Source organism: Dipodomys merriami, unplaced genomic scaffold (assembly GCF_024711535.1).
Source record: "Dipodomys merriami isolate MVZ:Mamm:240054 unplaced genomic scaffold, mDipMer1.0.p SCAF_24, whole genome shotgun sequence".
Lineage (NCBI taxonomy): Eukaryota > Metazoa > Chordata > Mammalia > Rodentia > Heteromyidae > Dipodomys > Dipodomys merriami.
This window is the reverse complement of record NW_027203826.1, coordinates 12442404-12514492: the sequence shown is the minus strand read 5'-3', so window position 1 is coordinate 12514492 and position 72089 is coordinate 12442404. Positions and strand designations below refer to the sequence as shown.

Genomic DNA, 72089 nt, shown 5'->3' with positions numbered 1-72089 from the left:
ACATCTCATTGTTGCAATGGGTCCACCTGTATCCCTATCTAAACAATTGGTTTTTTCCCTTCCCGTCCACAAATTATACCAACATCAAATACCGTGAAAACAGAGGTTATACCATGGGGGAGGGACATATAAAGCAACAAAGAAATAGTCTTATAAATATGTTAGAAACAATTGTATGAAAGAAAAAACCATTTGAGTCCAATCTTGGGGTTCATTTTGCCTAACATCTACTTATGTGGCCATTTCTGCATGTCTCAGACATATACTAGTAATTGAAAATAAGGGAAACCATGGAACCTATGTTTCTTTGGGCCTGGCTTACTTCACTTAATATAATTTTTTCCAAGTCTTTCCATTTCCTAACAAATTTCCATTTCCTCACATTTTCTCAATCCATTCATCTACTCAGGGGCATCTGGGTTGGTTCCATATTTTAGTTATGGTAAATAATGCTGCAATAAACATAGTTGTGCTGGTAACTTTAGTATGGCCTTGTTTGTGATCATTTGGGGAAATGCCAACTGGGAAATGCTAACTGGGGTGAGGTGGTATCTCAATGTTGTTTTGATTTGCATTTCTTTTATGGCTAGGGAGTTTGAGCATTTCTTCATGTGTCTATTGGCCATCCTTCTTTCCTCTTCAGAGAAGTTTCACTTTAAGTCTTTAGCCCACTTATTTATTGAAAGACAACAAATCAAAGAAAGGTTGGACAAATGGGACTGCATGAAATTGCAGAGTTTCTGCATGGCAAAGGACATAGCTAGCAAGATCAATAGAAAGCCCACAGATTGGGAGAAGATCTTCACTAGCCATACAATGGACAAGGGTCTCATATCTAAAATATACCTGGAACTTAAAAAATTAAATCCCCCAACAACAAATTCTCAAAGAAACAACTTTATTTTAATGTCCAGCAATTATAATAGAACTTTTTATTTCATTTCATTTAAATACCATAAATAACATTTTTATGTTATTGTATGTATATATATATATATATATATATATTTTTTTTTTTTTTTTGCTGGTCGTGGGGCTTGAACTCTAGGCTTGGGCGCTGTCCCTGTGCTCTTCAGCTCAAGGCGAGCACTCTCCCACTTGAGCCACAGTGCCATTTCTGGTTTTCTATTGGATTATTGGAGATAAGAGTCTCATGTACTTTCCTGCCCAGGCTGTCTTTGAACTGCGATCCCCGGATCTCTGCCTCCTGAGTAGATAGGATACAGGTGTGAGCCACTGGCACCCAGCTAATAAGTTTTATTTAACAGATACTGCAGGATCTCTGTTTGAAGCTGTTACATCTATTACCCATACATTTCCTTGTATTTTCTTTTGTGTCTATATATAGGAAAAAGAAAATAGGAAAAGTTTTGATAGAGCTTTAGCAACATACATATGTATATATCTGTGCGTGTATATATAGATATATATACAAAGGTCTATATGTGTATCTGTATATAGTCATTTTTTTAACAGTTCAAATCATGTTCAAAAGAATCTGCAAGTTAAATTAGTTCGTGAGTCACAATCTACTTAGATATTTGTTAGAGTGGATCCTAAGACTGTGTGGAATTTTTAGTGTCATTTGGTTAAAAAAAGAAGAGGCTGCCCCAGGCTTGTGAATGTTAGGTTTTTAAAAAGTGGTAGCTGAGTAAGCACCACACCATGCATAGGGTATTCAGGTAAGGGGTAGGTTTATTCATTGTTCCAGTTGACACCAGGCCATGTTGCCCCTCCACACAGCTGGGAAAGACCTGGAAAAGACCTGTGAAAAGAGCTGGGAAAGAGAGCATCTGGGCCTAAAGGGTTAGGCCTTATCTAGGGTATGGGCGGAGAAAGGTCAGATGTGACCTCAGCAGATGCAGATGTGACCTCTTCCAGGTGTGCCAGTTGCCTAGATAATGTAGGTACTGGGTGGAGACTTTGCTGCAAGGAGGGTGGAGTCTGCCCAACATCCAGGAGCAGACCTTACAGTGAAGATAAAGGGGTTTCTTTTTTTTGTTGTTGTTGTTGGGGGTCCAGTCGTGGGGCCTGAACGTTGGGCCTGGGACCTGTCCCTCAGCTCTTCAGCTCAAGGTGAGCACTCTACCACTTGAGACACAGGGCCACTTCCGGCTTTTTTCTTTTTGCTTATATGGTGCTGAGGAATTTAACCCAGGGCCTCATGCATGCAAGGCAAGTGCTCTACCACTGAGCCACCTTCCCAGCCCGATAAAGTGTTTCTTTATGTGAGCTGTTTAAGGGCACCACCGGCCTCCTACAGGCCTGTAAATACACTGCCTGCAAACACACTGCCTTGGCTCACCCTTCTCCATACTAGAACTTGGTTTCATGGCTATGTGCAAAGAACAACCAGTAGAGTCCCTTCCAATGACCTGGATGAGGGATTTCAATTAGAAATGAAGAAAGTTGTATCCGATTTTTCTCTCTATTCACTGATGATTAACCCAACTGTCACCATATAGAACAAACTTTTCTAACCATGATTTATTTATTTATTTTATTTATTTGTTATTGTGAAAATACTGTACAGAGGGGTTACAATTACACGAGCAAGGTAATGAGTACATTTCTTATCAAGCATTGTTGCCTCCTCCTTTGTTTCCCCTTTCCAGCTCCCTAACCTCCCTCTCCCACGCCAAAGTTGTAAAGTTTGTTTTGGACATAAAGTCCTGTACATCTCATTGTTGCGATGGGTCCACCTGTATCCCTATTTAAACCATGATTTATTTGTACTGTTTTGATGTTTGTGGTGGATCAATGATGTGGTAATTCAATCAGTCATTTTATGCTCAGTCCTTATAATTTGGAAAGTGGTTTAACAGTCAAGCCAGTGGTACTAGCTAGATTGTTTTGTGTTGCATATCCATTTTTTGTTGTTATTAAGAATTTTTTAAATTATATTTTTGTAAAGATGCTGCACAGAGGGATTACAGTTACATGAGTAAGTTAACGAGTATATTTGTTTTTGAGCATTCTTTCCCCCTTCTTTGTTTATCTCCTACTATCTATTCCCTTCCCCATCCCCCACCCCCACAGTTGTAAAGTCCATTTCCAACATAGTATCTTGTGAGTATTATTGTGGCAATAGGTCATCCTGTGTCCTTGTTTCAGCATTTTGTTATTCCTCTTCCCTTCCCCAAATTATATAAATGTATATACAAGATGCAAGGTACCAGAATCAAATACAGTGACAATAGGGATAGACCAGAGGAATGGAATTCTATGCTTCTAAAGTGGACCTTGAGATGGGGCCCAAGCTGATATGATTCCATTTTGAGCATTGCCTTTGTTTTAGACTTGATTTTAGACTTGATGGGTCTAGTTCCTGGAATGAAAAAGAGAATGCATCTGGTCCCCCTCCCCTGAACAACATAACCCACCCTTGATTGATGAGTTAAAAACTGACAGATAAAATGGCTTGTAATCTGGCTCAACTGGACCTCAGCTCTTCAGCTCAAGGCTAGAGCTCTGCCACTTGAGCTTCTGTGCCACACTTCTGGTTTTCTGAGTGGTTTGTTGGAGATTGGAGGGGGGGGGAAGATGGGAAAGGATGATAAGGGGAAACAAAGGAGGAGGCAACAATACTTGATAAGAAATGTACTCATTATCTTGCCAATTGTAACCCCTCTGTATGGCCCTCAGTAGATGAATGGATCAAGAAAATGTGGTATATGTACACAATGGAATTCTATGCCTCCATCAGAAAGAATGACATTGCCCCATTTGTTAGGAAAGGGAAAGACTTGGAAAAAATCATATTAAGTGTAGTAAGCCAGACCCAAAGAAACATGGGTCCCATGGTTTCCCTTATTTGCAATAACTAGTATATGTCTGAGACAAGCAGAAAAGGTGAGATAAGTTGATGTTAGGTGAAATGAACCCCAAGCTAAGTATTTGGCTATGAAAAATCTCATCCATCACAGCATTAATTTTTTCTTTGTCTTGTATAGACCTAACACAAATCCAATGAATGTGCTTATTTTTACAGTTTTTATATAGGTATGACTCACACAGAAACTTTATTTTCTTTAATCTGGAGGATAGAAAAAGAGAGTAAGGTGTTGGCTGGTTTGGTTTCTTGTAGGGTAGGTTTCTTTCCATCTCTTGCAGGTGGCCACCATTTTCCTATGCTTTACAAGGTCTTCCTCCTGTGTGCATGCATCTCTGGTGTCTCTACATGTCCAGATTTCCATTGTTTATAAGTTCATTCATTGAGCTGAAGTTAGTTCTGCTTCAAGGACCTCTAAATATATCACCTGTTTATTGACCTTGTCTTCAAATATAGTCACATTTTGAGGTACTGAATGTTAGGCCTAAGATATACACACCTTTTGTAAGATGTAGAAAATATACCTTAATAGATTTTTTATGGTATTTTAGAGAATTCCACTTAACTTTTTGTGACTTATGCAAGTATATGTGTATATGAATATGTGTATATCAGAGATGAGGAAAAAAGACTTGGCAATGAGTTACTTTTTTTTAAAGGCTTCACAGTACTTGTTTGTATCTTGTTTAATGATACAAAATCTGCCTGCTGTTTTTCAATGTTTAGACTGTTAATTTTTTAAGACAGACACTGACTCATTTTGGTGTTTTTTTTTTCTAGAAATGGACAGCTGCAGATGAGGCCCTCAGTAAATATTTATTGGATTGGAATGATCCTAATAATAATTTAAAGAAGAATGTAAAAGGTATGATGCAGATGAAATTCAGTGGAGAGAACAGAAGGAAGATAATCATTCTTACTTAAGGAATTTAAGAGGGCTTCCTAGAGGATATTATAGGTTGGTAATAGTTCAAGATATAAACAAAATCAGGAGATAATAATTATATCTGCATATGTGTACACATATATAAACATATACATATATATTATATGTCTCCTATTAGCTCTAATTTTATAAATAGCCTCAACATATATAATCCCTAATTTCAAATACACATGTCTAGATTTCAGCTAAGCCCCATAACAAATGTTACCAGAAGCAGAGTAAATGCTTTGTGCTCAGAATTAAATGTCTCATCTTCCTTCTAAACCTGGTCTTCCTTCTGTGCACCAAACTTTATTGTATTGCCTCAATTTACTTTAAATTGCACATATTCTAAAATCTCAAAAGTTTAAGTTGTCTCTTCTCTACTTCTGTTGATCCTTTTCAGCTCATTCGTTCCTAGCCAATTACTCCTATTCCACATTAAGGCAACTGGTATTCTCTGTGTAATATATTACTCCTGGTATTAATTTTCTCACTTATCCCCATGTTCAGCCTTCGAGGGCATTCTTTACAGTTCTCCCTGCACTTTACCAAGGGTTCCTACTAGGCATCTTGCCATAAATTTACAGTTCTTCCCCATTGCTTCTTCCTTCATAATATAACTGCTACTTTCCCCAAATTTGGAATTAGCCTTTCACCCCTCCAGTATTTTCAAATTTATAAAGGTTGTTTAGCTTTCTCTATATAGATCCAAGTTAAAATTTCAGCTTAAGCATATAATTCACAGATTTCCCCTGGCTTCTACTATGAACTAATCATTATTTCATTAATGTAATTGCAAACTACTCATTGTCATTTTCAGACTATTTAATTCATCTTTCAAGATGAATTTTCTCCTTTTTCCATATAGATAACCATGCTCCAGTGTGTGCATAGCTATTATATATGTGTGTGTATAAGATGTAAATTGATATTTATATGTAAACTGATATTCATTACAATTAGAAATCTTTTTTTTTGGAACCCAAGGAAGCCTTCAAGGTGCAGATTCAGGAAAGTTAGGTATATAAATTATGGTCTGAATATGATGACCTGTGAACCAGAAGCACTGATGGTGTAAATTTCATTCCAAGGTCAAGAACAACAATGTCTTAGTTCATAAGGCAGAGAGTGAACACTCTACCTTTTTCTTTTTGGTCTATTAAATTGAATTATGAGTGGATTGGATGATTCTCTCATATTAAGGAAGGCCATCTGCTTCACTGAGTTTACCAATCAAATACTCATCTCTTACTATAACATGGCCTCTGACACACCAAAAAAATGTTTAACTAGATAGCTGGCCATCCCAAGACATAGTTAAGTTGATATATAAACTTAGCCATTCCACAGAGTAACAGATGCAAATATAAAAGAGGACTGCAAAGACATAAGTACTACAGATTAATTAACTTTAACGGAGAAGATCAAAAGCACTGAACAACTATTCATAGAGTGCAATGACAGGTCTCACACTTACAACGTGTGAAAAACTGGCTGTTGAAAATAAGATTCTGAACCCAATTCATATTCTTCTCAGTAGCCCACAGAACATTCTCCAAGATTGATCATAACATAAGATGCACAAAAACCTAATCAAATACAAAAGGATTCAGATAAATCCTTACATCTTATCACAATGGAATCAAACTAGTTCTCAAAAACAAAACATATTACAGAAATCACCCAAACACATGAAGGAAGACTGAATAACAACTACTGAATAACACCTGGGTCATAGAAGAAATTAAGGAAGAAATTAGAAAGTTCTTACAGTTCAATGGCAATGAAAACATATCACAACAGAACCTCTGGGATACAGTGAAAGTTTATAGCTCACATACAAATAAAGAAAACAGAAACAACACAAGATAATAATCTTATAAAGCAACTAAACCTGCTAAAAAAACAAGGACTAATCAAACCCCAAACTAGTAGATGGAGAGAGACAACAAAGGTTATGGCAGAAATTAATAAAATAAAGTCAAAATAACTATACATAAAATAAATAAAATGAAAAGCCATAAAAGAAACCTGATAGCCCGCTAGTGATATTGATGAATAAAAGAAGATGAGATTCAAATAATAAAATCAAAGATGCCACAGGAAACATTACAACAAACATCCAAGAAATTTAAAAGATTATAAAGGCCTGCTTTCATAACCGATACTTATAAAAAGAAGGAAGACCTAGAGGAAATGGATGAATTTCTGGAGACATACAAACTGCCTAACCTGAACCAAGAAGACATAAAAGAGTTAAACAGGCCATTAACACACAACAAGATTGTGGAAAAAATCAGAAGTCTTCGAGCAAGCAAAAATCCAGGCCCAGAGGGATTTACCACTGAATTCTATAAGACTTAAAAGTGAACTAATACCAATATTTCTCAAGCTTTTCTGTGAAATAGAAGCAGAAGCAGCAATCTCAAACTCATTCTATGAAGCCAATAGCACACTCATCCCAAAACCAGATAAGGATCCAACAACAACAAAAAATAAATAAATAACAGAACTACAGACCAATTTATCTGATGAAAACAGATGCAAAGCTCTTCAATAAAATATTAGCCAACAGAATCCAGAAACACTTGAAAAAAATCAAATTATGACCAAGTAGGCTTCATTCCACAGATACAAGGCTGGTTTAACATACACAAATTAATAAATGTAATTCATCCATCAACAGAGCCAAAGAATCACATGATCATCCAATAAATACAGAAAAGCCTTTGATAACATACAACATCCATTCCTATAAAAGCTAGCAATAGCGGATATTCCTTAAACAATAAAGGCTATTTATGACAGACCAACAGCCAACATTATACTGAATGGAGAAATCTAAAATGATTTCCCCTAAAATCAGGAACAAAGCAAGGATGTCCACTCTTTCCACTCCCCTTCAATAACACACACACAAAAAAGAACATAAAAGGATTTACATAGGGAAAAAAGGAACCAAACTATCCCTGTTTGCAGATGACATGATTTTTTTTTGTGGGGGGGGGTGGGGGGGGGAGGGTCCAGTCATGGGTTCTGAACTCTGGGCCTGGGCGCTGTCCCTCAGCTCTTCAGCTCAAGGCTAGCACTCTACCACTTGAGCCACAGCGCCACTTCCAGCTTTTTTCTTTTTTTTTTTTTTTTGCTTATGTGGTGCTGAAGAATCGAACCCAGGGCCTCATGCATGCAAAGCAAGCATTCTACCACTGAGCCACCTTCCCAGCCCAGATGACATGATCTTATACTTAAACAACACCAAAAATTCCATCCTCAAGCTCTAAGAGTTGATCAACCACTTTGTGAAAGTAAAAGGATACAAAATTAACCCCCTAAATCATCAGCCTTTCTGTACACCAACAATGTACAAGCAGAAGTGGCAATCATGAAAATAACTCAATTTGCAATAGCTTCGACAAAACAAACGAACAATTTTTCTAACTTGGGGAGGAGAAAGGAAATAACAAAATGCTGAAATAAGGATATAGGTTGACCCATTATAACAATGAGATGTATAAGACACTATGTTGAAAATGAACAACTTGGAAAGCGGGGAGGAGTTGGGGAGGTAGGGAAGGAAGGGATGATACCGGAAAAACAAAGGAGGAGGTAACAATGCTCGATAGGAAATGTACTCATTACCTTACTCATGTGAATATAACACCTCTGTATAGTCTTTTTACAATAAAAATATATGCAAAAAAACTAAGAATTAACCTAACCAAAGACAAAAAAAATCTTTTTAGTGATGACTATTAAAAAAAAAAAAAACTAAAGAGGAAAATCAAAGAGGATAAATGGAAAGACCTTCTATGTTCATGGATAGGTAGAATTAATATTGTGAAAATGTCTACTGCCAAAAAAATATTCAAATTCAAGACCATCCCTGTCAAAATCCCAATGATGCTTTTTCCTGAGATAGAGAAAACAATCCAAAAACTTGCATGGAACAACAAAAGACCTACAATAGCCAAAGCAATTCTAGGCACAAAAAGCAATGTGGGTGGTATTACAATACCAGACCTCAAACTCTATTACAGAGTCATAATAACAAAAATAGACCCAAGGATCAATGGAGTAGATTAGAAGATCCAGAAAGAAAACCATGGACTTAAAGTTATCTGATATTTGATAAGGGGACAAAGACATATGTCTAACCTCTTCAACAATTGGTGTTGGGAAAACTGGACAGTCATATACAGAACACTAAAAGTGGATCTTTATCACCCTGCACTATTATCAATTCAAAGTAGATCAAAGACTTTAACATCAGACCAAAAACTTTGGAACTACTGCAACAGAGAATAGTAGAAGTATTAGAACTTATAAGTATAGATAGAAACTTCATGAATAGAGTCCTAGGGGCATAACATCAGAGAGACTTGACAAGAGGGACTATATCAAAATAAAATGTTTCTGCACAGCTAAGGACATAGTTCTTATACTAGAAAGACAGTCACCAAACTGAGAAAAGATCTTTATCAGCAATATGTCAGACAAAGGCATATCCAATATAGATGATGCTCAAGAAACTAACCTCTTCCAAATTTAATAAACCAATCAGTTATTGGGGAAGGGAGCTAAGGAGAAACTTCTCAGAAGAAGAGGTAAGAATAGAAAAGAAACACATGAGAAAATGCTCACCATCCCTGGCCACAAAGGAAATGAAAATCAAAACAACTCTGAGATTCCATCTCACCCCAGTAAGGTTGGCCAACATTGTGAATTTGAACAACAACAAATGTTGGTGGGGATATGGGGAAAAGGAATCCTACTGCAATGTAAACCAAGACAACCACTCTGGACAGCAGTCTGGAGGTTCCTCAACAAACTAAACATTGGGCTAGGAATGTGGCTTAGTGGTAGAGTGCTTGCCTAGCATGCATGAAGCCCTGGGTTCAATTCCTCAATACCACATAAACAGAAAAAGCCAGAAGTGGCGCTATGTTTAATTGTAGAGAGTGCTAGCTAGCCTTGAATAAAAGAAGTTCAAGGACAGTGAGGCCCTGAGTTTGAGCCTCAGCACTGGCAAAATAAAGCAACACAAAACCTTCACTTAGACCTTTCCTACAACCCAGCCATATCTCTACTAGGCATTAGCTCTGAACCTCATGAGCCAGGATATCAAGACATCTGCATATACATATTCATTCCTGCACTATTTACAGCAGCCAAAATATGGAAATAGCCCGGATACCCCACAATAGATGAGTGGATCCAAAAATGGTGGTACCTATACACAATGGAATTTTACCCAGCCACTAGAAAGAATAAAATAATGTCATTTTAAGAGAAATGGATGAACCAATCATGTTACATGAGGCAAGCCAAGTGCAGAGAGACCAAAAAATGCATGCTATCTTTGGTATACATAAGTCTAAAACGCACTGGGATATGAAAAATTATACAGGATTCTAAATACACACAGTGAACCAAAAGAGATTGCTCTTAGGAGAGAAACACAAAGGTGCAATGCCTATTTATATTTATATAAAATATTCTACATACTAAAACATACTCCAAGATATGGAAACTGAAGACATTTTCTTTTTTTTTCTTTCTTTCTCTTTTTTTTTTTTTTTTTAGTTTTTCATGATTCTGTCTTCTTTACATTATGTATGGTGTATTCACATGCCTATCTGTTCAGCATGGTGGGAGGGAGGACATAGAACTGAAGGGAAACAGGGTGAAAAGTACAACATTGGAGCTTCCTGAATACTGATGAAAGTGAACTATATAACTCATGGATGGAGACTGTAGGGAGGGACTGGGAGAGAGTGAGGAAAGGGAAGACACTGTATGAAAAGAAATGTATGCATTTCCTGACTCACGTAATTGTAATCCTTCTGCATATCACCTCTATAAAGTAAATTAACTGTGAAAAAATAAGATTTTGACACTGAAGGAATCATTATTTGTTATAGATTGATTACAAAACAATTTGGTAACTATAAAAGCAAGTTTTTTTTATAAATAACAAAGGAGGAAAAGCAATTCTTTTATTCAAACTAGCTGACAAAAGCATAAAATTTACTTAGACCCTCTCTTTATCTACTGAATACTTAACATAAATGCCTTGTTTGTAGGAATCCTTCACGACCATCCCTTAAGACCACGTGGAGGCATGCAGGCACAGAAGAAAGATTATTATAAGGTTTATTAGAGGGTCATATATCCCAGGGAGTGGGAGCAGTGGTGTCTGACTCTCCAAGCTGAGGAAGTGAGGTGAATGAATGCCTGGGCAGAGAGAAGGAGTGGCCAGCTGTAAGGCCTGAGCTCTAGGGCAGGGAGGAGCTCAGGCTTGGGTGGGTCTGAGGACCAGAGGTGGGAATAATACTAACAACAGTTATGATATTTCTATTTATTTGTTGTATGTATTCTCAAAACACTATACTCATTCATTTGTATCTTCATATTCTAGTTTATTCTTTTTTTTGCATTTTTCACTAAAGTATCATTTATCACATGAAATATTGAAAATGATACCAGAATAATGTGGGCATGATTATATAGAAGGCTGTGAGCAAAGTGGGCATCATTATCATGAATATTTTTCTGCTAAGGTTGAGAAGATCCAGGAACAACATGATTTTACAAAAATATAGTTCACACATATACACACACACACACATACACACATGCACACACACACACACACATATATATAAAGTAATTGTTTTATTTTGGGCTCTGGAAGAATTAAAACAATTATGAAAGTAAAAAAAATAAAATGTTACCAAGTTATTAGTTCATCAATATTTTAGAGAAAACAAAAATCTTTTATATACATTAAAATCTTTCATTTATGTTACACATTGATTCAGGTAAAATCTCCTTTAGACTACCTTCATAATACATGCAGATAACATTTCTGTGTTTCCCCAGAACTTAGTTAATTATCTATTAGCTGTTGAGCTTAGTGTGTTTATTAAGCCTCGGTGAGAACAGCCACTGTCCCTCTGACTTTATATTTTGTCAACGTTTAGTTCATGATGTTCTTGATAAAATACAGGTTATTTTTAGAAACTTACAGAATTTTTTTAGAGTGAAGAAACATGAATATGATCAAAATGATAAACCTGTATGGAAATAAAATAATGAAACCGGTTTAAATTGTTTTAAGAGAGAGATAAGAAATGAGAGGATGAAATTGATCAAAGTAAATGAAGCACATGTATAGAAACACAACAATAAAACACCTTAGTTCAGGGATATTTGCAAATAAAAACAAATATGACCAAAACTCCAGATAATAGGTTGCAAAAGAAAAAGGTTATGTATTTACATAATGGAAGCAACTTTTTATGTTTCTCTGCATTTGCTTTTATTCATGACTGTTTTTAATAGCCTCTGAAATTCAGGATAGCTGAGCACTGGTGGCCTAGGACTGAAATCCTAGGTAACCCTAGCTAATCAGGATAGGTTTTACTCCATATTTAACTCTGTCCCGAATGACCTCAAACTACCATGGTAATTCAGCTTCCTAAGTAGCTAGGATTGTAGTCAATGGTCTTGGTAGCCAGCTGCCTTGATATTGTAAATCTGATTCCTGTGCTGTGCTTGAGGGTGGGGTGAAGAGAATATAATGCCTTGTCTTGACTGACTCTAGTTGGGGCAGACCTGAACTTTGGATGAATTGGTCTCATTAGCATCTATAGGAAATATGTGATATAGTTATGACCGGATACATGTTATTAGAAAGTGATGAAGAAAAAAGAATCTAGTGAATTTATTATCAAAAGCATGCTATTGTGATGGTGAGGTTAAAGTGATTCTTGGGAAGACACATAAGAGAAAAAAATTCCCAGAACTAGTTTTTTGCCATAATGTAGCTTGCTGGCTTTCTTTTTTTCTTTCTTTTCTTTCTTCTTTCTTTCTTTCTTTCTTTCTTTCTTTCTTTCTTGCTTGCTTGCTTGCTTGCTTGCTTGCTTGCTTGCTTGCTTGCTTGCTTTCTTGCTTATCGGTCTGGGGCCTGAACTCTGGGCCTGGGCACTGTCCCTGAGCTCTTTAGCTCAAGGTGAGCACTCTACCACTTGAGCCACAGAGCCACTTCTGGGTTTTTCTGCTTATGTGGTGCTAAGGAATCAAACCCAGGGTCTCATGCATGCAAGGCAAGCATTCTACCACTAAGCCACCTTCCCAGCCAAGCTGAGATTTCTTAGTCTCTTCATAGGTGTAGCTCTCTATAATACTGAAATGAGAGAGGGGTCAATATTTGAGGGACAGAGGAGTTTGAAACTTCAGGCAACTCATTTCACTTGAGGATGCTATAGGACTTCTAATTGAAAATTTACTTGAAAAAGAATTTTTCTTGAGTCTAGCAGCATTTTGGCAGACTGAAGAGAAGCTATAAATGAGACAAGTCATTAGAGAGCACGGTTTCCTTGTCCTAGAAAAATAACAAGCACCAATATTTACTGTTCTCCATATCATTACAAGATGTACCAGTCACAATTAATCAATCACATCCTCTGGAGAGAGCAAATCATTAACACATCTCATTACATCTTTCATCCTCTCTGCTGACAGGAGACTTGATTATTCACGCTACGTGTGACATGACCATTAGTATTTAATTTGAATCATAATCCAAAAACCTAAGTGATTCTTAAAACATTAGATATCAAAAGACACTAGGCTGAGCTTATTGACACAGCTCTTGCTTATTTCTCTCTAAATAATTATTCTCCAGGAAATATTATATACTAAAATAGAAGGTTTCTACATAAATATGTTGACTCAACTAATATCCTGAAAAGGTGTCCATTAAACACTTTGTGACATTGTATAGGTGTGACATAGAAGAGAGCATCTGTTCCATAAGACAATGAGGACTATGAAAATGTGGGTCTTTATGAGATTATGAGGTATAGATTATTCATCTATACCTCGAATACCTGAATTTATTACCTTATTTAAAATACAAACAAACAGAACTATGCTTGCCTCTCTTGCTAACTAACCATTATTATCTTTCATCCTTTCCAGATTATAATATCAAATAACTATTTACTAGGTTACCATCTATTTCCATTTACAGAACACAGAATGACAATAGTAGAAATAAAATTATGTGCTTGTGGAGATTTATTGAAGGACAACCTGTAACAAAATATAGGATACAAGCCCTGAACTGGTGGCTCACACCTTTAATCCCAGCTACTCAAGAAGTTGAGGTATGGTTTAAAGTCAACCCAGGCAGGAAAGTCCACGAGACTGTTATTTCCAATTAGTCACAGAAAAAGCCACAAATGGGGCTGTGGCTCAAGTGCTGCAGCATTAGCCTTGAGCAAAAGGAACCTAGGTTCAGAGTTCAAACTCCGGGATCAGCTAAAACAAACAAATAACAACAGCAATGACAACAAACAATCAGGATACAAATAACTTGAAGGAGGAAGGATTTGTTTGGCTTCTGATTTCAGAGGTTTGCATATGTAGGCTTGTATTGAGGTAGAGCATCATGGTGGTGAATGGATGGTACAGTAAGGTTGCTCACATAGTGGCCAGGGAACAGACAAACAGGAAGACACCAGATACGACATATACCCTGAAAAAGCTTGAGCCCAGTGACTTATTTCTACAACTGTGCTCAACCTTTTAATATGACCTTCAATTATGAAGTAATGGATTAATGCACTGTTAAAATTAGAGCCCCGAGAATCCAAGATCCCAATGCCTGGTATTGAGGTTTTTAACACATGAGCCTTCAAGAGACATTTTAGGTTTAAACCATAACACTTATGTGATTGGAAATGATTTCAACTTTGTTGCAACTTTGAGAAGTAATGTTCATCCACCACACTGCAGTTATTTCAGTATTTTCCTCCATCAGCTTATTTTGCTTATCATCATCCTTTAGGTTCTGTCCATAATGAAATGAAGGGTCACTTATTGATTTTCTTAAATTTGGAAAACTTAAGCAGTGATTCATCCCATGTGTTAGTGAAATCATACAGTTTTTCTTTCTTTCTATGTCTGATTTATATTTCTGAGCACGTGTTTATTTTTAAAAGTCCCAATTCAGGGACTGGATGTGATAAATCCTGCTTTTAATTCCAGCTACTTGGGATATAGACATCAGGAGGACAATGGTTCAAGGACAACCTAGGAAAAAAACAGATAGTGAGAACCCCACTCAACCAATAAGATAGACATGGTACATTCTGTAATTCTAGCTGGCTACAAAGCACAGGCAGGAGATTCCAGTCTAAGCTGGCTCCAGGCCCAAAGTGTGAGACCTTATCTGAAAAATAACATAAAAGGTCTGAACTGAGGGTTTAGTGGTAGAGCATCTGACTACCAAGTACAAAATTCTAAGTCAAATTCCAGTTATCATAAAGAAGGCCTAAATAAGCAAAGACAGGAATAAAATACTGGCTGAAATGGAAGAGGTGATATAATTCAGAAGGTACAAAGTAATAGACATGTAGGATGAACATCTCTACAGAATTCTATAGTTAATTAAACTATGTTACATTGGGATTTCTGTGAGAGAAATAGGTGTTACCTGCTCTTGCTTCTGGCTGAGGTCCTGTATCTCACAAACTGATGATGGCTGAATATGTGAACTGGCTTTACCACAGCAATATATTAAATCTGTGTCCCATAGCAAATACATTTATAGGAAAATATTCAATCCAGTTAAAATTTGTTTTGATTTTCCCCTTGGCATTGCTTGAATTTGAACACATGGCCTTGGCCTTATACCTGTGAGGTAGGTAGGGTACCATGTGAGTGTTGGTACCATGTGAGTGACATGCCCAGGTAGGAACTGGCATCTTTGCCTTGACTAACCTTAGATCACACTTCACCTACCTATGTGTCCCAAAGCTGTGATTAGAAGCAAAACCCAGCATGCCTAGTTTATCTGTTGAGATGGAAATCTCACTTATGTGTTCCTTAAATTCATCTCAAACCATACCACAGTCTTCTGGGTAGCTTGGATTACAAGTGTGAGTCTCCATGTTTTGCCAAAAAAGTATCTGTTCAGTTTATAGGGTATTCCTGATAGTTAAGACACTAAGGTACTTTTTAAATGTACTCTTAGTTGGTTATTTTGCACACTTCTTAACAACTCCCTTCATTTTGGAAGAGTTTTCATCTAATAGGCTTGGCAAAGTAATTATATATGCTAAGGTAACTTTCAAAAGTTAATGGAAAAAAGTGGCCATGGGAACTTCAGATTACATGAGTTGGTCAGAGAAGCCCTGCTTCGTTCATTGAAACAGAGAAAGAAACAAAATATTCTAGGCACAGGGTAAAGCAGTGCATATGCCTGTCCTGTGGTAGGCTAGGAGAGAAGAATGAGGAGTTTATGGCAGAGCCAGAAGGCCTCAGTGGAGAGATAAGTTGTGAGTGTGTGAGGTTATTAGACAGTATTATAATGGAGTTTTAGTGGTCTAGTAGCCTATACGAGGACTTTAGAATTTTTTTAACTTAAATGAGATGGAACTTTGAAGAGTGATGAAATAAACACATTTTTCAAAGTGTGTGTGTGTGTGTGTGTGTGTGTGTGTGTGTGTGTGTGTGTGTGTGTGTGTGTATCTGTGATGATACAATATTGAGGAGGCAGATGAGGGGTGAAGCACCATGTAGACACCTATTGTGATATTCTTGGGAGAAGGTGATGGTGTCCTGGCAGGGTCAAAACTATGAAATGATGATTAGTGATAAGATACATGATACATTTCAGAGGAAGAGATGAAAAGATTAATTGTATAATTAATTATTAATTGCCCGTGAGATGGGACCTAGAGAGAGAGAGGAAGAGAGAGAGAGATTTGCTTCAGGAAGAATATAGGTTTGGGGCTTACATACTGTTTCAATGATATTTGCCAGGAAGAGAAAATCGGTGAAGGGAGAGGATTTTGAGAAGATGAAATTCATCTTTGGTTATGTTCTGTTGGATACCTTAACTAGTCACAGTTCCTCAAATACTTCATGTAGCCCTTATTTGTAAGGGATCTTTGTGGCTGAGAATCAAAGAACCAAGAACAAATCGTACTGCACTGAGAGTACTTTATAATCCCCTTGTCCTTACTTTTATTATTTGTGATTCATGTGAAGATGATTTTCCAATTCCAAATTCTATTAGGACTTCTTTTTTCCAGAAACACTTCACTCTGTCTTAATGATTTAGTTGGGAGTAATTCTTTCCTTCCACGCTGTACTTTTTAGCTGCTCATTGTTCTTCATGATTATCACTAGCTTTGGTATTCTGAAATCAGTGCCTAATATTTGTGAAATCATCATCATTTATCACAATATTCTGATGCATTATTATTTCTCTAAGTGTGATTTTGTTTTGCCATAATTTATTTCTTTATTAAAGTTATGAGTCAACTTTATAACATCATCTACTTTTACTTTATGGGATCTATGCCAGAGATCTTTATTCTTGGCTAACACAGCTACTTGAATGGACATTTGTTACAGACAAAGAATACATTTTCTAAAACAACCAAATCAAGAAACCAGTGATACAATTTATTTCCTTGACAAAGTAGTAGATATAGATTCCCATAAGTAGAAATTTAACTCAGAAGCTAAAACTAAATTTGGAATTTTCTACCTGTAGGTCTCAAATGAAGTACTTAATAATCCTAAATTTCAGATTTCATCTATACAATAAAATATAGTACTATTCTTGAGTGATATTTTTAAAAATAGTGTGACAATGTAGTTCATATTGGGGCTTTTGGCTACAGTCCCAGCACTCAGGAAGCTGAGACAGGAGAAGCACAAGTTCAAGCCCGGCCTGAGCTACATCCAGATACCCCTTTTTCAAAAGAAAAAAAAAAAAGGATCTTATGTACTTCATGTAAAGTCCATTCCTGGATGGTGAGCAGACCCCGCCCAGTACCTGAGTTACCTAGGCAACTGGGACACCTGGAAGAGGTCACACCTGCATAGGCTGAGGACACATCTGAATCTGATGTGGTCACACCTTTCTCCCACCTGGTCCCACCTCTTACCTGGTCCCACTTCCCTTTACCTGGACACACCTTTCCCCACCTCTGCCCTATCTAAGGCCTAACCCAGGGCCAGATGCCCTCTTTTGCCAGCCGCGTGGAGTGCCAACCTTGCCTGGTTCCAGCAGGTCTATTGAATAAACCTACCCCTTACCTGAATACCATGTGCATGGTGCTGTTCTTACTTGGCTACCTCTTTTTAAAAACCTAACATAAAAGGTGCCGAGACCCGGGAAGGGCTTAAAGTCAGGATAGGTGGGATTCCTCTCTGTTTCTTTTTTCTTTTTTTTTTTTTTTCTTCAGGTAACATAACACTTCATACATGAAATAAATTATAGTAGAATAGTTCAAGAATTGTATCCCGGGAATTACACTGATAATGGTTGCTATAGGCATTCAGAAATGAGAGAGAGCAAGTTATCTAGCCCAGGACAAGTATAGAGATCTTAGTGAGACCACTGGGATTTGAACTGATATTGAGGAGAAAAGATGAATGGTAGAAATTTCAAGCAGATAAAAATCAATGAGAAAACATCTTTACAGAACTGAGGAGAGGCAAACATGTTCATAAGAGTATTTTCTGGCATGCTATGACTTTTGTCATATGAAACAAACTTTTCTGATGAATTTTTTTCCAAAATTATCTTGGAAAATAAAGTATACAGCTAAGAAAGACAAGTGACCATGAATGTTATTTCTCATTTGAAAATTTTTGAAAAAAATTGTAAGGTGCTTATGGTAGTATCTTACAGATCTTTTGGTTTGTTGATTTTCCTAATGGTTTGGGTTTTCAATAAAATCCTATCAAAATATAGAAATAGCCAGGCTGCCACGCCGACCCCAGTAGAGTCTGCTTAGCATGGGAAACCATCTATCAGACCATGATAGGGGCCTCGAGACCTATCTCTGAGTTTTGGGACTTCACCGAAGTCTACCTCAGAGAATGGGGCTTTACAGAAACCTATCTCCAAGTTTTGGGACTTCACCGAAGTCTACCTCGGAGAATAGGGCTTCTAAGAGGCCTACTCCTGGGAAAAGGCTGGAAAAACCCCTGGGAAAAGATGTGTTTCTGTCTTTCTTCTCCTCATAAGAGTACCTATCAATCTTTTACTGTTTCTGCTGTTCATTGTACTTACTCATTGTCAAAGTTCCCTTATTCAAAGCTCTTTCTTAAGAGTGTTGACGACTCCAATATCTGATGAGTGTCTTAAAAATATGACTAACTCACCAGAGTTAAGTGCTACCCTGAAACCCCTCTTATGAAGGCTAGTAGACAAGTTATAAGCAAATATAAAAGTATTGGGGGTTTCACAAAGTCACTCCAGCAGAAGGAATTGTAAGAAATTTACAAGAAGCTGTAGGCGCGGCTAGAACAGAAGGAATGTATGGCAATTGCTGAGATAACTACTTAGGAGAAAGAACTTCCTGGTACTCTCATTTACTAAGAGACTTGCTAGATCTAGGCCTCCGTAACCTTACTATTAAAGAAGGAACAGGAAAAATCTTATGGGATAATTAAGGCCTCTATAGAAATAAGGTAATGGTGAGATGGTGACAAACGTCGAAACCCATTATATTTCTTAGAGATAAGCCGGAAACAAGTGCCTTTCAGGCGACCAGCTGGTGACCACTAAGAATGAAGCCCTGCAGCAAGATTGTGTAAACTTTTGCCCTTTCAGGCGACCAGTTGGTGACCATCCAAGAACGAAGCCTTGCAGCAAGATTGTGTAACCTTTTGCCCCTTTTCTTATGAAGACTTCTGTTATAAAAGTTTGTTATCCTCTGCATTAAATCGCACTCAGCACTCAGCATCCACTCCTAATGTGTGTGAGTTGTCTGTTTGCCATCTCCCCATCCTACTCCAGGTCCCTCCCCTAGGTATCCTCCATCGTCCCGACAGAACCCGGTCCGCGGCACCAGGCACCCATGGCCCATGCCTGTAATCCTAGCTATGCAGGAGGCTGAGATCTGAGAATCATGATTCAAAGCCAGCCTGGGCAGGAAAGTCCATGAGACTCTTATTTCCAATAAACCACTAGAAAACCAGAAGTGACATTTTGGTTCAAGTGGGAGAGCTCTTGCCTTAAGCTGAAGAGCTGAGGGACAGCACCCAGGTCCAGAGTTCAAGCCCCATGACAGAAAAAAAAAAAATATATATATATATATATATATAAAACATATATATATGGAGAGAGATATCTTTTAGCAATTTTATAAGTTTTAAGAGTTTATTTTGAAATCAAAGAAGTTTAGATTGATTATTTATCTGGTGCTACCTTTACATATTTTAACATACTTTAATTAAACTATTGTTTGCTACTGGCAAAGTGAAAATACAAGAGAAAACATTCTGGTTAACATCTCATATGTTTTTTCTATACTACCTAAATACCTATAAGTGTCATATAAAATAAAAAAAATAGATAAGACAAAATACTAGGTAATATTTGGAATATGAATTCAGATGATTATAAATTTTGTTTTGGAGAGCAAATATTTGAAAACTTTACACTAAGGCAATGACTAACCATGTAATTAGGAAACCACAAAGCTGATAAACAAGAAGGATGTCATGTGGAGAAAATAGTATAGGTGAGTATAAGTGTAACAATTTAAAGGGCTTGCAAATTCTATGTTTGTGTGTGAGAGAGAGAGAGAGAGAGAGAGAAAGAGAGAGGAACTCAAGAGAGGAATCAATGATAAGTAGGGTGTGAAAAAGATTGTCACTGTTGTTTTTAATGTACTATCTGAGTTTTTTGTTTCTTTTGTATGTTCTTCCCCTATGGTATAACCCTGTTTTAACTATATTTGATTCGGATGCCCTACATCTTGTATCTACATTTTTTTTTTCTAATTTGGAGATGGGAAGGGAAATACCAAAATGCTAAAACAATGATACAGGTTGATCCATTGCTACAATGAGATGTACAATATACTATGTTGAAAACAAACTTTACAACTTGTTGTGGGGGTGAGGAAAGAAGGGATGGTAGGGAAAAATCAAAAGAGGAAGTAACAATGCTCCACAGGAAATGTACTCATTACCTTATTCATGAAACTGTAACCCCTCTGTACAGTATCTTTACAATAAAAGTATATCTGAAAAGACTATGGGGTGGCTCAGTGGTAGAGCGCTTGTCTTGCATGCATGAGGCCCTGGGTTCGATTCCTCAGCACCACATAAGCAGAAAAAGCCTAAAGTGGCTCTGTGGCTCAAGTGGTAGAGCGCTAGTCTTGAGATGGAGAGCTGAGGGACAGCACCCAGGCCCAGAGTTCAGGCCCCGCAACTGACAAAAAATAAATTAAAAAAAGACTATGATCTCTGAAGACATTTGCATATCATGCTAGAGACAATGAGGAAAAAGTGAAGAAATTTTGCTGTGTTGTATTTGATTGGCAATGTCATGAAGGTGAACTACCTTGATAGAAGATCTTTCTGTCTTTCAGTAGAATGGACAGAACACAGTCCCAAAGTTTGCTCAGTGTCCTGTATAAGTCCATGTGTTACAGCTGTGGTAACTAGGGAGACACATCTGGGAGGCAAAGTAGATATTAATAGATGGGCCTTTAAAGGAGAGACTTTGGTCATGAATGAACATGAATACACACCTTTGAAAGGGACTACTGGTCTCCTTTTCCTCCTCCTCCTCTTCCTTACCCTCCTCCTCCCCCTCCTCCCCCTCCTCCTATTCCTCTACTCCCACCTCTACTCACACTTCCTTGTTCTCTCTCTGTCGCTGTCTTTCTCTGCCTCTCTGGACAAGGTAGAATCATTGATTTGGCAACAATTTCACTATTAAGTGTACTTTAAACTACTTTTCAGGTTACCTGATAGGTTCAGGGCATACTCTAGTAAAAGAGCCTTTTTGAAGGGGGGCAGTAGTGGGGCTTAATCTCAAGGCCAGAGCTTGGGCATTATGCCTTGTTTTTCCGTTCAAGGCTGATTCTGTATGGCTTGAGCCTCAGCTTCACTTCTTGTAACAGTGATTTTAATGGAAGAGTTAGTCACATGGACATACAATTTTATCACCTTTGATAACTATTGTCTTTCATTCTAATAAATAATACAGGATGAAAAGAAAGCAGGTACAGAAGGTGAGGAAAGTAACATGTTTCGTTCCATATATGAAAAATAATTAAGAAAGCTGTAGAATCACACATGTGTATTGAGTAGATCTAAGAGAAAGTGAGAGTTGGGGACATGACTTGGCCTGGACATGAATAGCTGCCTGACTCCATCATTTGTGTGATGAGTAATAATTCCATCACCTAAAAAATGTGAGCTACCTTCAGAGTTATAGGGGATAAAGAGATTATAATAGATTACAGAGCAGTGCTACTTCAGAGAGTGAGAGACTATTCTGACAAACTCATGGAGCAAGAGATGCTGGGATAATTTCTAAGCATCTCATTCTTTAAGTGACAACAATAATTTTTCATAAAAATTCTACATCTCTTAAACTTGATCTTTATGATTTAATTGGATTGCACATGTTAATTGCTTACACAGAAGTAATTTTCTAACTTGTATGTCTTTAAGATAATTGCTGCAATGATCAAGAAATCATTGAAAGTTGATGACATATTTTAACATTTCATAAAAGATGATAAATCCTTTGTCACATAAGTATCCCTCATATTAGAAACTTTTCTCCATTTCACAGAACTGAGTAAAAGCTCAACATTTAATAAGAAAAACATCCTTTGATTGATGGGAAAGCATAGGTTTTAAGTCACAAATTTCTTAGATATAGCCTTGACTTGATTCCCAGATCTTCGAGTGAGTTTGGACAAGTTTTGTTTTTGGTTTTTTTGTTTTTGGTTTGGTTGTTTTAATCCCTCTGAATCTCAGTGTTCCCAAAGTTAAAATGTATTTAATAATACTTCAGTTACTGTGAGAGTTATCAGAGACAAAGGAACAAACTGATCATCCATAGTGCCCTGTACATGGTAGTTTCCAAGGTTTTTCCTGGAAGTAAATGCTCAGTATATTATATTCCCATCTTCTCTCCTCAAAGAACAAGTGCTCACCACACATCTTTCAGCTAATAATACAATCTTGGTGGCAGCTCCAGAAACAGACTGCCAAATTGAGACATGAAAGCTGCTAGCACATTAGCTCCAATTTTAGATTGAGTGTCTTGCGATGTAACTTGCATATGAATTACTCTGAGGCTGGGTACCATCAACCTAAGACAGGCTATATTTACCTTAAATGTTTTCTTTTTCTTCTCACTTGCAGAGTCCTGTGACAAAGAAGTCTATGAGAAGTGCTGTCAGAGCAACATATCTAACCATATATTAACACAGAAAAATACATCATCAATTAGATGTATCAAGATGTGTTGTAATGTTGCTAAGAAATCAAATTGCCCAGTATACTTTCTTGCTTTGTTTTCATGTAAATCCTTCCTTCAAAAGGATAAATTTCAAGATAAAATGTGTTTATAGATCTGGCATGTCTTTTTCTTATGTTGAAAAGTTTCCTTTCCTTGTTAGGAATGGAAAAGTCTCTAATGAGGGATGGTTGTCATTATAAGCAGGGCTTATCTACCACCATACTTTCTCTAAATTGTGATTGTCTACTCACTTATCTTTCCTTTCTCCTGACATCTAAGCATCTGGAAGGTTATTTGCCTCCTGAAGACTGCCTACAACCATCCTAGAACTCACACTTATTAAGCATTTAAACAATATTAAGCATTTAAACAATACTTGTAGCTGGGTACTGATAGCTTACTTACCCCTGAGGCAGAAATCTGAAGATTGCAGCAAAAAGTAGGAACTGGCTGTGTAACTGAAGTAGCAGAGTGCCAACCTTGAACAAAATAGCCACATGAGAGCATGAGACCCTGAGTTCAAGCCCTAATACGTGCAAAATGAATTAAAGAAGAACTGAATAACCAAATAAACACTACTAAAGTAATGAGTACATTTGGCTTAATAAATCAAGATATAACCATCCTGTACATACTATCTGATTCCTGAGATTGATATTTCCTCTCAGTTTGTTTGTACACCCTCTTCTCTTTCCCTTTTTACATTTCTTTTTTTCTTTTCCCTCTTGAAACTTAACCTTTTCCTTCATTATTTTGGTTCCTGTAATTTACAGTTTTCTGAAACCATGGGCTCTTTTTAAATAAGTATGAGTTCAGGATCTCAGTTATCTGCCAGGTTTAGTCATGCAAGTCCTTGAACTCTTCATTTGTGCCCAACCTGTAGGGCAAGTTCAATTTTCATTCTGAGGCCAGATCTTTGGTAGTTGTTGTTTGTTTTTCCTTGAATCTCACCACTCCAGTGTAGGCTCATGGAACTCCAAAACTCTGCTTGTAGAATTTCTCTAATCTTGTTCTCTGCACTACAGATAAAAATGAATTGTGTTGCTGGGTCCCTATTAAGAAAATTTCAAAGCTGGGCACCAGTGCCTGTAATCCTAGCTACTCAGGAGGCTGAGATCTGAGGATCGCGGTTCATAGACAGCCTGGGCAGGAAAGGCCATGAGACTCTGATCTCCAATAAACCACTAGAAAACCAGAAGTGGCACTGTGGCTTAAGAGGTAGAGCACTCCACTTGAGCTGAAAAGTGCAGGGACAGCCCCCAGGCCCAGAGTTCAAGCCCCAGGACAGACAACAACAAAATAAAATTTCAGCCTGTGCCAAGGAGACCTAGGGTTTTTCCTATTCTGTCCTGTAATGTTTTCAGCGTGTCTGCTTTGACTCCGAGGTGTTTGATCAATTTGGAGTTGATTCTAGTGCAGGGTGATATATAAGGATCTAGCTTTAGTTTTCTACAAGTGATTAACCAATTTTGCCAGCACCATTTACTGAAGATGCTGTCTTCCTTCCATTCTTTTGATTGATATTTCTTGCCATTGGCCAATGCCTTTTCCTTTGGGATCTCACAATAAAGATGCACCCAGTTGTTGCTTGCTGATCATGCCTATAACCATCTCTGACTCTGACCCATGATCCCCGCTGTTCACTTTTCTTTTTGAGTACATTACTTGTTTATCATTGTTATCCCTTTTTTTCCTTGTTGTTTTCCCAGTGTCCCTTCCCTTCCCCACCTCCCAAACTCCTACCCCCCTCCTCCCCACCCATCCCTCTCTGCCCGAAGTAAAGTTCGTTCCCAATATACTGTCCTGTGGGTATCCTTGTTGCAATGGGTCATCCTGTGTCCTTGTTTTAGTGTTTTGTTATTCCCCTTCCCCTCCCCAGATTAGACAAATGTATATACAAGATGCAGTGTATCAAAATCGAGCACAGTGACAACAGGGGATATGCGCTGTTCACATTTCATTCAAGGAAGTAGTGCCATTTTTGGATGCTTCGTGGAGAGAACAATGGCTTTTAGCTTCTTGTCAGGCTTGTATCTTGGGACCTGTATTTTGCCTTCTCATTTTACATTGTATTTTCTGAGTGTCCATTGCAGGTTTTAGCTTCATCAATATAATTTTAATTAAAGGGAAGCAATTTTATTTTAGGACTGGAATTTAGAGATCAGTACTCAATTACCTGGTAATAATTATTTCTAGAGGAAAGGTAAGCATCTATAATATTTTAAACCAATTGGCAGGAATTTATTAGCAGCAGTAAGGATGGTTACACATACTAGTCAAAGCCATAAAATATACATATTTGATCATGGTCATTTTGCACTCTGTCTAGCTTGCTTGTGGATGGCAGTGTTTTTAATGGTTATGGTGTATTAGAATAACATCAAAAGTCTTGGTTCTAATAAAAAAGTATTGAAAGTCATTATTCATGTATTTAGCCCATTTTTCAATTAAGTTAGTAGAGTTTGTCTGATACTGAATTGCAAGAACGACTGATGTGCTGTGAAGATTAATACTTCAGTAGATGTTTGCCTATAATTCCTCCTATTTTGTCAGTTGCTTTACTGTGCATTGTTTGCTTCCCACAGTTCTTAGCTCACCGTAGGCCTGTTGCTTTTGTTACCTGTGTAATGTCCATGAGTCTAGTGTCAGTGCCATTGTTATGACTTTTCCCTTACAGTTTCTTATTTGGGATTTACAGTGTTAAGTCTTACCTCCATTTTTAGTTAGTCATACAATCATTTACATGTAGTTTTCTTGTGAGTTATTAAGAATAGTTATATATTTCCTGTTAAGTTTTTAAAAAGAGGTAGTCGAGTAAGAACCACACCATGCATGTGGTATTCAGGTAAGGGGTAGGTTTATTCATCGTTCTGGCTGGCACCAGGCCATCTTGGCCCTCCATGCAGCTGGGAAAGGCCTGGGAAAGACCTGGGAAAAAGCTGGGGAAAGAGCTGGGAAAGAGAGAGCTGGGAAAGAGAGAGAGCTGGGAAAGAGCTGAGAAAGAGAGCTGGAAAAGAGAGAGCTGGGAAAGAGCATCTGGGCCTGGGCTAGACTTTATCTAGGGTATGGGTGGAGAAAGGTGTGGCCACATCAAATTCAGATGTGACCTCAGTGTATGCAGTTGTGACCTCTTCCAGGTGTGCCAGTTGCCTAGGTAACTCAGGTACTGGATGGAGACTTTGCTGCAAGGAGGGTGGGGTAGGGTGGGGTCTGCTCACCATCCCGGAGCTGAACTTACATTCCAACCTTTTAATAATCATGAAGTAGGGGAAGGATTCTCTCTGGCTACTTCCTGCTGACAAGGGGTGTCAACAATAGGGGTAAAAGGCTGGAATTTTGTTCCCTCCCAGAGAAGGCAGCCAGCAGCAGCTGTCCCTTGGTGGCGTGAGTCCTTAGATGAAGTCTGGAGAAGTCTCATGAGGCATTGAGGGGCTGAAAATACTAGAGAACAAATAAATGGCAAGGGGAAGGACTTGGGGCTGAAAAATGTTGGCAGAAATGTCCCTAGCTACTTCTGACATCTGGTGACTAGGTAGGAGAAGTCAGGTAACAAAGGCAAGAACATAAATTCCTGTCCAATTAATAGACAGGTACGGACACTAGATGGGCAGGCTTCTTACTTCTATTGACTGCCCGGCTCTGGTTAATTTTGAAAGGACAGAAACAAAGTTGCTGATGTGACATCATCTCCTCTTACTCCTCTCCATGGTTCCTTGTTCCCCAGACTGGCTGAGTCTAGGTGCTTGTTGCTGGATGGTTTGTCCCAGTTGGTATTCAAGGAGGATTGAACTCAAGGCCTGGGCACTGTCCCTGAGCACTTCTGCTCAAGGCCAGCACTGAACCACTTTGAGTTATAGTACCACTTGCAGTGTTTGCTGGTTTTAGATAAGAGTCTTGAGCCATGCTTCCAGCCTGGCTCTTTGCAGGTTAGTTGAGAAATGGAGTCTTAGGGATTTTTCAGCCCGGGCTGGCTTTGAACTGCAACCTTTGCCACAAAAGCTTTTTATTATTTCCAATTAAAGCAACAAGGAGATCAAATAGAATAGAGCTTAACTGGTCCTTATCAAGAACTGACCAACAAATATTCTGCAATGACAAAACTTGTTAGATGAGATGAGAATTTTAGCACAGATAGGCCCAGAATTTTAGAACCACGTAGTCAGTAGTAGAATACACAACACAAAACAAAAAAGGCAAAACTCAAAACCTAAAATTTTTGACAACAATGTGTAGACATCTTTGCTAACAAAGCACCTCAGATGGTTGGGCCTCAGTTACCAGGGCCTATGAAAAGAGCAACCTGTTAGCAAGGCACCTTAGAATAGATGGATGAAGTAGTAAGCTTGGTGGAAAGTTAAGGGTCAGATGGGGCCAAACCCTTAACCCACCATGTGGCCAAGATGATGAACTCAAGATGGCAAATTTCTGAAAGAATGCAAAGAAACAAATAGATCAAGCCTACATTGACTAACCTTTGAGAAGGAACCTAGAGGGGTCCCCAGCCTGCATTGCACTTTTCAGGGCACAAGCTAAAATGTTGTAGAAAAGAGAAAGGGAGAGAGGGAAAGTTGGACATGAATGGCAGAGAAAGCAAAGAGAACCTGAAAGCAAACAGAATTCTGACCATTTACCATTGCAGTAGCAAAAACTGTCCACATCTGAGAATGGCATAAAATTAGGCACTCTGGCTTTCCAGGGAGCACAGGAGGCATTTCAAAGGGGTTTCACGGCTCAGGCGTGACTCATTAATAGGGTAGGGGCGGGGAAAGGTCTGTCCAGGTAAAGGGAAGTGGGACCAGGTGGGAGAAAGGAGTGGCCACATCAGATTCAGATGTGACCTCAGCAGATGCAGATGTGACCTCTTCCAGGTATCCCAGTTGCCTAGGTAACTCAGGTACTGGGCAAGGTCTGCTCACCATCCATGAATGAATCTTACATTCCAGCCCTTTGATAATTATGAAAAAGGGCGAATATTCTCTCTGGCTACTTCCTGCTGGCAAAGGGCATTGATGGTAGGAGTAAAAGGCTGAGATGTGGTCCACTTTGGGAGAAGGCAGCAGGCAGCAGTTGTCACTTGGGTGATGAGTCCTTAGATTAAGTCTGGTCCAGGAGGCAAGTCTCTTGGACAAAGTCTGGAGAAGTCTCATAAGGCATTGACAGAAACCTGAATGAATGGCTAGCCTTTGAGAAGGAATCTGGGGGGGGGGGCGTGTTCCTGGGACCCAGCCTTTGTCTCACTCTTCAGGGCACAAGCCAAAATGTTGTACAAAAGAGAAAGGGAGAGATAGGGAAAGTTAGACATGATTGGCAGAGAGAGAGCAAAGAGAGCCTGAAAGTAAACAGACTTCTGACCATATACAATTGCAGTGGCAAAAACTGTCTATATGTGAGAATGGCATAAAAATTAGGCACTCTGGCTTTTCAGGGAGAGCAGGAGGCATTTCAAAGGGGTTTCACCATTCAGGCGTGATTCTCAGCATCCCATTAAATGAGTAGGAGAGTCAGTCTGGTGAGTGAAGGAGAGCTGACCAGGCAGAAGCGGCGTCCCAACTTCCCCCAGAGCCCTCTAGAGAGAAATGGCCAAGCCCCTAAACCAAGCATCCTCAGCTTCAGAGGTGACCGGCCTTACAGCTAAAGGCCATAGGAGCTCTCTGGCGTGGTACTATGACTGGACAGAGCCTGAGTGACAGAGAATCGTAGATAGTAGTTTCACTCACCAGAGTAGAGAAGTGGTGTGGAAGTGGATATGAAGGCCAGCAATGGTATCGATGCGCTGTATCCACAGCAGACAGAGCGGTTCACAAAAGGCCATCAGAACTGTGGGTATTCCTCAGAGCAAAAAGGGAAAAACAAACAAAAAGAGGAAAAAAATAAACGGGGAGGAATCCCACCTATCCTGACTTTAAGCCCTTCCCGGGTCTTGGCACCTTTTATGTTAGGTTTTTAAAAAGAGGTAGCCAAGTAAGAACAGCACCATGCACACGGTGTTCAGGTAAGGGGTAGGTTTATTCAGTAGACCTGCTGGGACCAGGCAAGGTTGGCACTCCACGCAGCTGGCAAAAGAGGGCATCTGGCCCTGAGTTAGGCCTTAGATAGGGCAGAGGTGGGGAAAGGTGTGTCCAGGTAAAGGGAAGTGGGACCAGGTAAGAGGTGGGACCAGGTGGAAGAAAGGTGTGGCCACATCAGATTCAGAAGTGACCTCAGTGGATGCAGATGTGACCTCTTCCAGGTGTCCCAGTTGCCTAGGTAACTCAGGTACTGGGCGGGGTCTGCTCACCATCCAGGAATGGACCTTACATTTCCTTATTTTGGGGCTTACTTTTCTCAACCATTTGTCTTCTTATTAGCACATTTTAATGAATAAATTAGTGAGTTCCATTTTTGACATTTTACTACACACATGAATTGATTGTGCCTATCCTTCCTTCAACTCTTACCTGTCCTCTCCTTTATCTTGATTCCCAGGGAAATTTTCCTAGTCCTTTATAGATCCTGTTCTACTTTCAAGTCATTTTTCTTTTCTTTTCTTCTAATTTTCTTTAAGTAGTTGTACAAAGGAGTTGACATTTAACAAAACAGTTTATGAATGTTTTGATCAATGTCCACCCCTACTCAACCCTTTCTTCACACTTTTTTTTCTTTTCTTTTTTTTTCTTTTCTTTCTTTCTTTCTTTTTTTTTTTTTTTGTTGGTCATGGGGCTTGTACTCTGGGCCTGAGCTCTGTCCCTCAGCTCTTGAGCTCAAGGCTAGTGCTCTACCACTTGAGCACTGTAGTGCCACTTCCGGTTCACTGGTGGTTTTTTGCGATAAGAGTTTCATGGACTTTCCTGCTTGGGCTGGATTTGAACCAAGATCCTCAGATGTCAGTCTCTTGAGTAGGTAGGATAACAGGCATGAGCCACTGGTATCCGGCCTCACACTTCTTAATTAGTAGGATATCCATTGGATTCTTGCCTGTATTGTCCTCCTCTTCTTTTTATTCATTTGTTCCTTTTCCCTTGACCCTTACCCCATTCCTTTTGAGTACCAACTTTCTCTGTTTTATTTTGAACTTTGATTCTGCTTTTCTTACGAATTACACTATTTGAATTTTCCCTTGAATCTACTGTATTTCATACCACCCAACCTATTTATTGGTATTTTCCCACCTATGAGAGAATACATTTGAGATCTGCCTTTTGGTGATTAGTTTATTTAGCTTCATATTATATCTTCCTGTTCCATCCATTTTCCTGCCAATGACAAGACTTCATTCTTCTTGTTTTATAATGGTCCATTGTGTGTCTTAATATACATTGTATGTTTATATGTACATTTAGATATCATAAGGTATAAGGTTTATAATAATATATAAAGCACAATTACAGATTCAGATGACTGATTTTCAATTCAGTTGCCCTTTTCTATTATTAGAAACAGCAGATTTACATAAGTAAGACCATTCTATTTTTACACTTTGAGCACACCCAGGTTACCAAGGTTTCTCTAGTATGTGGTGACTCTTGTTTCACTAATATCCCTGTTCACTTGTTATCTTTAGTTTCCCCTCTTATTTTGTACACTGATTATATTTTTTCAAGTTTTTTTTTTAACTAGGGAATAGCTGAACTGTTAGCACTACTGAATTACTTCTTACAATGAGAATGTAAGTGTGAATTTTTACCACTAACAAGTAATGCGAATTTCAGTCCCTTGATAGGTGGAAGATGTGTTAAAGCAGGGGTCTTAAAATTTTCTTCACTTTACAACTGTTTATGTCTTTGAAGTAAGGCTTACATATTTCCTTTCCATAGTCATTCTTCCAAACTTTCTGTTTATGGTACTGCGGTGAGGCTGACGGAGCAGAAATAAGAAGATGTTCATTTCTGCCAAGATGCTTACTCTCTGAGCTGCACAAATCTTTATCATCATCTTATTTTAGAAAAGATAATATTTTATTTATATGAAGAGTCAATGAAAGCTTGTTTCACACATTCCCAGTTTGAAAATATATAGGTTAAATATAGAAAATCAGTCATGTTTATATTCAGGTTTTGATCTCAAAAGCCATTGTGTTTTCTGTTGTTGTTGTTGTTGTTGTTGTTTTAATTTCAACCTACCAAGGATAAAAATCAATATCCAATCAAAAGATGTTTACATGAAAAACTATGTTGTAATCATTTGGTAAGTGCTACATTTTGGATTTATTTTGAAAGACAAAAATATTAATTTTTAAAGCCTCTTGAGAAAAATGGACAATATTTAGAATATTAAATAAAAATGACCTGAAGACATTTTAGTTATAAGTAGGTAGAATGAAGAGCATACATGTATAGACAATTCTTGGATAGAGAGCATTTTGATTAAGTAGAAACTAAATTTCAATTTGTAATCACTGTGCTCAAGTAAAATATTTCAAAATCCTACCTGCACTAGCAAAACTACTAGTTCCTTATCTACTTCCTCATGAGGTATTTAATTTTGAGGAAATTACTCTACACCATGAGTTCAAGGCAGTTATAAGAAAGAAAATGGGATGTGATAACAGCTTCATGGCATGTGGTGTACTGGATCATGTAGTTCCACTTTATTTGGGGACAAACTTAAGTCTGATTAACCAAAGGATCAAGGACACAAGGTGAAGTCTAATGGCATCAATCCAATGTCTTGTACCCTCAGCCCAAACCTGAGGTACCTGGAACATTGTTTATCAAACATGAAGTGAAAGTGCTGACAAGTTCAAATACAAGGCTGTATTTTGGAGGTTAAAGCAAAGTGTAAGCAAGACGGAAGATTTCAGTCTTTATTTTAGAAAATGAATATCCATTCAAAGGGAGAAATATGTATAAAATCCTAAATATTCTGATTCTACTTAGTAGTTATATCACTAATTGGTAGAGATAGTATAATGTTGTTGGTGAGTCTAGGCTAGATCTCATGGCCATTTTTACCAGGCCTTACTTATTAAACAGATGCTCTTAGCAGTAGAACCACACTTCTAGTCTGTTTTGCTTTATTTATTTTTCAGAAAAGTATCCCATTTTTGCCTAAGCTAATCATGGCTTCAATCAGAAGGGTAGAAGCTACTTTTTGAGTAGCTGGGGGCCACACATGTGTGTCACTATGCTGAGCTGAGCATCTCCTGTAATTTGAATAAGAAGAGCTAAGGGGCTCTGTGTATAGCATTTCACTTGTAAATACAGTAAGAAAAGAGGATTACTCGAATTATGGGTAAATTTTTATTGCTTATAGTGTGTGTCATCACATAGATATATCTGAGACTTCAGTCCTATATTAATATAATAGTATTTTACATATAAAACACACACATATATATTTATATATACATATATATATACATATATATATATAGGACACACACACACACATATATATATACATCAGCCCTAAGACAGTTAACCATTGAAAGGAGTTACATCACTGCAATCTTTTTCTTCATAAGAATTTATGTTAAAATTAATTTTTATATCGTAGGGCATAGAGCTAAGTGCACTTTAAATTAGTAATGTCTCAACAGTCAAATTTGAAACAAAAGAAACAATTTCATGGTAAAACTAAATATCTTGAACAAAATTTTATTAGGATTACTTGTGATAATAATACTGAATATTTTAGTTGTTCTATTCTTATTAATAGCATTGTATGGACATTTATCCTGGAGTAGTTGCTGAAAAAAGAAAGTGAAAAAGCCTGAGTACTCTCTTTGAATGTTCATCCATTCAAATTAAATTATTGTCATTGGTAAGGAAGAAGATAGAGTTTTAGGGTTGAAAGAAAGAATGCAGTGTTTTAAATCAAGAAAAAAATCTGTGCTATAGAAATAATTAGTTAGATCGATCAGTGTTTCATTGGCAAGTTAGTGAGATTTGCTTTCCCTTCCCCAGCCAACCATACATATGGAACTTACAAAATTTTCCATCTTAGCTGGCTTGAAATTCCATGCAACCCTCTTCTTGTCATAAATATTTAATAAACGGACAATTCTGTTTGCCAAGGCTTTTTGTGCATTGGGTAGAGGATTTTTATAAACTGTTCAATTTAAGTCGCAATACTTTAATTTTGTGCATGTGTATATATTCCAAAATTTGTTTTATGTGCCAATTAGGAATTGATTTTTAAAATTGCTTATATTCTCTATGTAAGCAAGAAGTAGATTTTATATTATAGTACAAAGAAGATATGAAACTAGATGTATTTAATGTGCATTAGTGACTAAAATAACGGATTCATTTACTGATTCATTCATCTTTATCTTTTGGAATATGTGTTCCATGTGCTCAATGTGCATATATTGTAGAATACTATATGGCTAATTTTGAAGAAATTTATAGTCTCTTGTTATTATCTGAGCTCCCTTACTATGAACAATACTATTGCATGCTTCAACAATCTGAAAAATACTCCTCTTGCTTGAGTCAATATAAATCTTGTACTTTATATTGCTTTATACATATTATCACCAAAACTTAAGCACACATATTGTCAAAATGTTTATATTTTATTCTTCATTTTTATTAGACTGACAGAAAGTGCAATCTGTATTTTAAGCAGTCTTATTAAGAAATTGAAAAAACATCTATGTGGAAGGGAGGAATAGTAAAATGGAGATTCAAGGGCAACCTAGACAAAGCAGTTAACGAAAGGCTGCAAAATTATATACACATATAAAATATATGTATATTCATAGTTACATATATAGGCAGGTACTTGTCCTCATACCTGATTCAGGAGGCTGAGATCTAAGGATCACAATTCATAGCCAGCTTGGGCACAAAAGTCCATGAAACTAGAATCTCCAATTAACTACCAAAAAAAAAAAAAAAGCCAAGACTGGAGTTATGGTTCAAGTGGTAGAGAGTCATTGAACATAAAAGCTCTTAAACAGCAGCTAAGCCCTGAGATCAATCTTCAGGATGAGTGCACACACACACACACATACACACACACACACACAGACACACACACACACACCCCAAAACACATATTAATGCATACATACAATTTGAAGCTTTGATATAGATATACATTGTGAAATGATCAGTACAGCACAGTTCAGGTGGTTAATTTAACTAGCATCTCTACATGGTTGTCCTTTGTATGAGCGTTCAAGGTAAGTATATTAATCCTCTTGGCAAATTTCAAGTATATAGTTTTATTAGCTGTTTTATTTATCTTTTGCAAAGTTGTAAACTATTTCCCTTAATCCTTGTGTGACTTTCTTGAATCTGGAACACAGGTTTCAAGGCCCATAAAAGTCCAAAGACATGGAATAAGTAGCTGCTTTGTGTGTATGATTGATCATGACTTCCAAATATCTGAGCACATATGACCTTAGAAAAATGCTTCTGAAGGCTTGGAAGGTGGCTCAGTGGTAGAGCACTTGCCTTGCATGCCTGAGGCCCTGGGTTCGATTCCTCAGCACTACATAAGCAAAAAGAAAAAAGCCAGAAGTGGCTCTGTGGCTCAAGTGGTAGAGTGCTAGCCTTGAGCTGAAAAGCTGAGGGACAGAGTCCAGGCCCAGAGTTCAGGCCCCACGACTGGACCAAAAAAAAGAAAAGAAAAGAAAAGAAAAGTGCTTCTGAGGAACTCTTCTTGAGTTTGAAGTACATCACACTCTTAAATATACAAAATCAGATAAATACTAGTTATTGCAAATGAGGAAAACCATGAGACCCAGAAAAGGTCAGATAAGATGATGCTAAACTAAACGAACCCCAAGATAAGGACACAAGTAGTTTTTTTTCTCTTTCTTGCGATTGTTTCTAATGTATTAATAAGGTACCTTGTGATTTTTTTGTTACTTAGTATGTCCCTACTCCATGGTATAACACCTGTTTTCACTGTATTTGATGTTGGTATAATTTGTGGAGGGGAAGGGAAAAAAAACAATTGTTTAAATAGGGATACAGATGGACCCATTGAAACAATGAGATGTATAAGACATTATGTCGAAAAATGAACTTTACAACTTTGGCAGGTGGGGGGGAGGGAAGGAGGGAGCAGAGAGGGGGTGGTGGAGATGAGAAGAGAAAACAAAGGAGGAGGCAACAATGTTTGATAAGAAATGTACTCATTACTTTGCTCATGTAATTGTAACCCCTCTGTATGGTATTTTCGCAATTAAAATATGAATTAAAAATAAATAAATAAATGAATAAATATACAAAATCAAAGGATCGATAACAGAATTTCATAAACTCCTTCAGCTGTTGAAAGACTGGTAACTATAAAATATTGAAAGTAATTGGAAGTTTGAAGCTAAAAAGAAACTAAGGTATACATTATCTAAGGTATACATAACTATACATAAGTTATACATAACTATAATTATCTATAACTAAGGTATACATACATAATCAGAAAGATGAAGAACAGAAATAATAAAACTTATTTCCTACAGTTTACCCAGAACTAAATAAATTCATACAGCTAAAACCTGGCAAATCTAGTACTGTAACCCAAGTTTCTTATGAACAAATTTATCATTCTTTGCACTGCGTGAAATCCAAGTCCTATTCTTATCATGTCAATAGTTTTGTTGTTGTTGTTTCTCCTATTCATGTTTTTCTTTATTTTTCTGAACATACTTAGTTTCAGAGCTACAAGTAGGGGAGCTTAGCCACCAGGACCTTTGCAGTACCTGAGTAAGTTATGGTTGGCTAGCCAGGCATTCACACGTACCGTTACAAGGTTGACAACATTACTGACAAAATGCCTGGAAGTTTGTGAACCACAAAATATCCTGACTGACCAAACTGATTCCTTTAATTACAATTAAATGTAATAATTTGAGGAATAAATAAGGCAGTGATATTATAATTAATGAATCACTTGGAACGAGGGTGAGTAGAAATGAGAATATTTAAAAATAACTAGAAAATGTAGTATACATACACACACACACACACACAATGGAATTCTATGCCTGCATCAGAAAGAATGACATTGCCCCATTTGTTAGGAAATGGAAAGACTTGGAAAGAATTATATTAAGTGAAATAAGCCAAGCCCAAAGAAACAAAGGTCCCATGGTATCCCTTATTTACAAAAAATAGTACATGTGTAGGACAAGTAGAAAAGGTCAAAAGCTGTGTACTTATGACCATATAATATGATGTTAAGTGAAATGAACTACAAGATAGGGACACAATTTTTTTTCTTTCTTATTATTGTTTCTAACGTATTTATAATGTGCCATGTGATTTTTTTTGATTGTTTCTTTGTTATGTTCCTCCCCCACAGTATAACTCCTGTTTTCACTGTATTCTATGTTGGTGCCCTGCAACTTATATATACACTTCTTTAATTCAGGGAGGGGAAGGGAAAAAAACCAAAATGCTTAAATAGAGATACAGGTTGACCCATTGTAACAATGAGATGTATAAGACACTATGTTGAAAAAGAACTTTAAAACTTTGGTGTGGGGGGGGTAGTTGTGGAAGTGGGAGGGAAGGGATGGTATGGGAAAACAAAGGAGGAGGCAACAATGCTTGATAGGAAATAGGAAATGTACTCATTATCTTGCTCATGTAACTGTAACCCCTCTGTACAGTATTTTTATAATAAAGAATGTACAAAAAAACCTTCACAAGACAATGTGATGGAAATGAACTTTACAACTTGATGGGGTTGGAGGGGGAGAGAAAGAGAAAAATGAGAAAGGGAGTAACAATGTTTGACAAGAAATATACTCATTATCGTAACCTCTCTGTACACCTTGACAATAAAATTAAATTAAAAAAAGATGAACCCTTGGTAGGATCAATTTTTAATGTTTCCTTTTAGTAAAGTATCATCAAGTGAAAATTATGAAATGTAAAAATATTATATATTTGTATTGCTATACTATACCAACTTTAGGACTTTATAATTTTGTACTAGAATAATCTATTTATTGTTCCTTTGAAGATACATGTAATTATAATTTTAATTTAGACTTACATGTACAAATTACCAAGACCACAATAAACTTATATTAATAGGAAAGAAAATCACAAGATATTGGACACAAAATTTTCGACTTTCCCATTAGTAGAAGTACAAAGCTCCATTTAAAACTTCACAGATATTTTAAGATCATGAAATCATTGCATTTTTCATCCATACAGTCTATGAGATATAGATAGATAGTTAGATAGGAACATACTACAAACTAAAATATATCTCAAGAACATAAGGTTTCAGTACCGCTTATGATAAAGTTCATTGGTTGTTCTGTGAGAACCAAGTTTGTTTTATTCAAGTACTAAGGTCTTTCTGTTTGTAAAACACATTTACAATAGAGACATAGTTCACAAGCTTCAGTTTTAAAGAAGTAATTTGTGAATTTGATGCAAACATTTCATGAATAAGAGGGTAATCATTAGTGTATTATTATAGTAAAGATGTTATAATATTTATATCATGAGGAAAAGTCTTCTCTTTTCTCATTTGTTAATAGAGCTATGTGGTATGCTATAAAGTGTGCTATGTATGTCCTATGAACTCTAAAGTTCATTCCTTTTAGAATCGATTTCTCTTTAGAAACCAGAAATCAATTTATAGCTTGATTTCTGTCATGCCCCTATTTATTTCCCATTTTGTGATTTGTTCTCTTTACTTAAAAAAAGCAAAGATGGTTCTGGTACTACATCACCTTCAATGTAAACTTCTGGGATATTCAAGAATTGTTGGACTGAATCGTTTTTAAAAGTTTCTCATACATTTCTGATTTCAGAAACCTGGGATAGGAATCCATTTCCATATGCCTATACACTATTTTTTGAGCCTCTTCAAAACATGATTCAGTAGGTTCTTGAATGTTCCTGGAGATAGTTTCTCTTGTTGAACTGTCGATGTTAATCTGAAAAAGTAAAATTATATGTAAAGCCATAATAAGTAAGCATAGTCAAAGGGAAAGATTTAAATTATGCCCCTTCTTAGTTTTACAGGGTAGCTTTATTACAGGCATGAGCCACTGGCACCTAGCAACAATTGCTTTTAATAGGCCCCTGTCTTGGATCCTATAGTCTGTTTAATCTCCTAGTATTTTATGGAAGGTGGATATTTACTTTTAAGAAAGTAGAATGTTTACCTCTTATAATTCTTTTTGTATCCTCTGAATAAAGCTACTCAGGAGGTTGAGATCTGAGCATCACAGTTCAAAGCCAGCCCGGGCAGGAAAAGTCCTTGAGACTGTGACCACTAGAAAACCCGAAGTAGCACTGTGGCTCAACTGGTAGAGATGAGCTGAAGAGCTGAGGGACAGCGCTTAGGCCCAGAGTTCAAGCCCCAAGACCAAAAAAAAAAAAAAAAAAAACAATTGTTTTGGAGAATGTAAAAGAATTGTTTGGCACTCTGTAAGTGAGGAAGTTTATAAAATTGAAGTCTCTTTTTAGGTAAAAAGGAAGTTAGTGGTCATTTGAAGTTTTATTTCCTTAATAGTAACAAATGTTGCTTTAACTATGTCCTGAAATGGGAAGACAGTGAGGAGAAGTAGGAAAGGAGAGGGGAGAGGTGGTTATTTGGGTAAACTAAAAATTTCCAGACAAGAGACTTGGGGGAATAAGTAATTAATGCAGGACTCTTCTGCATAATAGAAGCATTACATTCCATCCTTGAGCCATTCCTCCTGAAAATTCCATTTCATTTTCCATTGTTTCTCTGTATCTGTTTCACTCCTGAGTCAATACTTTGCTCAAGCAGTTGTAAGTAAGTGGAAATAAATCAATGTGGATGAATATTGGGTTTGCTAGTTTTTTTTTTTTTCACTGAGGTTGGCAATCATATTTAGTACTGAGACACAGACTGACCAGTACCACTGGAGATGGGAATAGTTGTAACATCTTCTAGCAAGGAAAATTTTTCTAAGGGTTCTCTTTTTTTTTTTCTGGGAATTATTTAGATCTTTTAGTGGATAAAGACCTCAGATGTCACAGCCTAATTTTAAATCCTAATTTACCTCTGAAGAAGTGAGCAATACTGGACTGATTACTTAGAGTCTTGGATTTCTAGATCTTTTCTCCATGAAACTTACAACAATACTGAATGTGTGACCTGTGAGAAGGTACTCATATGCCAAAAGCCTGGCATGTGTGGATGCACAGATAGTCATCAGCACCCCCTAAGGGATGTTTCAATCTCCACTTCCCATTATTACCTCTCTAGGAGACTGTGGCTGGATATAGATCTTATAAAGCTTCTTGGCCTTAGAAATTCTGCTTGATCGTGAGGCAATTTTCTTATAGGTTTCACATGCCATCCAGAATTTTATATTCTCTTCACTGTGCTCCATTTTTAAATATGCAGCATAGACTACCGGACCATCTAAAATAGTAAAGAAATCATTTTATTTTCATAGATCAACATTATCGTAAACTCTGAGGTATATTCAATGCTTAAATCAGACTTCTGAATAAAAGATTCCAAGTTATGTATCGAGTACTTTATACTGATAGCAACCACAGTGATGTGGATGTATGTGAAACGCCTTTGGCAATGTGGCTAACTGCTGAGGTCATCCTTCTGAGTCACTCGGTGGAAGTTGTTCACCAGTGTAGATGACAGATTGACTGGGATTGCCACAAAGACTCAGAAAATAGGACTTCTGCTGGTCTGGTAGTCTGAATTCTCTCTGGTTATGAATTGACATAGTACACTTAACTCCTCACACCATACCTGTCAGGTTTTCAAATCTAAATAGGCAAGTCAAGGTTGGAAGGAAAGTATCCAAGCTATGGAAGAGTGAGACGCTGTTCTGTTTGTGTATCCTGATGTGTTCTCAGTATCCAATAGCAGGAATGCAAATAAAGGTGAAAACAGGAACTTTATGTTCATAATAAATGAGAAATAATGACCAGGCAAAAAAAGTGGAATTCAGAACAGATGTTTGTACTGTTTCTGAATCCAGTACAGAGTAGTGGCAGACATGGCATTACCATTGATTGGCTCAGATGTTAAGAAGTTATTAAACTGAATTTCTCATGTGAGAAAACAATGACACAGATGGGAGGAGTTTGGGGGATTTTCTGACTGAGACACTATTTCTTATCAGCTCATACTTGAAGATTTTGTGAGATCTCACAAATCTAACACATTACTCAGAATCTTCAGGATGTTCAAATATTTCTAAGACTCAAGATGAACACTTTGAGACAAAAAATGTCTTTTATTAATTACAAAGTCTCTTGGTATATCTGAGAGATCGAGTTGCTCAGTGATAAAACAGCAAACTAATTTTCAATTGAGGCTAGTAGATATATTTGTGGACTTGGCTTTGCCTATCCATTCAACTCTGAGACCCGTTAGAGACAATTAACATAGGTTTATTTTTTAATATAAAAACCTTATATAATTTAATGTATATAGTGTGTTTGTATATTAAAACATACAAGTGTGCAACTGTCACCACAAGCAATGCTTTGAATATATCCATCAACTCTACAGAGTAAGTTTTAGATTATCAGAGTATTGCTGTGTATCATTAACTTACTTGAATTAAGATAACCAGACCAAATGGAAATGATGAGAAAAGTCATATTTTCTGGTTTATCACATCAAAGATTGGATCAAGTTCTGTAGGATTAGAAAGACGAGCTTCTTGACTCCTTGGTTTCTATTGACTGGCAGCAGCAATAGAGGAATAAAGGCAATGATGAAAGGATTTTATGTGTAAGAGAAATAACATAGATAAAGGTAGATTGCTTCTGAGAAAGAATTAAATTTGGGGAAAGCTGGTATCTGCAAAACTCTGACATCCAGGAAAACACAATCTTAGATCATGACTTCCTATTATCATGTGAGTAAGTATAGCTTTCAGATCATTCAGGAGTAGATGTGACAGGCAAATCACTCGGGACAAGAAAATGGATAAGGCTGGGCTAGAATATGTATAATTCAGCATAGGAAACCATCTAGATTAGGTAACACTACCCACTGGAGACATATGCTTTATCTTAGACTTCTTATTTTCAAAAGGAATGATAAAATGTACCTTGTCACACCGTAAGCACAGAAAGCTGAGGGCAGAAAATAGCTGAATGGGTCAGCAAAGCCAGATGTAAAACAAAAAGTACTTTCTGGTTTAAAAGATCCAATTGAAAGGCAATTTGTTATATGCTGAAGGTAAAAATAATGGTAAAATGAAGAAATTGACATAATTGCTCTTTAGAGGAGTTTTGACTGGATATTTTATTTGGAAAAGAAAATGAAAGAGTTGAGGTTAAAAAATGAGCAATCAAACAGAAAGTAATAGATACCTGGTAAAATCCACAGATACCATGGAATGAGATAGCCATAAAGGCTATTTGGATTGGTAAGTGTATTAGTGGATGGTTTAGGAAGGCAATCAGGAAACTAGTGTTAAGATTCTAAATTGTAGCACTGGGGTGCCAGTGGCTGTAATCCTAGCTACTCAGAAGGCTGCGATCTGAAGATCACGGTTCAAAGCCAGCCTGGGCAGGAAAAGTCCATGAGACTCTTACCTCCAATAAACCACTAGAAAACTGGAAGTGGCGTAGTGGCTCAAGTGCTAGAGTGCTAACCCTTGAGCTGAAGAGCTGAGGGACAGCACCCAGGCCCAGAGTTTAAGCCCCATAACAACAAAAAAAGATTCTAAATCATAGCATTCTGAATTTATAACTGTGTTTGATGTTTAACCTAATTATATATGAAATTGTTTATAGATGCTGTTTTCAGAACCTGTTGGATATCTATTCTTGCTTTCTTTAACTTCTTTCCTGATAGAGGATGAGTGTCTCTATATTGTTGAAAGCTGGACTAATTGTTCATGATTCTATTTTATTATTATTATTATTATTATTATTATTATTATTATTATTATTATTATTATTTTCTGGTCATGGGAATTGAACTCTAGTCCTGGGCTCTGTCCACTTGAGCCGCAGGGCCACTTCTAGCTGTTTCTGTGATTAATTAGTGATAAGAGTCTCATTCCTGCCTAGGAATGAGACTGAAACTGATGTTCACAAAAACTGATGTATACTGCTTGAACCTGTGTGATGTTTCAGCTATTTGTCTAGCATACAGACTAAAGAGATTTACGTGATTGGAGTGTTTACAGAACTCTGTATATATTCGGCTAATGTTTATGCATGCTGCAAGTTACCCACACAGGCCATTGAAACTGCACAGGTTTCAGGATTCGTAGTATATAATCAAAATTAAAATTGAATTACTCAGTTTAGAATTTCTATTGACTCATGTAACAAGGGACTAAACAAGTCAGAAAAGTATTTTACAAATCAGGCAATTGAATCAAAGGTGCCCATTCTGAAATTTTAAATGATACTCATTTCTAAGCCTGGTGCTCAAAACACTACACTTCTGCTTGAGGAAAAGGAAGGAAGCAATGAGCAACAGATTGCTCATTTGAGAATATGGAAGGCAAAGCTTTAAGTCATATGTTATGTTTTCCTGTTCCATGAAGAATGAGAATGTTGCCCTTAGTCATATCTAGTTTATGAAGATAGATTCCAGCACCCCTGGTAGAGAAGAAAGACATGACGTTTCTTTGCTCTAAGTCAGAAAAGTGCCACATCTATCTCTTGATTCTATTTCTTATGTAGTGGCAGACTTTACACCCTTGCATTAAATTTAAAGGTGAAAAACAGCCATGAGTATACTTTAGAAATGTGTCTAAACTAACTTTAAATTCTTTTTGTTTTCCGTCAGTGCCACAAAGAAAACGACTTCTATTACCATAATCTGTATGAAATTCTGTGTTCTATTAAAATTCTCTGACTTGCCTGCTCAGGTAGTTATCATATTTAATTTTTCTGCTACTGTTCTTTTGCTGTAGCCCTAGGAAGGTAACTTAGAGTAATGTGTATTGTTATTAATACTAAAAACATCTAATAAAGTAAATAAACACTATTAAAATTTTGTTGTATTTCTTTTTATTCTTTAATCATATATAGTCATGAATGTAGCTTTTATTCATGCATCTGCACCAGAGAAGCACATGTTATTTTTAATATAATGTGGGGAGCATTTTTGTATCACAATGGCTCTTTCATACTTAATAATATATGTTTTACTTTAGATGATGATATAATGGTACAATTAATCTGTATTATTATTTGGTATGCTTTAAACCATCTCTGGAATAGTAAAAATTCCCAATGCAATATAATGTTAATATACAGCTGTTATACTATGTTGTCAGGGAATAATGACAAGTAAATAGCCTATAGTATGAACAAATATTTCTATCCATATATTTTTGATCTGCATTTGGTTTATGTCACCTGTATAGAACTGTGGATACAGAGAGCTGCCTGTAAAGTTAACAACACACTGGTATTAAACATTTAGATTTCTCTTTTCTATCATAATTTATCCAACATTGAAGATTTTGGTAAATAAATCTTTGCAACTCTTTGCTCTTAGAACATAATGAGAAGGAATAGTTTCTAGGTTGAAAAAGGAGATGTATTTCTAAAGCTTCTTTGGCCTAGAAATCCAAGGTAATTTTCTGATTCTTTCATGTACCTGGGAAATATTTTTAGTTTGAGGGCCCTCTGTATCTATGTATTTTAATAAAACATATATACACACATATGTATACACACATTGATAGATAGATTAATAAATGATAGATGTCTTTTATAAAGATTGCATTATATTTCATTGTCAATAGTGATATCAGGCAATGTTGACTCCATCTTGTTTGTTTACGGAGTAATGCCAGTGATACCTTTTTTCTTGGTTAGGTCAAATGTACTTAATTTATATTTATTCATTTATTTTTATTATCTTTAAGTGTTTTGATTATAAACATTTCAATTCAGTTTGTGAGTACAATGCACCTTGATCAATGGCACCCTTTCCATCATTCTTCCTCAATTTTGCAAATGTCATCCGTCCCCTCAAGTTACATGGGACTTATTTTTGTTTATTTTTATTTTTTGCTTTGTTTGTAAATCATCTACTATAACAAAGTTTCAGTTCATTATCTGGTATTTCTTTTGGTCATTTACTAGGGCGGGAATACTCTCAATCCTCAGTCCTCTGTTGTATTCCTCCCCACCCCCACCCCCACACTTTTTATTTTTGCTGGTCCTGAGGCTTGAACTTTGGGTCTGGGTCCTGTCCCTAAGATACTTTTGCTCAAGGCCAGCACTCTACTACTTGGGCCACTGCACCACTAACAGCTTTTTCTGTGATTTAATTGGAGATAAGAGTCTCACAGGGTTTTCTGGCCAGGCTAGGTCTGAACCGTGCTCCTCAGATGTCAGCCTCCTGAGTAGATATGATTACAGGCATGAGCCACCAGTGCCTGGATCCCCTGTTATAGCCTATCAACATGTTTCCACTACCCAAAAGGAAAAGCCAGGGTCTCCTAGCCATGGTGGCAGGGGTCACTGACGTGGAACTCTCCATCTCTTCCGTCCTTTCCTTGTCACTCCTGGGTCATTCTGAGTGTTGTTTACCACCCATTCTGGAACCACTGTTCCAGAGGTGAGACACATCTATGCTTTATCTTTCTCAATTCCTGGAAAAATACCTCTGAATCCCTTTGTACTTTGTACTGGTGGCTAGATAGAACATAGTACTCATGTATTTTAATTATTCTTGCATGTGCCCTCTCTCCCTCCCCGCTTACTGTGTGTATGTGTGTGTATGTGTGTGTATGTATGTATGTATGTATATATATATATATATATATATATATATAATAGTAATTATTGCTTTCCTTCTTATATCCTCTCCCTCACCTGAGAAACATTGAAAATTAGGATTTTAGTACATTTATCTTTATATATTACATTTACTATATGCTTTCTGATGGATAGCATGTACTGGATTAACATTATTTTTATTTATCTTTTGTATTCTTCATGCTTCTGCTCTTTAAAGAGATTCTCAATAGGTCCTAAATAGAAATAAGCTGTAATCACTCCTTGTCCAAAAAAAAAAAAAAAAAAGAGCATAAGATTGCACCTAGCATGCTATTAATTTTGCATTTTCTGAGAGTGAGGTTCTGACTGCAGAGCAATACCTATAAAAGGCCAGGTTTTCTCCTTCCTGCAATGTGAAGAAAAATAAGGAAAACTGAAGAAGACAAAAGGTGTTGCGTGGAAAAGGCTGAGGCAAGGCGATGCCTATATAAGGATTCAGGCAGATAACCATGGAAACCACAGTGGTTAGCAGGAATTAGAATTAATGATCCTGGAAGAAGCTGCCAGTTCAGAAAGAGCAAAAGACAAAGAAAGTTGAAATAATGGCTCAGCATCTGAGATCAGGATTCACAATACCCATCAGTACCTTCCAATGTCCGTTCCGTGACATATACCAGTTAAAATGTCCCAGAGCTGTGGCAATCACACACTATTCAACTAAAAACTTCTGATGTTGTCTATAGGTGATTATGATAATTCTGAAGTTGAGAGAAATAAATAGTACACTGAAGGATGACTTTGACTAAGATTAAATGATTGATGCAAACTCAGTGATTCAGAACCCTTGCTAGTCCAGATGACCTAACAGTATCTGTGCTCTGCATCTGAGCTGGATTAACCAAGTAATACACACCAGAAAAATATACATGAGCACACTGACTTTAAATCACACTGCATTTTGACTTTAAATCTACAGTGCCCAACAATCAACTGGCCCTTTCCCAATAGCCTGGCTCTGTAAATCACCAGAAACTACTTTATCCTTTTGCTCTTTTTGTGATGACAACATAGCTTCTCCTAAGCAATCTGCAGTTTGATCTTGCTTTGAATTTCACTGAGAACTTAGATATAATCACCTGGTGATAGCCTGTCCTTCTCAAATCAGCCAAACTTCCTCCAACTGTACTTACCTTGTCAGTTTCCCTTCTGAGAACAAATTGCCCCTGTTCTTTTTGTACTGAAAACTTCTTTTTCTATTTTTTTTCCTTCATTATTTTGATTTTTTTTTTGAGGAGCTTTGCTCTTAGAATCATCATTACTCTCTCTGAGGCCTTTGCTCTCTGCACTATCTATCTATCTATCTATGGAGAAGATTGCCTCCCTACTGTTTTCCAGAATAACTTAAATTCTCATTAATCTAGTCAGTGAGTTCCCCTTTCTTTTCAGGCTCACAGATCTTGTTATCTTTTTGTCATTTTAATAATAAACATTTTTATTGAGGTGATATGATGGCTTATTATGGTTTTGATTTATATTTCCCTGATAATTAGTAAGGCTAAATATATCTCACATCTTTATTGTTGAGAAGAATCAGTCTAGCATATTTTCCCTTTAAAATGCAGCATATTATTATTATTATTAGCTATTAGTTATTGTTGAGTCTCATGTATTCCCTTTGTGGATAAATAGTTTGTAAATATTTTCATCCATTCTTTAAGTTGCCTTTTGACTTTGCTATCAAGAATACTTTTAGTTTGATGTAATCCCATTTTTAAGTTCTTGGGTTTAGTACTCAAGCTTTTGTTGTTATATCTAAAAGTCTTTCCAGCAGGGTGCCAGTGACTTATGCCTGTTATCCCCTAGCTACTCAGGAGGTTGATATCTGAGGACTGAAGTTCAAGTCCAGCCTGGGTAGAAAAGTCCCTGAGACTTTTTCTTTTAATGTTATAAAGAAAAGCATTTATTTTTTTTTTAATATTGTGAAAATACCATACAGAGGGGTTATAATTACAGGGGCAAAGTAATGAGTACATTTCTTTTTTTTGGGGGGGGGAAGGGGTCTGGTCATGGGGCCTGAACTCTGGACCTGGGCGCTGTCCCTCAGCTCTTCAGCTCAAGGCTAGCACTCTACCACTTGAGCCACCACGCCACTTTCAGCTTTTTTTCTTTTTTCTTATGTGGTGCTGAGGAATTGAACCCAGGGCCTCATGCATGCAAGGCAAGCGCTCTACCACTGAGCCACCTTCCCAGCCCAGTACATTTTTTATCAAGCATTGTTGCCTCCTCCTTTGTTTCTGCTCTCTCCCCACCTCCATTAGTCTATTTGAGTGCTGTTGTCCTTATGACTCAACTTTGGTAGATTACATATCTCCAGTCATTTATCATTTCCTTCTAGATCTTCTCATTAGATGATATCTAGGTTGCTTAAATAATTTCCATTGACCCTTCCAATTTCTTAATCTTTTTCAATATGGATTTCATTTATTTCTTCTCTCATTCTTTGTCCCCTGCCCAGTTGATCTGCGATCAGCAAAGTTCTCTTCATTATCATTTTGCCTTGAGATTCTGCTGCAAACACCTCCGTGAAATAGCTACTGTTCTTTGATTCTCTCTCCTGTCTGGAAGCTCACCAGGCTTCTAGTCAGATACACTCTCAGTGGTTGGCTGTTTCTCACCATTCAGATCCATGCTTCATTTTTCACCTCGTGTCCCTGGTCCTTAGATTGCTCCATTAACTTCTACTCTTGTACCTGACTGTTATGGTCATCCCAGTTGATCTTCAAAGCTTTTACCACTTTCTGGAATTAATTGTTCATGGATTTATTTGCTTGTTAGTCTCTTCCCTCTAGAAGGAACATATAAGCAGAGCACAGTGACCTTGTACATGTCTTTTGTCCAAATGTCTTCAGTCCTTACATGATCTGCCAGGCACATGCAAGGACTCGGTGAATCATACATGAGGTAACTGAGGAATGAACCTCTTTTTGTTTGCATGAAATATGATTTACTTGATTTTCAATGAGGAGTGCATTCTCATCTTCAGAGAATCACTTAATTGTAGTATCTAAGTTCTGCTTTTATCTAGCATTATAGCTTCATCTGTTATACTTTCCAGTTTAAGAGTCCTTGGATTTTAGTTGACTGTAGGTCTTTGTCATTTAAGTCCATTTCTTGTGTCTTTTCAAGTTTCATCATATCTCAGTTAAAATTAGTCACCAGAAATACCATTGAATTTCATTTTTAATTTGTATTAAGTAATGACTAATCCTTTGAGAGCACTTTTGGTGTCAGTGCCAAATCTCAGGTAATTTTATGGGAAGATAAACTTTTCTTGACAACTTGTTAAATCTTGTCATTACTCATATTGATATGGTGGAGGAACTAAGGATGAAAAATAATATTTGACTTGGATTGTGTAAGATGGATATTGAATGATTTTAAGATATAAATGTAACCATGCTTTTTGTGTATAAGACTTCGCTGGTAACTAGCTATTTTAGCTTCTGTAACTTTGCTTCTGCTGTTTTCTGAACAATGTGTGCTATAACCAAACTGAGCCATTACAGCCTTCGGTTCTATTCCCTCACTCCCAGTCCAATCGGAGGCAACTCCCAGCCCTGGAGGGAAACTGAGGACTTCCTTAGTCAAGAAGTTTAAACTTAAGAACTGATTAGTTGGAAAGCACAAACAGTCGTAGGGCCCTAGGACATATGATTGTACCTCCCCCTCTCCTCCCCTTTCCCCACCCCAGTCAGATAAGGCTTAAAGGCCAAAGTAGGCTGGCACTCACATTTGTTCCCTGGGATCCCAAACTCAAGAATGCACCTGGCATGTCAGTATTTTCTCGCTCAATAACATCTTGCACATTTCTAATCAGGCAAAGTGTGGTCTCACTGCCAGCCGATTTTCTGGGGGCTCATCCAGGATCGACAGTGTGATGGTCCCCCGGGTGAGGGTCTCCCATGAGGAGACCCTGGCCTCCCGTGAGGGTCATTGGCCCCACCATGGCCGAGCTGCCTTTTTGCAAGTTTGAAGGCACTCGCCTCTTTGTTCCCAGACTATATTTTTGATCATGGACTGTGTGGTCTCATTGCCCATGGATTTCTCGGATCCCACTACAATATGTCCATTAAGATGGTATTTTCTCCCCTAAAAGCTTGGATTTTCATAAATTAATATTCAGATTCTAACATTTGTAGACTGGAACATTTTACAGATTCTTCTACTTAATTTAATATACAGGATTTTTTTTTTAAACTGCTATTAGGTTATATGTCAAATCCTGTTGAATTTTATAAAGCAGATTTCTTTATTAAGTGCAATTGCTACTTATCTGTACTAGGCTCACTTCCAAAATAGTTGCCTCTCAGTAAAATATTGCCAAATAGCCCATTATGTAGCTTTAGTAAAAAAAAATTGTAATATTAATTTTAAAAAATATGTGTTGCTCTTGCTTTTGCAAAGATATTCAAGGTTCTTCTAAAACTTACTTTAATAAACATTTTCTATTTCACAGTTTTGTTCTTTTCTGGAAGACATTCAGTTGTTTTTGGAAAAAAGAGTATTTTTCCTTTGTGTTTTATGTGTTCCATAGCATATCATTTTTTAGGTATTGTTTTGTTTCAAGCACATTGCCTGAGACTTACCAATATAAGAATTGCCTACCAGCTTTACTGACTAAATATTGAACTAAAGCACATATTATTTAATCAATATCTTTGCTGTTTTAAAAAACTTGTTTTTCAACTATGTGTCTTAGGATACTGTCTAAACTTTATCTAGAATACTATTAATTTCTAACAGCATCTCTATTTTCCCATAGTTTTCTTCTCAAATTGATTGTGTTCTACACTTCCTTTCCCACAAAATCCTTGAATTTTTCTCCATCTATTGAGACTCAGACTAATGAATTCCCTTTGAATGTGGATTCTTTGAGATGTGTAATCATAGAGACAGTGTTTTAACCTCTGTAAACACAGCCATTTATAGATGAATACCTTAGACTAGTGGATGCCCTTTACTAGAATCCTTGATTAATGTTAAAATGTTTGTACATCCAATGTGCATATTCTTAATTTTATCTTTCTTTTTGGTTAATCTATAGAATGATTTGTTATCTACTTTTTAATGCATTATTTTTAAACATAACTTTAATAATGCAGAATTCTACCATCTATAGCTGGCATTTAAAGAATTTTATGATGTCTTTCTTTTAGTATCTCTTATGGGGACCTCCCTTATTTTGGGGTATATGATGCCTAAGCAAGCTTCTACTTCAGATCCATGTCAAATAATTAACTCTCTTCTCTTTGTTTATTAGTTCCCCAATATAGGCACAAAACATTATAGATGATGGCTAAGTATCTTGATCTTTTCTTGCTAATACTAATCTTTCATCTATTCACTCAACATTTATTGCATGCCCAGTAGGTATAATGATTTAGTATGTCAGAGGGATGAAGGTGAGTAAGAGATAATCTACTTTAAAAAAAGTACAATCTACTTAGCAAACTGCTATGGAAAATCCCCACTACACAAACTAGCCAAAGTTAAAAAACAGAATAAGTAATGATGTTAATAAAATAGAACAGAAAAAGGAAAACATTATTCCAAGTGATTTCATGGAAAAGGTAGAACTTTAAACTTTGCTTTCAAGTATGTGAAGAATATGTAGATGAGAACTCAAATCCTGTGAGCTAAGGCCTGTGGCAGGAGAGCTGCAGGGGAAAAAAAATGTAAAAAATCTACAATGCAGGAACCAGTGTCTTACATCTGCAATTCTAGCTACTTAAGAAGGTGAGATCTGAGGATTGAGATTCGTTGTTGTTGTTTTGTTTTGTTTTTGTTTTTGTTTTTGTTTTTTTGCTGGTGTGGAGCTTGAACTCTGGGCCTGGGCACTGTCCCTCAGCATTTCAGCTCAAGGCTAATACTCTACCACTTCAGCCACAGCACCACTTCCAATTTTCTGGTGGTTTATTATGATTCACAGCGTTTCCTGCCTGGGCTGGCTTTGAAGCACTAGCCTCAGATCTCAGCCTCCTGAGTAGCTAGGATTACAGGCGAGAGCCACTGGCACCCAGCTTGAGGATTGAGTTTTGAAAGAAGCCTAGGTAGGGAAGTCTGTGGGACTTTAGCCACCAAAAAAGGTGAATGAGTAGTGATTGTTATTGCCCAGCCTGTATCAGGCATTGAACTAGAAGTTTTATATCCAACTTCTCCAATGTTGTGCAGACAGATGATATGATTGTTATTTTCCAAACGAAGAATAAATCTCTTAAATGGAGTTGATTCTAGCATTGTAGTGTATGTGGATTGCAAACTAGTATGACCAAAATTTCAACTATTTACAGAGAAAGAATTACTAAAGCCATTCTTTATAATTCACACTTGTACTTGCAAGTTGAGTTGCAGAACTATGAGGAATAGCTGAAGAGTGAGAAACATAATGTTAAATTACATCAAAGAAAGAATCTGTGGTCACAAATAATCATTGGAGACCCTGTTACAAACCTGATGATGGGCACTCAAGTGGCACTCCAGGGCTGGAAGAAAATAAACCTCAGAACTGGAAGCACAACCAAGAATAAAGCACTGGAATGATTGATGGATGGGGGTCCCTGTGTCTAGTCAAGGGTACAACCATTGTCCTCTGCAGTAGGCAGTGATTTTCCCCAGGGAATCCATGAACCACAGGAGATAAAGCAGTACAGTAGAATCATGCGATTTCTCAGTGTGCCAGTGGGTACCCTATTCAGAATAAACCTATATATCTGCCAATCAAACGTCTAAGTAGTACAGGTAACTCCTCTCATAATCAATATATCTAAAGGACAAACCTGCACAGACAGCCTCTAAAGGGGGAAAAAAAGTAAATAGATAAGCCCCTAGACATAAGTTAATGGACAGGGGAGTCTTCTCTACTATCTACACACACACACACACACACACACACACACACACACACACACACACACACACATATGCACACACATCATGGGGCTTGAACTCTGGGCTTGGGTGCTGTCCCTCAGCTCTTCAGCTCAAGGTGAGCGCTCTACCACTTGAGCCACAATACCACTTTCTAGTGGTTTTTTGGAGATAATAGTTTCACGCACTTTCCTGCCCGGGCTGGCTTTGAACAGCGATCCTCAGATCTCAGCCTCCTGAGTAGCTAGGATTACAGGGTGAGCCACTGGTGCCTGGCTTAAGCTAATTTTTTTTTTATAAGTACTCACTACATGCTTTCCTGCATTTGTCTCCTGGTTTTATAATTTTGTCCAAAATGCTGGTGCCCTACCTCAATCATGATTGGCAATTCCCTTCAGTACACAGATTTCCCCATGTTTCCTGAATAAACCTCCTATATACATTGTATTCTATTTCATTTATATGATGTGAATGTAGACATTTGTATGTAGTCAACACAGACATATACACAGTCCTGTTCCCATTAAACACTGAGCAACTTTAAGGAGATACAGAACATCTTTCAAACTTACTTTTACTTTTGAAAGCACTGAAGGCTAAACATTTTTAACTGTGTTTAAAAAACTAACTTTAGCAGGCTATGGAAAAACAGAGAATTTCAGAGTGTGTTACTATTTCAGCAAGATTCCCAAAGATACATACATACATATATATATATATATATATATATATATATATATATATATAGAGAGAGAGAGAGAGAGAGAGAGAGAGAGAGAGAGAGAGAGAGAGAGAGAGAGAGAGAGAGATATCTATATATACTTATGAAGAATAAATACTCACATACTCACAGTGACAAATCTTGGTTTAATTAACACCATAAAAAATAACTGTGGTTGGCACGACATACTATTTTCAGATTTTCTTTTTTTAACTATGCAAGTTGCCATTTAGAAAGTAGAGAGAAGAGAACAGCTTTCTCCCTAACCAACTTCCACCCTAAAAATAAAGTGAGCTACTCATTCACTGATAAAATATTCATAATACTCACATTTTGTTGCCATCAAATTTTCAAAAGATTGGGCCCATTCTGATACTTCTTCCAAAGTGAGGCTTTGAAAAGGAACAAAAAGCACTGATTGGGATAAAATATTCCCAAGGTTTGGCTGGACTAAATATTATTATGTTCCTTTGAAAACAACTCCAAAGTATAATCATAGTAAGCTTTCTTTATTTGATGATTTAGCATATATGACTTTGACCAAGTGAAGTAATTGATAGACTAATAAAAATAAAATACACTTCAAACACAAAAATTTAAATTCCTATGCATGCATTATGCAGATCCTTAGATATAAGGAAGTTCTCATTCCTACATGAAGTGTCTAAATGGTGTTATTGCATGTTTCATTTGTAGGATCTGATGGGCATTTTCCCTGCTTTTAATTTTGTGAAAATCTATCATCTAAAAAGCACATGGTGCCCTCAAAGCAAGTTACATGCTCTGAACTGTATAAACAAAGTTATTTTCTGTTTAGAAATCATCTGAAAGCTGCTTGCCTTTTTTCATTATTGTTTTATTGGTGAGCTTCATGAGGTGAGCTAACAGGGGACTGTGTATTCTCACATGCAAGTAATTTTATTCTCTCTTTTAAAATATTTCATGTTTTCCCTGTCATCTGCTTATGGTGCATTCTTAATTTTCCTGCTTTCAAAAACTAAATAATATTCAAATAGGACTGCAAATCCAAGCAAGATTTATCCACTAGATGGACTGCTAGTGTCATCCCAAAAGTTTGTCTACAGACATAGTTATCAGCATTAGGTGATTAACACAATGTAAGAAGATAGGCTAAGGAGATTAAGAAAAAAAATAATCCAGACCACAGTAAGATATGAGTAGTCCTTGGAAGTTCAACCTCAGATGGATCCCAACAGTCTAGGTTGTACTGTTTGATCAATAAGAGGCTTAACAGTGAGCTGTGTTAAAACAGTTTTCAAAATATTTTCCCATGAGAGTATCTGATGTTCTTTCCTCTTATTAAGATCATTAGAAAGAATAACCTGGAATAACCTTTCAACCTACTGAAACAGAAAGAGCTAAGAATAATTATTGCTCATGCATCTGTTCTACTCACTCCTGTTCTACGGGAAACAATAAAAAAAAGTCTACAAATTGCTGGGAATCTTAAAATTAGGGGTTGGAAATTGTTGGTAAGAGAATTCCTGGGCTTCTTAGCTTCATGACATTTATGGAGATAGATCATGCTTACTTATGTTTACAGGTATAATTGTGAAATGGAATTTGGTTTTATTTGAACTTAATTTTAGCTTTTTATTTACTTTTGACTTCACAAGTTTCCTGGTTGCCTATAATTATCCAGATGCTCTGCTAAGAATTATCTTAAGTACCTTGGTTTCTTCCCCACCTGATTTTCCTCATACAAGTTCTCCTGTATCATGTCCCCTTATTTCTTCCTGGCAAGTAAACAGTGAGCAGCATTTTCAGATATCATCACGTTGTGAACAGAGAGATGTAGAGTGTTAAAGTCTAAAAGTCTTAGTTTCTAATCCCCGTGCTGTACTTAACAGTTTCTAATCATATTACACTTCATTATTTACAAAATTGAGAAAAATGTGTCAATGTCACAGAGTTATCAAGAACGTTCAATTTGGTTGTGGATGCAGAGAATTGATCAATTAGTCTTCGATAAAGATTCCCCCTACCCCTTTCTTACGGTGTGTCTGTGAAGTAGGTGGAAGACATGATGCTGATACTCCGTGGATCATTGGAAGAAAAATAAGTCAATCTCAGTTCCCTTGCTGTGTCCTTTTGTGATGTGCCTTTGTACTCAGCAGCCTCACCCAATCATGTAACATGCACAGCTCTTGGTCTGTCTCCTCTGCCTACTACTACTGCTTATCTATGTCTACCACCTACTAGTTTGCAGACATTTTTGGATATTTAACCTGAAGCACATAGGACAGGAGCTGTAAACATAAAGATTATATGGCTAGAACTACAATTCGCACTTGGACTTGGTTAAGAACTCATTGTTAAATGAATAAGGATCTTTAACCTGGGAATTTTTCAAGATAGTACATCTGAATAATACATCTGCAGCATTTTACTTTCCATTTGAACATAATCACTCTTCTTATTGCTGTAATTTTTATTTATTTATGTATGTATGTATTCATTTATTTATTTGTTGTTCATGGGGCTTGAACTCTGGGCCTGAGTACTGTCCCTCAGTTCTTCAGCTCAAGTTGAGCAGCAGCACCACTTCTAGCTTTCTGGTTGTTCATTGGACATAAGAGTCTCATGGATTTTCCTGCCTGGTCTGGCTTTGAATCATGATCTTCAGATCTCAGCCACCTGAGTAGCTAGGATTACAGGCATGAGCCACAAGTGCCTGGCTGTATTTTTTTAAGCATGTTAAAACTTACCCAGCACTCCCCAGGTTAAGGAAAGAGTTTGAGATGAGTCAAATCCTGTTATAAACAAATAAGCTCCAAACACCTTAGATGAGATTGGAAACTTATTAGGATCTTATTGTTCTTTCAGACTTATAGCCTTCCTTTAAAAATACTGGAGTTTCTTACATAGAGGGATTGAATTGTGAAAACATTTTTGGATGAAAAGAATATTAGTAATATTGATAGTTTAAAAAAATTAAGTTGCTGGACACATGGTGGTTTATACCTCTAACTCCAACTACTGTAAAGGCTAAGATTTGAGGACTGAGGTTTGAAACTAGCCTGGGAAGAATAAATTGTGAGATGATAATTTCCAACTTAAAAAGCCAGAAATGGAGGCATGCCTAATGTGGCAGGGCACTAGCAATGAATGTAGGACCTAACCAAGATGAGAGGCCTTGATTTCAATTTCAGTATTGGCACATTTTCAAACACACCTACACACACAGAGACACACAGACACACACAACAAATTGGTTTGGCTTGATGAATTCTAGTGTAAACAAAAAATAAAGAAAACCGGATGTTAGTATCATATATGATTGATCTTCTGGTGGAATTACTCACATGTAAACACATTTTATTTTCTACTTAAAATCTATTAAGATTGTAATTAAATAAATGTATGTTTATTCATTTTGTTATTAAAATATTTTAAAATAGTAACAGAATTTCAAAGCTACTTACTTCGAAGGAAGTCTGTTAGGTTCATCTCTGCACATCTTGCAAATCCAGCAATTACGCCTGCTCATTTTCCTAAAGCAATATAATACATATATGTATAATTTAGTCATGAAGATATTTGCATGTTAGTCAATTGTTAAATAAATATGAAATTAAGGATTACAATAAAATAAGGATGAATTCTTGAATTTGGTTCAATGCACTTACAGTGGGCATAAGAAAAACAGGGGAACAATATGACCCATCTCTCATTTATTGCTATAAGAATTTGGGTGCTTAGATGTCTAAGGAACTTTATAATTCGTTTATCTGATTTCTCATAAAATGGGGTTCTAAAAATATAGAACTCTCGAAATTATCTTTTTATAGTCCAGTGACAATGAATTCTACGACTCGTAAGTCTTCCTTTTTTGGAGAGTTCTTATTTTTAGAAGCTTTCTCAGTACATAAACAAAAAAAACTGCCTCTTGTAATTAGCTGAATAGAATAGTATAAATGGCTAAAGAAAAAAAGTTCACAATGTATTCTGTGATTGACGTTGTTTAATAAAGTTTTATCCATTTTGGGAATAGTGACTTTGATTTTAAAATTCAGGTGTCGTTTACTCATCTCTAGTACATTTATATAGCAATATATGTCTCAGGGAATTTTTTGACTGTCAAAAAACGTAAAACTTTGCTAGCAATAAGTAATTTCATACTTAATAGTGAGGGCTAGAAATTGTTTGTTAAGCTTAAAGATAGTCACAGAGTGAATTATTGACAAAAAGAGCAGTGAGTTTTTATGGGTCATTATTGGTTCATTGAAAACAAGTACTGAATACTTGAATGCCAAAGTCTGGCTGCTAGAGAGTGAGCTTTTTCTCCTCTTCCTGTCCTTACTGTAATTAGACTACAGAAGAAACCTTGACCCAGGAAGTTCAAGGGCCATGAGTGAACACAGGAAAGCCTAGCCACTTCGCTTTTAAATGAAGGTAAAGTGTCCAGACCTAGAACCAATCAGATGTGCAGAGTGAAAGAAGATGTGCTGAGTCAAAGAAGAGGCTACGTGGTTAAAAGTTAGGAGATAGTAGACCTTTCCCTATTTGAAGAAAGGAAGCAAATTACCACATGCATTTAGAGCATGGGAGGGCCTGAGCTGAGAGGAAAGGCTAGAGACAAGACAGGATCAATAATTGTGCCAATTATGACCATAGACACAAGAAGGTGATGGGAGATGAAGTTGCAAGGATAGACTGAGGTTAAGCATGTGCATTCATAAATGATGTGGGTCTCACATTAAGGACTTATAAAATCACTGAAGGGTTTAAAATATAGAATTGTCATGCTAATATTTGAAATTGGCTTTGTGACTAGAGGAGATTATAGGGTACCAAGAGGGGAATCTTGAAGATTACTTTGAGGGAATTGCAGGTCTCTGTGTCAGGAGGAAGAAGAAATAGAGGAATGGGGGAGGAGATAAATAGATTTTATACATTTTAGAGGAAGCATGGTTAGACTTCATTAGTAGATTGGATATAGAAGGCAAGAGGAAGGCTAGGATTAGTGGCTCAGCCTGTAAAGTCACTTACCTGGAAGACAGAGACAGAGAGGATAGCAGTTCAAGACCAAGCTAGGCAAAAACTGAGTGAGACATATCTTAATAACAAAGCTGTTAATAAGTGGTGTGTGAGTGTTTTCCCAGATATGTGGAATGTATAGGTGGGATGATTGAAGTACCAGCCTGGCCTGGGTAAAAAGCAAGAGACTATCTGAAAAATAATCTAAAACAAAATGGGCTGAAGGTATGGCTCAAATAGTAGAGGTTTTTCTTGCTTGTACAAGGCCTTAAGTTCAAACTCCAGTATTGTCAAATGAACAAGCAACAAACTGAGAGAGGTAAAATGAATGAGAAAACAATTAGAACTTGTTGGCACATTGGTAATAGATTGTGAGGGGAAGAAAAGGAACAAGTTGGGGCATATATTAATAGATGCATAGGAGGAACTAAAAACAAAACAAAATATGAGACATGAGGAAAGAGGGTAACGTAAGGGAAGAAGACAGCCCAAAAAATTGATTAGCATACAAATACACATTTTAGAGAAAGACTATGAAAAAGAAGCTTGAAGGAGAAAAATCAGAATAATGTGTTCTCAGAGAATGTAATAATGTGCTTATTGAAAAGGAATGATTGGCCAATGGAAGTATTCAAAAGAACAGAATAAGAGAACAAATACCTAAAAGAAACTATTAATATGAATGTCTGCAGTGAAAGTAATTTCAGAGTAGTAGATAGAGGAAAAAACTATGGAAGGAAACAAGTGGAGACGAAATCCAGGCCGTTTAGAGCTAATTGCAATTCCTATGCTATCTTTCCCAACAACTTTCTATTTCCCTTCCATTCTTTCTCCTCTCTCTCTTTCTATTATTCTTCTTGTCTTTTGTTGAAATTGTTGACAGACTGGAGGAGTAGGGACAAAGAAGGAGGACTATTGTTTGATCATTCTGAATTTCTGTAGATGATGATTTTTTTTTTTCTGAAAAATCTGCAATGGGAATGAAGATGGCAAATGTTAGCCATGCACTGAGTTAACAACCATAGGAAAAAGAAGAAATATCAACAGGATTTTAGGCTCCCAAGAAAGATGGAGGGGTTGATGGAGTGATGAGGTGACAGTCCAAAAAGACAGTGCTGTTCTCATTAACTGGAAATAAATGAAGAAAGGTTAAGTGCTAATTCAAGTATGTTAGGAGGTTTGGAGCAAACAAAACAAAGCAAATGGAAACTAAACTTATGGGAGTTATGTTCTGACAGTTATGCAAGAAATAATCATTATAAAGCTAACTACATTTACAGGGAAGAATAAAATGAAAGGAGATTATCACTTTTGATAGGTTCAAGGTAGTTTAAGCAGAAAACAATTTATTACAGGGAAATGTCTGTGTAGCTAGATTTTAGATTACTTTCAATGCAAGATTAAGATGGTGGATACTAGGTTGCTGATAATGGTAATTCACTGGTGTCTTTAAATGATGAAAATAAAGATAAATCTGACTGAAAATAGTTAACGTTGAAATAATTGAGCCTGAGAAAAGTGTATGTTGACTGGCTGTTTATAATGAGTTGTATATAATTTGGACTGATTTACTAATATAGATTAGCATAGTTTAATTTTCAAGATTTCTCATCTTTGTGATAATTTACAGAATGCTTTTAGCCAATAGCTATTGATTACTGTCTAAGTGGGAAGACTGTTTTGTATCAGTGTAATTAATTATCCCTGTCTTCTGGTAGGACTAGGTTTCTGCTATATCCTATTCATTTATCAATGGACTGTGTATGCCATTGTCTCTTCACTTGATCTACTAGAATCCTAGGCATACATTTTCATCTTTCTGTTATTGCTGATCCTTGTGTCTCAAATAGATAACTGTGTACAGGTTATCATGTTCATTTTTACATTCATGGAATTGTTTGGTTAACATCTTCTTCCTAACTTTTATGCCATCTTAGCATGCAACACTCACTGAACTAAAAAGCAGAAGTACAATAAAGGTACTTTTTGGATTCACTTCAGCAGAGGGGCATCTGAATGCTCATAAGAGGAGTGAGAGTACATTCAGATAGATCTTGTCTCTGAAAGCAGACAGACACATGCACTGAACTTAGCCTCTTATATGCTCTCAAATTCTTTATTTCCTTTTTTCTATAATGGAACAATAAATACAATATTGAAATGAAAACTTTCCATTCCAGTCTATCTGATCTTTCTTTAGCATTTTATGCTCTGTCACTCAGGAAGTATTTATGTTAAGCTCTTTTGTTGTTTGCATGGGAAATGTATATTCTGTCAGATTACATTTCTTCCTCATTTAAATTTCAACTAACATTTCCAGTTTTCTTTATTAACTTTATTCATCCTTTAAGTGTGAATAAACTCTCTGGAATCCTTCTCTTCATTTTCTTGCCCTCATATTTCTATTATTCATAATATTTAGTAGCTGATATGGATTTAGAGATAGATAAATCTGTTAGAGGTTCACACTATGTGCCATTCTGAGAGCTTAAATCTACCAGATAGGTTTTATTTCTCCAGAAGTGTTCTGATATACCTCTGCCTTATTATTGGAAGGAATGAGAGGACTATCCAAGTAAATTGTCCCATAGGGAACAATTATGTAATTGTCCCCTCTTGCAGAGATGCCTGATGGAAAATGAGGGAGGAAGCTGAGAACCATGTAGACAATGCTTGTCAACTATGGGATACAAATCAGGGTTCTCTGTATCTAGTGGAAATAATGTTCCCAAACTCTAGCAAAAGGTCTGCAGAGACCAGTATTAGGCCTGTGCTCACTTATATGACTGATTCACAGCGACCTTACCTGGTCCAAGCCATTCATTACTTGGACAACACTAGAAAAGGAGTGGGGAAAAAACTTTAAGTACATACATAGACACATATAGATATAATTAATGTTATTCTTATGTCTAACCTACTATACCTACCAAATGAGAAAATATTGTGCTCAAATGTCACGTAGCAATAATACATGATTATTTTTAATATGTTGTTCAGTATTATAGGTCAAACATTCAGAACATTAGATTATGGAACACAAATAGAATATAATTTCATAAAAACAGCATGGATTAGAATTTAGAAAATATTTAGTAAAATAATAAAACAAAGGGACCATGAATATTGTGCTTTATGAAGTTCTCTGGTTTTCCATTGGCTTAAGAAATAGAATTCATTGGTTGTTATCATGGTGACAGTATTTCTGCTCCCTGGCACTGCCGCCCACCTGGTACTCTGCTCTTTTCCACTATGATTTCTGCAACTCAGTGTTTAGTCACATGCCTGGGCTTCTTTCCTTTCTGCTGATTACTGCTAGATTCACAGTCACCATGCAACACTGCTTTGGAATGTCACAAAAACAATCCTGTGTCCTCTCCGTGCCTTCTGCTCTGAAACAGAGAGGTAAACTCATAAATATTTAATCCAGGAACAAGTGAAAAGTTCAGACTGGCCACTTGATTTTTATTCTTCCATCCAAAAAACCTGATAAAACTTACAGGATAAAAATGGGCAAGTAAGACTTAAATGTAAAGGAAATCATAGATTAAATAAAGGGGACAAAGCAAACAAAAATATTTCAATAATTTTGGAAGATAGAAAGCAGATGGAAGAGAAGTAATTAAAATTTCCACGCCTCTAAAATGAGAAGAGAAAAGGCAGCCTTTGGAATTTCATCTGACTAAATGAAGAACATATAATTCAGTCTGAGGACAAAGAAGTTCCCAAATGTCTATTTCCAAAATAACTCTTTCTTTAAAAAAATGTCTGCAATCCTGCATCCAATAGCATATGTCATTAAGAAATTTCTATCTATAGTTATCCCAAAATATGGAGGGTAGTATGAAGTGTACTCACATTTATAACTGAGAAGTTGAGACGTGTGTGTGTGTGTGTGTGTGTGTGTGTGTGTGTGTGTGTGTGTGTTATTGGAAACTTAAAGTCAGGGCTTTCAGGCCTCTCTCAGATCTACCATTCGAGCCAGACCTTCACTTCTGCGTTCTTCCTGGTTCATTGGCAGTGAGAGAGAGCCTCTCAGATCTATCTGCCAAGGCCTCGTTCAGTCCCAAAGCTTCAGATACCATTCTTCTAAGTAGTATGACAAGCATCAGCTACCAGCACCTGTCTATAATTGAACATTTTAAACAAATACATGTGTTGATTCCAAAGAAGGGTAACCTCTAAATTTGAAAAAGGGTGATTTTTTAGGATAAGGATTCCACCAGCACATGCTTTAGATAAACTTGTTTAAATAGATCAAAAAGCAAAACAAATGGGGCAAAGTCATTCTCTCTGATGGAGGCATAGAATTCCATTGTGTGTATATATACCACATTTGCTTGATCCATTCATTTATTTATATATAAAAAAGAATAAAAATAGTTCCCCTAAAAACAAAACAGAACAAAACAAAACAAAACAAAACAAAAAACAGAACATGTTTTAGCCAGTGGCTCACACGTATAATTCTAGCTCAGGAGACTGAGACCTGAGAATTGTAGTTGAAGGCCAGGACAGGCAAGAAACTCTATGGAACTCTTATCTCCCATTAACTACCATGAAAGCTAGAAGTATAAATGTGGCTCAAGTCTTAGAGTGCTAGCTTTGGGCAATAACACTCAGGGACAGTGCTCAAACTCTGAGTTCATGTCCTAGGACCAGTGAATGCATACAGAAGCACATGCTATTCTCTCTCTCTCTCTCTCTCTCTCTCTCTCTCTCTCTCTCTCTCCACACACACACACACACACACACACACAACAAAACAAACAAGCAAACAAACAAACAAAAAAAAAAACAGCCAGGTGCCAGTGGCTCACGCCTGTAATCCTAGCAGTTTAAGAGGCTGAGATCTGAGGATAGCAGTTCAAAGCCATCCCAGCCAAGAAAGTGAGAGACTCTTATTAGAGATAAGAGACTCTTATCTCTAATAAACTACCAAAAACCTAGCAGTGGCTCTGTGGCTCAAGCCTTGATCACTAGCCTTGAGCTGAAGATCTCAGGGACAGTGCCCACGCCCAGAGTTCAAGCCCCACAACCAACCAACAAAACAAAAACAACCCAGCAAAAATATGTTTAATTAGATACAGCTGGCTGAGGAAAATTTCAGTTACACTATTACCTTCAAATCAGACTATAAGTGAAAATAAAAATTAACTCCAGTGTGTCATAGAACTTGAACTCACTTTTGGCAAAAAGATAGCTTCTAGTTTATAATTACCTAAACTGACAAACATAGAACTGACATATATTGTGGTTAAATTCACCATCCTTCACATCAGGTACAACCATCCTTTTTCTTATGTTGGTGGTAACTTTCCATTAACTTCAAAATAAAATCAGAGTAAAACTGAAAGAACACTAAAAGGATTAATTTAAGTTTCTTATAGAGAGCATATTTGGCAAGGATTTCTATAAATTCCCTACCTTATGACTTAAGTGAATGATTTCCTATCTTAATGATGGATGATAAGTGATTTTTCATTTATTAACCTCCTACCTAAAATGATGTTAGGTTTAAGAATAATTATATAAGTAGTTACACAACCATATATTTAATTTGTACTTATCAATTGTTTGTTATTTGAATATCTGATGCTTATATCAACATTATGCATCACAGCATCTTTACCAGAAAATAAAATTATTGAATTTGATTTTTCAGCACCTTCTTGGTAAAACTGTTTGTACATTCAAAACCTGAGTGAATTCTGAATGTTTTCATTTCCATTATGTTTTTATCTGTAATGTTTTTAATCTAATAATTATTTGATATAAACATTATATTGTTTTGATAGAATCTTATAACGATAGAAATATATTAGTGATAAAATTAGTTGAATATTTTATGGTATAAATAGACTAACCTTTCAGTATTTAAATAAAATATTAAAATGAATAAATGTATTGTTTTAAAACAAACCTTTTGACTACTTTAATTAATTTTAACAATCCAACATTTAGTATATTCTTTATAAGATTGCATAAAATTCAGAAAAATTTCAAGCAGTTTACATCTTAACAAGTTTCTGTGTACCACAATTCACAATATTCTTGTCCTTTAACAAGGTATTTTGATAATCATCCTTAAGCACAAGTGGAAGGAATGAAAAAAATCAAATCTGTCCTTTAGGGTCCAAATTAGAAATTTTATTTATATATAAATGTGTCAGTTTTAAGTATAGAAAGCCACAGATGGGCCAAGGAATATGCATTTTCAATTTTGTTGGTTTTATTCTCATGTCAAATTCCTTGCTAACTCTTTAAAAGTGCTGCTCTTGAAATCGATATCCACAAGTCATTTCTAGCAACCTAACCTTCTTGCATATAGCCATCTTAGAGAATCTTACACTTACATGTAAATCCCACGAAGCAGTCCACCATGCTGTTTTATTTCCTTTCTGTTACGATCCTTTTGAAGTCTTCTGAAATTTCATGAGACACCCAGCATTTTATTTTTCCTGGCAAAAAAAGACTTTACTGTCTCTATAATTACCTTCTGTGGCCCTCTGGGCTGGGCTAGATATGAATGTTCTGCTTTTACCAACACATATCTATGCAAAGAGAGGTTTCCTGAATATGGAAAGTAGTGCCATGTTGCTGATAAAGATGTTTTATCTCACATTATTAGAACATTGGACCTGACCAGATGATTGGAAGTAATCATTCCAATAACTATTCAGTGACACAGTCAAAATAACACACATCTCAAATTTTAGAAAATATGTAACTTGAAGCAAAAACTCATTTTTAAAATAGAAACATAAACAAAGCTGCCACTGAAAACTTTGCTATTTGTTGAGGATTACTAAAATCAGCATCTTTAGAATAATCAAATTACTGTGGACATGCAACAATAGAAGGACTGAAAATGTTAAAATGTTCTGTTTTCTAGTGAAACCTGGTCTTCTAAGGCAGGTTTTAGATTGTTGGTCATTACTAGGTTTGTTTCTGTACCTGATCAAATACAAACAAAACACAGTGCATCAGATGAACTCTAAAATGGTAAAAATCCATGGTACAATCCAATCATATATGCTTGAGTGAGTATATGCATGTTTCTGTATGTCTGAGAAAGATAAAGAGAGTGAGAGAGACAGATAGACAGACAGACAGGCAGACTAAAAAAGGACATGTGAGTTAAGAAATGCTGGAACCAAAAAAAAATTGTATTAATTGAAGTAAGCCAGGCCCAAAGAAACATGGGTCTTATGGTTTCCCTTATTTGCAATAACTAGTATATGTCTGGGTCAAGAAGAAAAGGTCAAAAGCCATGTACATATGACCACATAAGATGATGTTAAGTGAAATGAACCCCAAGTGTTTTTTTTTCTTTCTTGCTATTGTTCCTAACATATTTATAATGTACCATCTTTGTTTCCTTGTATGTTCCTCCCCTATGGTATAACCTCTGTTTTCACTGTATTCGGTGCCTTGCATCTTGTATATACACTTCTCTAGCTTGGGGAGGGGAAGGTAAAAAACAAAATGTTTAAATAGAGATACAGATAGACCCATTCTAACAATGAGATGTACAAGACACTGTGTTGAAAAATGAACTTCACAATTTAGGTGGGGAGGGGGGAGGGGAGAGTAGTTGTGGAAGGGAAGGGAGGGTAGGGGAAAAACAAAGGAGGAGGCAACAATGTTTGATAGGAAATGTACTCATTACCTTGCTCATGTAACTGTGACTCCTCTGTACAGTATTTTTACCATAAAAAAGTATTTAAAAGAAAAAGAAGCTAAGTAGATGTAGCTATGATGCAAGCATAGAAAGCATGGGTACTTAGTGTGGAGTGGATTTTTGCTTAAAGTATCTATCTATTTTAACTTGTAGATAGCTGTACAGCTTCATATCTCAGAAGACATACCTGCTGAGGTGAATCTCTCCAGGATACCTTTAATGTAACCATTAAATTTTTCTTCACCAAATAATTCATTTTGAGAGATGCAGCAAGTCTCCTTTTATCAAGGATTAGACACCAGGAGCTTCCTGGAAACTACTGGAAGTGATACCCTGTAAGAGAAAATTTTAAAGTTCATTTATATCAAATGTGTGTATCTTCCAAGGGAATTTAAGTCAGCTATCATGAGGTGCCAATAAATATATGGACTGGTGGGGGGGGGCACAGAATGGAAGGTGACAGGTTCTTCTAAAGAGATTCCAATGGAGTCGTGGAAGATTTGTAAGCATTTTTAGTTTCCCTGAAATAAATGTAGGCCAAATTCGAATATTGGCATATGAAAAGTAGTCTTTGGTACATTGGAGACTCAAGACAAATTCAGAGTTGTCCAGTTAGGGAATATAACAGGATTATTATGCTTTTCTTAGTATTGATTGATAATCTCCTGTTCTTTTTATCTTTTTTCTTTTTTTTTTGAAAGGCTATATACTTCTGATAATCTCCTGTTCTTTTTATCTTTTTTCTTTTTTTTTTGAAAGGCTATATACTTCTGATAATCTCCTGTTCTTTTTATCTTTTTTCTTTTTTTGAAAGGCTATATACTTCTGATAATCTCCTGTTCTTTTTATCTTTTTTTCTTTTTTTGAAAGGCTATATACTTCTGATTTACTGTGATCTGCTTACTTTTGAGCATTTTCTGTTTCTATTTTAGTCAAGTATTAAACAAAGAACAAATGTGCACAGCATTACAATATCTAATGTCCTTAGTAGGATTAAAATCCAAAATGAATTTAAGAATAACTTATTAGAACATATTAATGTTAAGAACTGTCATTTATATCATATACATAAGGAAAATATAGCTACTGGTTTTTGGTGGTAGCTTAAGAAATAAGTCTACTATTTACAATGTCCTATTGGTACTATGCAGTTATACCTTTATGCTCATAGTTAACACTTTCCAGTATATTTTAGAAGTGAGATAAACTTTTACACACTGTAGAATTCTAATGAAATGCATGCTGTAGGCAGCAGTTTATGTCAACATTTGTAGGAACATTGGAATCTGCCCATACTTTTCTTGAATTCATGGTAATGACTGTTAGCCTTCTCTGCCTCAATCTCCTTTTCACTACTTTGTAAAACAAACTCCATTTGTTTATCTTCATAAACTTATTGTCTACATAAGGCCTAAAACTAAACCAGAGAATGGACCCATCTTCTAGTCTTGGCCTTTCTGGCTTGTGGCTCAGTGAGAATAATTTAACTTTGGCTTCTAATTTGTATAAACCGAAAACACAGTGGCAAAATAAATTCGATTACAAGGTGTCCAACACTGTTTACTACATAATATGCAGCTGAATAATGATCAAAACTAGCAGCCAGTTCTATCTGCAGTTACTCAAATGACTTTCTTTAAAAAATGGAGAGAGTAAAGGAGGGAAATTATGATCAGATTTCTATATGTTTATGTATGAAAATAAAACAATGAAGATTTCTGAGACTGGTTGTGGAATGGAGAGAAGAAAGAGAAAAGAAAATAGAGCAGTAAGATCAAGATGCATTAAGTGCATAAATTGACATGTCAAAATCAAACCCCTTGTAAAGGTAACTGATTCAAGTTTAAAATAGATCATTTTAATTATACTCATGATATCACCATTCTATAAAGATCTATCACTATCAGTCATTCCTTGGTATTATGTTCACCTGTTCTGCATACTTTCTTATCCTCCTGTGAAGTCAATATAATAGTAATACACTCTAGTTGGGTTTACAGCCTAGAGTTTAGAAGGAACAATAGTTCCATTTGTTTTCTGTTTACTCCTGAACTCTCAGTACATCATTCATCTCTCCTTTCCAAGCAAATTTCAAGGAATTTAGAAATGAATTGTTTCTTCTGTATGTAAGGAAACATTAGCATAGGTAGGGTAGTGCCAAAAGGAATATAGTCCTCAGTTGTTTACTTTGATCTAAGTTATGTCTTTTTGATTTTTGTGTATCTATGGGGTGTATTCTATGGACTCCATTCTGAACTAGGCTAGGATGACTCACAAGGAGAAAATCTGCACTGGCTCTGTTATGTAACATAAGCTAGACCATCCCAGCACTGTTTTAATATTTTATTGGCTTCTGGTTACTGAAGCACATAAGTAGGGTAAATTTGATTTATTTAATCAAGAAAGCACAGTATTGCCTGCCCTAAAAAATACTCTTTTCCTTTTGCAAGATAATTCCTTACTATATTTTCCAAACTGGTCACAAACTCAAATTTTCAGTCCTTTAGCCTCAGCCTCACAAGTAGTTGGGATACAGGTACATACCAATATATCTGGTTGCAGAGGATCTTTAAAAATGAGATTTCTATTCTAGCATGTTATCTATAATCCTGGCTAATTGTGAGTTGGTTATCCAGTGGATGTAATTTAGAGCTCAACCTGGCAAAATCAGTTAATATCTGCCTGTAATTCAATATCTGCCTGTAATTCAAGCTATGTAGGTGGTTCAGCAAAAAAGTAACTTTGAAAAAGGTTGGGGGCATGGCTCAATTTGTATATCATCTTCACAAGATTTATGCCCTGAATTTAAACCTCATATTGTCTAAACAAACCAACCAACCAAAAACAGATCTCTAGGCAACTGAAACTACTACTTGCCAAATATGGCTATCATTTAAATAATAATCATTATAGCATTGAATGTCCTTTTTTTAATTGTGGTATTCCTTTACTTTTAAAAAAATTTTAAAGAGGATGAATGATATTTTCTTCTATACTTTCTAGGTGTTTGGTAAAGATCTGACAAGATACATCTTAGTTTTTATATTTACTTCATAAGAAATAGTGTTTTATTTACACTTTTAGATAAAAGTGAATGTATTAAAATATCAAGGAAATGGAAACTTTAGCATTTCTTTTTTATGAAAGATGAGCAACAGGGCTACTTGAGTTTTTGAAATAAATAATGACTTGAAAATTCAGAGCCCATTGACCTGCAATTATAGTTCTGAGGCCTGTCTGGTTTCAAAGAACCTGATTAACTTACTGCCCTTTACTGCCCCACTTCCCTGTTTCTTTTTTTTTTTTCTTTCTTCTCCTTCTTCTCCTTCCTCTCCTTCTTCTTCTTCCTCTTTGGTTCTATAAACCTGGCTTCTTTTGCATATGCAAAGTAGAATAGAGCAAAAGAATCTTGTGCTATATTCCCTGTCCTTTTCCTGCTATGGAGTTCAAATGGCTTTTTTATTTTCCCCATTTCACTATTGAAAAACTTGCTGACTTAGTCTTGAAACATGTCTGTCTTCTAGACAGGTGTGAATGGCTGTGGCATCCATCATTCCCTGAAGCCACTTGGTGTTCAGTGATTCAAGGAGGCATATAAGTGAAGCATGCATTTGGTGATGACCCTTTGCAAAAGGTAATTAAAAAAGAACCATGTTCAAAATCCAGTGCATATAGTACAAAATTAAGAAAAATGTGAGGAGGATTTAGGCAGGAAGGGACACTGCAGAATGCTTAAAGAGGTATTATCAGTTAAAGGAGTCACACCAGGAATATATTTATAAACTGCCTTGTTGAATGCCATCTCCTATATACAAATATTTTAAAATAATTTTGTTAAACATTTAAAAAAAGAAAAGGAAATAGGTTTATCCAGCAGCAGGTACATTAGACTTCAAAGGGCATGAAACTTAAGATAGATTGTATTCCTTCTCTCTCTCTTTTTACCTTGCATCAATTGTGTTTGTAGATGTACTGCTGTTGAGGCTGGCTAGATTTCCAGTAAGTATTCAAAGAACATGTAACGTATTTGCCTTCAAAAAAGACTAATCAACAAGTATCATGCACATAAAGTTCAGTCAGAGCAATTTTCGTTTACACAAACACAACACACATATAGGGTACAATTTGACAAGGATTGTATTGTATGTTTTCTCATGTTGGTTACCTTCCAGAGATAGTTTATCCTTTCTACTGTAACCTTTTAATAATCTATAATTAGCTTAGATGTTTTGATATGTTTCTGGAAACACTAAGCTTTGAAAGTGTAATATACACAAATACATATTTCCATAAAGCATGCAAATTTGAACAATGCCGTACTTGTAACTGTATCAAAATAAGGAACTAGAAGGAAATGTAAAGCAAATGTTTGCCTTTAGGATCTGGAAAATAACATAATAAAATTGTGTCTTAAAATTTCTGGAAAGACACAATATTCAAATCAGATTGAATGAAAAGCTTTAATATTTAGGAAGGACAAAATACTTTAAGCTTTGAAAAAGTACTTTTATTATACTTCCTTCTATTAAAAATGTTTGTTTTTAGTCATTTTAAGTTTGAATATTTGGAGAGGGAGTTGCTTCAACAGCTCTCAAACTAGTACACAAAATAAATGTTTATTTCAGATGTTGCAAATGTATCCTTAAAACAATTTTATACAAAAGATCAGTAATATTTTAGAGAGAAAATTTTATCCACAGGAAAGTGAAGGGTGAGTGCCATTATAAGAAATATTGCCGTAGAGGCCTAGAAATACAAAGAGCATCTGAAAGCTCAGCACATGGTCAAAAGAGTGTATACTAATGACTATCATAGGATGAAACTGAGGAAATGGGTAGAGCAAGAATAGAACACTGGGGACCAGCCTGCTGTACAAGAAGGTGCATTTTGCTTAACAAAAAAAACTTCAGATCCTTGCTTGCAAACATTTACTTTACCCAAAGGCATTTTCAAATATTATAGAACATAATACACAGTAAAACAACAATTTTCATTTAACTTTATTGAAATATTTCACATGCAGTTTAGGAAAAGTAGCATTTTGATGACATTTTTCCCAGGTAGGTATGCTGCTACCCTACCTCTTTGCTTTCCTAAATCTGTGGGCAGAGGAAAGAGGAAATGTGAGAATTATAGCATCATTCTTCCTTTTCCTTATACCTTGACTTTACAATAAAGGCAACTTTTACAATTAAGGTCATTTTTGTATTTAAATGCTAGTCAAAGGAAGAATTTGTTGTCAGAATCAGCTTCCCATTTTAAAGTGACAGGATGGTGATGGGAGGTAAATAGACATCATTTTTGAAGGACACACAGCATATATTGCCTATTATCAGAGTACAATAAAGTGACTTACAGACATTCCATAAGCATACATATTAAAGAATGTTTACTATCATTAAAAATTACTTAGGCTGCAAAAGAATTCCATAAGGAGTTTCTTTTAACAAACTCCTCTAGTTTAAACTTCTGGCTCATCTAGATAACTCCAAAAGTTCAAAACACCAGCCATATCTGATAATGCAAACAATAATATACTTAATAAATTTCTTACTATTTTATTTTTACTTTCTGCTCAGGGCCATTGAGGTTTGGTAGGGTGAGTGATACTATCTGTAGATTGGAAGCAGATTGAGCGTAATGTCTAGAAATAAGCACATGCCAGAGACAAGGGGGTTAGAAATTCTGAAACAGTGGTAATTAAGGAATATTCCATTAAGTCTGTTTTATGTCAAGTACTATTCCAAAGGGAACAGTGTGTGGTTTTATTTTTAGCCTGTTGTTTATTGATTCAGGCTGCAGCCTCTAATTGTTGAAGTGGCTTTTAGGCTGTAAATGTGTTACTGGTTCTAGATCATGAGAAATTATTTTTTTCCTGTCATCTTGGAGGAATAAAATTAATTTCTCTGTTAAAGTGTATTCATCCAGGAAAAGTTCTACTTCAATTTTGAAAGATACTGAGATTCATACTGCTTTGTACACAGTGTTCATGTGACTCATTTGTAATAGATTAGTCAACAAAAATGCAGCCAAGGCATTTCAGACCATATCTGAGTGGTAATACAAAAACTAGACTTTTCATGGAACACATGGTGTAATTATAAATTAACTTCTTCAGACCTTGGTCTCCAAGAAGTTGAGATAGAAAGTTAGCAAGTGTCAATAACTATATAAAACTATATAAAACTAATGGAGTCAAAACATTGGGAGAAAAATCTTTTGACAGTTGCTTTGGGAGAAAAAAACACTTCCTAGTCAATAAGGACACCAGAAAACATATCTCTACAGATGTGTAGAATGCAGGAATAAAAGACACTGCTCTGACTGTGTGCATATTGAATGCCAAACAGTTTCATTGGATCAGAGGTTGATATATATATATATATATATATATATATATATATTTATTTAAAATATTTATATATATGTTATATATAATATACACAAATCTTTCTTTTTTATCTTATATTAGACTTCACAAATCATTTAACTAGTATTTCTGAAAAGGATGAGCCATGAGAGGATGGGTACTAGAAGACAGATTTCATGCACATTTTTACTTGGGTTGTAGAAAATTAATCTCTATTACAGGGGTTAGAGAAAAGTTATTTAAATAATACCCCTAACATTTTGGCTATGTAAAAGTGAGCATTTATGTGACTATGAAGGTACTGTGATTAGAGTATTAATGATAATGTTACTGGTAGTAATGTTCCTGGATGACAGAAAGCATTTAATTTCACAGGAAGGGCATGAGGAGGTAGTAAGGTTAGCCGAGAGAGGGCTAGGGGTCACAAGTGGAGAGCCCCAACAGCAACTGCCTGGTGACAGGTGTGTAACAGCCATCGCCAAAGCGGGCTTGACACTTGCAGTTGACTTGGAAGGTTTGATGAAGAAACAAAATTTAGAGAGTTTCCTTGTCCTTGACTCACTGGTGCAGAAAAGAAAGTCATTTGACTGTCAGCATTTCTGATTCCTTATCGGAATGATTATTTGCACTGGCTGCCTTCAAATAGGAAGAGTTTTAATCTGATAACATCCATCAAATGCTTAAAAGATAACTCCTTAT

At 36.4% G+C, this 72089-nt stretch overlaps 1 protein-coding gene across 2 annotated transcripts; it reads right to left on the bottom strand.

The window, feature by feature from the left end:
* Positions 1–37019: 37019 nt before the first annotated feature.
* Positions 37020–63834, bottom strand: Rgs13 (regulator of G protein signaling 13). 2 transcript variants are annotated; one of them, XM_070034071.1, is made up of 6 exons: positions 63693–63834; positions 60566–60728; positions 55782–55850; positions 52666–52727; positions 39206–39372; positions 37020–37909 (listed from the first exon to the last, which is right to left on the bottom strand). In XM_070034071.1, the coding sequence occupies exons 3-6, from the start codon at positions 55844–55846 to the stop codon at positions 37727–37729; spliced, it is 477 nt and encodes a 158-aa protein (XP_069890172.1). In that variant the 5' UTR covers positions 55847–55850; positions 60566–60728; positions 63693–63834; the 3' UTR covers positions 37020–37726. The 2 variants fall into 2 exon arrangements, with proteins under 2 accessions (XP_069890172.1, XP_069890171.1); XM_070034070.1 differs by lacking the exon at positions 60566–60728.
* Positions 63835–72089: the final 8255 nt, after the last annotated feature.

Bases quoted from the DNA above. Each gene is read 5' to 3' on its own strand.
- Rgs13 (XM_070034070.1), bottom strand. The intron at 52,728-55,781 runs GTAAGTAGCTTT...TCCTTTTCAAAG, and splicing joins CCTAACAGACTTCCTTCGAA to CCTCACTTTGGAAGAAGTAT. The intron at 37,910-39,205 runs GTAATAATGGGA...TTACTTTTTCAG, and splicing joins AGCCACAGTCTCCTAGAGAG to ATTAACATCGACAGTTCAAC.